The sequence below is a fragment of the Rhamphochromis longiceps genome, linkage group LG3, assembly GCF_057381845.1.
Source record: "Rhamphochromis longiceps isolate RC_006_pf linkage group LG3, R_longiceps_female_GT1.1, whole genome shotgun sequence".
Taxonomy (NCBI): Eukaryota; Metazoa; Chordata; class Actinopteri; order Cichliformes; family Cichlidae; genus Rhamphochromis; species Rhamphochromis longiceps.
This window is the reverse complement of record NC_140559.1, coordinates 3,149,131-3,221,219: the sequence shown is the minus strand read 5'-3', so window position 1 is coordinate 3,221,219 and position 72,089 is coordinate 3,149,131. Positions and strand designations below refer to the sequence as shown.

Sequence of the window (72,089 nt, the reverse complement as noted above, 5' to 3'; positions counted from 1 at the left end):
TTAGAAATAAACTTTTCTTGTGTTACTTCTAAAAACTACAGATTCTTAACTCTGCAACAGTTAGACAGAGTTGGTTACAGTTAGGCCCTCAACAGTCAGCAAAACAAGTCATAAAACAATAAAAGAGGCTCCCTTATCAAGAGCATCCCAGCACTGTAGTTCCATTACAATCAGTTTCCTTTATTTTATCTTATCATGTCAGAGGCCAACTGAAACCAAGTCCACCTATATAAAAACACCCCATCAGACACACAGTAGTTTCCTCAGCACTTCACAACTGCCGCAAGGTATAGCGTTTTAACTTTTTATTTTTTCGGATCCCAGACACAGCGGTGTGAGGTAGTTAGCACACAGTTTGGACGTGTAGAAAACATTGCTTGTTTGGAACACATCAGCAGAGAGGTAGAGTTCATAGCTGTTCATAAGAGTTTAATTTAATCAAACCTCATTTTACGGATCTAAGTGGCTCCTCATCACTAGCCAATTCACCATTTTATTTAAATATCTGAATTTTCGGAATGAGGATCCAAGCGGGACACAGAGGCTGCTTTAACGCACCAGAATGCAAATATAAATAAAAGCCTGACTATCCTGAGAGCCTAGCTGCAGCGAGACCTTTCTTTCACACGGATTCCTGGATGTGCGTTGGATCCGACTTTGCTACCCGCACAGAGCGTTTCTGACAGTCGGGCGCTGCTTATACAATAGAGAAAAGCAACAATACACCGTGTTTCTCTGCTCCAAGGTAAGGATGTCTGTTATACCCAGCGCATAAATGTCTCTGTGTTAACGCTGATTATTCAAACCCTGTTGAAAATGTGACACATTTGTTATCCAAAAACATTTCCTCTAAATTTGCAAAGTTACTGATTTAAAAATTATATTTTTGAATTTTTAATTGCATGACAAACATACAATAGACTCTTGAGCATATTTATATAGCTAAATACACAATGGTATAACCGTGCTAAATAAAAGAGGCCCAAGTACCAAAGCACTCTAATGCAAGCCTCTAAACTGCATGTTGATAAGTACATGAAGCGTACCTCTACAGCTGAAAACAGATTGTATCCATACTTTGAGGATCTGCTGAATTGTTTTTAATGGCACTTTTTTTTTTTTTTTTGATGAACTGCAGATGATGATGAATTCCTCTTTATTGTAGAAACAGTCCCTAAGCTGTTGTTGCTCATACTTACTGAGTTCCCTAGCTACTTCCTTACTATGTCAGTAAACTTTTTGAAAAGGAAGCTGCTGTAGATTTAAAGAAACACCTTAACTGAAGCAAAGGCAAAAAAAAATTGGAATGAATTTTATGTGACTGTAAAGCCAACAATAAGTGAAAATCCAAAAACGCCTCCAATCCTAATGATCTTCCCCCTCTCTCTCTCTGTGTGTGTGTGTGTGTGTGTGTCCTCACAGAAGGAAGGTCACGACAGGAGCTTTTTTCAATCAGTTTTTACAAGAAGTAGCTCATACAATGGTATAAATGTATTATTTGCGATACTTTATAAATATGAACCTCTAAAGATTTTGAGTTCGTGCACATTGTGAATCAAGAATCTAAATATTTGTATCACAATGATTTCTATAAAAGCATTTTGTTTATGGGGATAATGTGACAAATCTTTTGTGACCCTATTAATGATCAATGGTGATTAAAGAGGAACCCTGGCTCTGGACATTTTCATGACAAGTGACAGCGCAGACAACTACTAACGAGAGAACATGTTTTATCATCATAAACACGGTGATAAGACGCATCGTTAAAGCGTCACTTCAGTAATGTTGACTCATGTTTTTAATAATGACTTTAAAACACTAAACTCTAATTTCTGTGGTTATTTTAAGTTTACAGAATATAACATGTGGTAAGACGACGAGTTTTACTTCTCATGTTATGTGTATCTATTTATCATGTGTGCTACTTTGCTCTGTGGACTGTAAAATGTTTCATTGTGTTCATGAAATAAACCAGACTTTCACTGTCTGCATCTTTTACTGTTTTTCTGCTTTTGTTCACTCCAAGTTTGACAAAACCTACAGATATCCAGAGTTAACTCGCTAACAATGCGGAGCAGTCTCAGTGTATTTAGCTGCTTTTTCCCTGAACACAACCAACCGAGAGAAACGCCTGTAGGCCTCACTTTGGTCATTTTGAACGCTGAAGGAGATTTGTTCAATAGACACCTTATACTAGTGTTTCCTGCACTTAATCCATCACTACTATGTTCTATATAAATCCAGATTCCTTTTATAGTTTGCAGTGAAATTTGTTAAACCGTTGCTTAATGGGACAGAAGTACAAGTCGCTCTTTACTAACACATTTGTAGATGAGTTTAATGCTGAACAACACAGCTAGCAGTCTCACACACTCTTTAGGTTTTTCAAGTTATGTGTGTGTAAGGGTTTAGTCTATCAAACCTTACCCTTTTCTCCTCAGTATCACAACAGTATGACTCCCAAAGTACGGCTCAGTAAACAACCTATGACTCTAAAGCCAGAACAGAAAGATACAGTTGGAAGATGAATGATTGCGTTTTTATGATGTGTAGTAAAACGACCCCCTCTTCTTCTTCTCTGTGTTGTTCTTGTGTGTGTGTGTGTGTGTGTGTGTGTGTGTGTGTGTGTGTGCGCCTTAGAAGTCAAATAATACATTAGCCATACTTAAAAAAACATCTGAATTTCATTTAGAACTGAGATTCTAAGTTGTAAGGAGGAATCTTATGCACAGCCAGAAACATGTTTCCCCACTTTCACAATGCTGAGGTGCCAAATCCACAACCCCCAACAAATGGTTTATTACACGCAGGTGTGAAGGGCAAGCTTTACTTACACAGCCTCACACACAGTAGATTTTTAAAGTTTTTTTGGGTACAGGGGTTTAGCCACAGATGCAACATCCACTTTTGATAAAGATCACTCCACCTGTTTATTTCTTAAGAAATTAAGCATCTTTATTAAACTCTTATTTATACATGTCTACACATTAATAGACACCGTGTGCTCTGAGACATTATAGTCTTCTACTTCTGCTTCCATCGGTTTGCATTTTAAACTCCCAACCTTTCAGGTTGTTATGAACGGCTTATATTTCTAACATTTTGTGATGTAAAAGTGAACCATGTTTTTTTTTTTTTTTAATTTTCTGTTTGATGGAAGGACTTAAGACACGAGTTATTTAAACAATTCTAAATGACCGTGTGATGGCCATAGTACTTTATGTGGGCCAAATGTGTTAAGGATAATGTTTATCAATGTAAAATTGCAAAGAACCTTTGAATAGATTATAACATTTTGTAAACAGTTACCTCAGAAGCTGTACTGGTAGATCTATGTATGTAAGGTAAAACTTTCCACAGTACTTCCACTTAAGTAGCTAAACACATAAAGTCACCCTTACCAATAATCCACTGCTCCTTGAAAAAAAGTAGCACAAACAGACGACTGACTGAGCAATGATAAGTAGAGCTACCCGAGGCCGAGACTCAAGCAGAAGAAAATTAAAAGTTGTTGTTTTTGTGGCTCGAAAAATTAAAGAAAGTATGTTTAATAATTCAACAAGACCCGCACCTTCAACACATGTACATTCAAATTTTGGAACAGGCTCAACATTGCTGCTGTTCAATAGTTTTTATCCGTTTGAAAAAGTCATTTTACGGCTTTAATGTTTCCAGCTGATAAGGAGAATGAGTGCGTTTCAAATGTGCGTCCGAAGGCTTTAAACATCTGCTTTGTCTGTAACGACAGTATCAAACTACAGAGCATTGTTTTTACTAAAATTCAACATTTTCCGATGAAAATTTGGCTACTTTTTTTTTTTCTTTACTGTAACACGCACCTCAATGCCATTTTTAGGATATTCTTGGTGATCACATTTTTTCATATTTATGCTTTTGGCACTGAGGGTATCTAATACGCATGTTGTCGCTGTGTTTGTACTACCAGCTGTGAGGGCTCTGCTTTTGCTTTGAGCAGTCTGTTTTTATTTTGTCTCGTGAGTGTGTGTGTTTTTCAAACGAGATCCTCGTCAGTTTGATTTTGTTACCACAAACTTTGTGTGAAGTTCACAACAGAGGTAAAGAGATTTAAACACCCCAGTTTAAGGAGGCAGGCAGGGGTTGGACCACCTGCACAGGGCTGGTGAAGCAGAGAGTGTCCGGGGGGAGATGTGCAACAGAAGCAGAGGGAACATTTTACAAGATGATAAATGGCAGATTTAGATGATTAAGGATTTGTTGACAAGATTAAAAGACACGTCCGTCAGAGTTCAACAACATTACAGTTTGATTAAATAAAAAAGTTTTTAGACTACACAAGGTTCATTTTCTCCTCTGATAGTAATCATATTAAACATGTCAAGAAAGAAAGAGTATAAAGAAAATAGTAAATGTGTGTCTAATTAAACTCTTCCTGTGAGCCTTACATCATCCTTTAATATGTTTGGTGTTACAAACTTGAAGAAGCACAGAAAAGATCATCAGACATTAATCTAATCAGTTTTCAGCCTTCATTCGTATTGAAAAGTTGAAATCTTCCCTGCTAGACCCAAGTGCAGCGTTTAACACCGTCGGCCAGAACATTTTATTACAGCTATTATTAAATGGAGAGTCCTCTTCACACACTGAGGTTAATTATGAAGCTCCACAGGCTTCTGTGCAAAGACCAGTTCTGTTTACATTATACGTGCTTTAGAAGACATAGCATACCACAGGTCAGCTCAGCAACATTTCGACTTTGGCTTGTTTTTTCTGGTTAACGTTAATTACGTAATTTAGAATTAAAGTTTAGTGTTTTTAGCATTTAGGATGGCCGTGGCGAGTAACTCAAGTGCTGTAAACATTTCATGAAACCTCATCAAAAGTTATCTGAGTTGGAAGGGTGGCTGTTAATAAGCCATTCTTAAGGAAGGAGAACAGAGAAAAATAAGGCTGAGGTGTGCCAAATTACACAAGAAATTGACTGGAAAAAGAAATCAGCTGTAATATGTCTTATGGAGTAATGAATCCAAATTTGAAATATGCACGGAAGAGGTCCGAAGAGAGATACAACAGTGAATGTCTATAGCCGTCTTTAACACAGCGTGGATACTCTACCGTGCTTTGAGGCTGGATTTCAGCCAGTGTTGTTGGAGCTCTTATCCAAATTAATCAAATTATGAATGTAGAAAAGTTCCACCAGATTTTGATCGACCATGTAATACCACGTAGTGTCTGATTGGCTTCAACTTCATTTTTCAGTACGACAATGATCGCAAACATACTGCCAATGTAGTCAAAGTATGCCTGGATGAAACAACGCATCAGTCATGGATTGATCTCTCCAGGGTTCGAACCTCAAGATAATCGAAGCAGTGTGGGATCATCTTGACAGAAAACAAAACAAAAGGCAGCCAGCATCCAAAGAAGAGTCTCGGATGTCTTTCAAGAAGCCTGCAGAACTAAGAAATTACAAGAAAGCTTACCTATTAGAGTTTAAGCTGTGTTGAAGAATGAAAGGCAGCTTTAACTGGACAAAAGGGGAAAAAAATCCCACATTGACAGCTAACTCAAGAGACAAAAAGCATTAGAACTCAAGTCATTACCTTACTTAAGGATAAATAAGTTAATTAATTACATTAATGCATAAGCAGAAAATAACCTACAGTAACTGCTTTGCGATATGGAAGTGCAAAAGACAACTGAAAGGGAGGATAGTTTCTATATATGTGGTTTCTATTAAGGGACAGAGGAACGATAAGAAATCAAGGACAAGGAGTGTGGTGTAGATAAGTGAGGAAATCCGATCATTACTACAAATTTAGTTGAAATTTAAATATTTTAACTATGGTGCCTCCTGTGAGGGCTGTCTGTTTTCCACATTCTGCAACGGTAAAATACGACTTAGAGGCGGATATTTGTTTTACCAAATGGACAATTGCTGTTGACAAAACTTGACTCTGAGAAAAAAAAACTCTTTCCCACAGAGGGGAATAAACTTATTCGAATATGAGCTTTTTTCCACTAAGACTTGTTTTATGGGGAGATGTACGAAATTATTTACCGGGTTACAAGCAATGATAATATCGGATGTTGACTCCTCAGCGTCATCATTTTCTATCTATTGAGAAATCCCATTGTAAAAGTAATGAAGAAAAAAACTATTCTGCCGTCTCACTCCTCCTTGACCCGCGGTGTGTGTGTGTGTGTGTGTGTGTGTGTGTGTGTGTGTGTGTGTGTGTGTGTGTGTGTGTGTGTGTGTGTGTGTGTGTGTGTGTGATCGGCGGCGTTGTTTGAACGGAATGCTGACATAATATTCACGGATTCTTCCTCGCGATTGGTAGAACTGTCACAGTAGGGGGCTGAGCAGATATCGACTCCCCTCCCGTTTCTTCTCTCATTTTATCCTAGTCTAGCGAAGCATCTGTTTTTCGCATCTTTCTCTTGACAATACCAATAGTTAGAGAGGGTTGTTTTTTTTTTTTTTTGATTGCCTTCTTGCGAACGCCGTCTGTTTTCCACATTCTGCAACGGTAAAATATGACTTTGAGACGGGTATTTGTTTTACCAAACGGACAATTGCTGTTGACAAAACTCGCCTCATGGTTGACTCTTTCCCACAGAGGGGGGTGCTTTAATAAACTTATTCGAATATGAGCTTTTTTCCCCGCTAAGACTTGTTTTATGGGGAGATGTACGAAACCGGGTTACAAGCAATGATAATATCGGATGTTGACTCCTCAGCGTCATCATTTTCTATCTATTGAGAAAACTTATTGTTAAAGTATTGAAGAAAAAAACTCCTCCTTGGCCCGCGGGGTGGGGGTGGGTGTGTGTGTGTGTGTGTGTGTGTGTGTGTGTGTGTGTGTGTGTGTGTGTGAAACAAGATCGCCTGTCGCTGGTTTGTTTTTTCAGTCTCTCAAAAGGAAAAGTAGTATTCACTAAGCGATATTTATTCGTTTTTTACACATAGGCAGCCTGTAGGTTACAAGCGGATAGAAAGTTCTTCTTTTCATCACAAGCTATGGTGTATCTTAAAGGTTTTTTACAGCGTCTGTATTATAGGAAAATAAAATACTATTGAAATCTCTACAGGAAGTCACTCTTTATTTCCATTACAAACGCCGGTGCAGCTTAAGAAAGTAAAATTACACCCGCTATTGTAAAAAAAAACAGAGAAAATTGTCATAATATTGAAACAGAATTCAGACTATGAGTTTGCGGAAAACTAGCTGCCGCTCTGTCTCTCTATACATCACAGAATCATCTGCTGCATCACCGCTGTGCTTAGGGAACATGATGCAACAGGTCTGAAAATGACTAGACACTTCCGGAGTATTTCCGGTAGGGTCATAAGGTCCGGATCGATGCCTTCCATAGTAAATATGCTGTATTTGAATATATCATATTCAAAACCTTCTTCTGCGGGAGAGCAGATTTCTTCACCGTCCAAGTAAACAGGACCGCTGGAGGGCTGCAGAAGGAAAGAATCCATCTTGTGTGTGAGAGACTTAGAAATTGTGACGGGACTCCTCTCTCTGGTTTTTATTCTCCTCCCTCGCTGCAGTCCCTCCCACTAAAAACTTTTTTTTCACATCAACAGATGGCGCTCTTCCGGGGGTTCACCCCTCCTTTCTCAGGATGCGATTCGACACGGTTAGCAACAGATGGCGCGCTTCCGGGGGTTCACCCCTCCTTTCTCGGGGTGCAATTCGTTACGGTTAGCAACAGATGGCGCGCTTCCGGGGTCCGCCCCCCTTTCTCAGGATACGATTCGTCACGCGGGGGGTTTCCCACCCCCCTTTCTCCGGATACGATTCGTCACGCTGGGGGTTTCCCACGGAGGGGAGGGGCGGGGGGTCAAAAGGTCGTGATTAGGGCCATCAATCACTTCGGATCAAATTTTGTCATAAGCTGTATGGGATTAACTCTCTCACTAGCTAATCTACTCAGTCACTTTAACAGAACTATTAACATTCACATCTCACAGAACTGATTTGATTGGAGCATTACAACACGTTTGCACAGAGCATAGGAGCGCACTGACTCTGCTTCACGAGCGCTCCACCTAACGAGCGGGCTCGCGGTGCGGTCGCGCGGGACACTCCTCTGGTTTTCTCCCGTGTTTACATATAAATAACTTTGGCGGACCGCCTTAACTCTCCCATTCACATTAACGTGGGTAACCATGGTGACAATAAACAACATTTTCGGTGCGAGCACCGTGTACCGACCTGTAAAAGCAGGTGAAGAGCAGAGTAAGGAAGACACGATGCGTCTCTGCTTTCCTCCAGAACGTTGTCGTGTCCAAATTCATGGGCTGCATTCTCCTGAGGCCGCATTTGTAGACCGATTACGTCACAGCGACGCGCCGAAGGCTGTCCAAATTCGTAGACCCCTCTGAATGCAGCCGACAAATGCGTCCTCCTTTTTCCGAATTTGAAGGATGGGTCGGGTGTGTCCTTCGTGGCCCACCATATCCCAGAATTCATAGCGCGGCCCAGCCAAGCTCCAGTTTCCGGCTAATGGCGGCCGCTACTAAGTTTTAAAATTACTCTTATTAATCTTTCTGGGTCACAAAATAAACTTTTAACATATTTTCAGGCGAGAAAGTAGCTGTGTAAACATCAAATATCTGCTCGGTTATATCGCATATATATTATATATATATCGCATCTTTGCTAAAGTGCTTCGACGTTTTCGGAGACGTCTGCTACCCACCAACTCGATAGCTAGCCGGGAGCTCGAGGGTTACTGATGCGGCCGAGAACGGCACAACTCCCGGCACATCATTTTCAGATCACCGCGGACTTTCGCTGCTCGGGTTAAACGTTGTCAGCCGGTGATCAGCTGTGATCAGCTGATCACGGGGCCGGGGTTAAAAGAGAGACGCCAGACATCATTCTCTTCGTGTCAGGAGCTCCGAAACTCTGCCGACGTCAGTCTCCGCCTGATTCAGCAACCGTGAGTGATTATCCCTTCAATCCTTTTTCTCTTCCCGGCTCCGCTCGCTCTCTGTCGGTAACGACCGTTCCGAAGCCACGCTTCGTGCACTGATCGTTACTAGAATAACTGCGTGCCTGCTCCAAACCCACCGCTAGCCTTCGCCGCGCTTGGGTCTAGCCAACACGCCACACGGGCACGCCGAATTACTGTGTGTAACCCGCCCGGCCGTGACAAACGTAATATATAAGTCACTTAGACAACCTAAAAATGTTATTGTTGGGCTTTTTTTCAGTGTTTTGTTTGTTCGTGAGTAAATCGGTTTGGCTGAGATTAAAGTTATTAGATTAGATAAAATAAAACTTTATTAATCCCCCGGGTGGGTTCCTCCTTGGTTTTCACACAGCTGACTAAACGTCAAACAGAAAACTGATTAAACAGAAGTGTGAGATGGCCGAGAGTTTACTCCAGTGTCCTGTTATATTTTAGACAGCAAGGAGCAGACGGCTGAGTTTATTAAACTCCACCGAGACAGCGGTGACGCTAATCAGAAGGCTAGACCGTCCAATTTCACGGCCGTTTACTTCCGGCCTACCCGATCTTCTGAGGACCCGGCCCACGTAGACCGCGAAGGCTGGGTCCTCGGGAGAATGTAGCCCATGAATTTGGACACGACCCGTGTCTGAGGAAGCAGCGGAAGGTGGGCTCCACTTACTGCACCCCGAAACCCCGGAGCAAGCACCAAAGTTCCGCCCTCACTGCTTTCTAACATAAAATGAATCCCTGTTACATGGATTTTCTATCCTCTTAAAGAAACTGAAAATAAATACATATAGCAATGAAAAATGTCCCGTTACATGAGTGTTTTACACAAAATAATATTCATGTGGTCATTCCCTCACAGGGGTGCCACAACTACACTGCTGTTTTGACAGAGACACAGTGTGTTTATCTAACTTGGCTGAAGCCAAAGTTCTCCAGACAAATTCAGTCTGTTTCTGCCAAGTGTGAACTCACTGGATGAGCGCCAGATACACAGAATCAAAAAGGGATAAATTACTTTTCTTATGTCATGTTCCCGTCACAAACTGGCTCAAGGAGAGGGGAAGCAGGAGTCCACAGATGAAATGTTCCTATAAATAAAGTGGAATTTATTCAAACTTTACCAAAACTTCAACACATCAAATACAAGCAGTTCAGCAGGGAGTGGATGTGTGTTGCATGTGCCAGGTGGATGCAGAGAGAGGCCAGGGCCACGTTCAAACCTGAACACGCTGCACAGTGTTTTGTTCCATTTGTTAGGGATGAATGAAATGCTTCCTTGAAAGGATGTGTGCAGTCACCAGTGGGCGTGGAAGCATGTGCGCCCTCATTTGGTGGGTGTGCAAGAAAAGTCATCCTGTCACACAGCAATGCCTACATAAATCACACCACTCTGCTTAAAATAATAATGTTTAGTGAAGCAGGTGAAGCAAAGGGCTGCTTTTAATAGGCTGGGAGACCCAGGTGTGCTGCTTTAGCTGCTGAGCCTCTTATGACAGAACAGCGGAGAGTGGTAAGAAGGGAGGAGGGGGTCTGGCTGTGTTTGTGAACGATAGATGGTGTAACTCTGGGCATTTCTCTATCAAAGAGACGCTATGCTGTAAGGACATTGAGCTGCTAGCGGTTAGCATGAGACCGTACTATCTACCACGAGAGTTTACACACGTGATTATGATAGCTGTGTATGTCCCGCCCTCTGCTAACGCTGCAGCAGCCTGTGAGGTCCTGCACACTGTAACCAGCAGACTCCAAACACAGCACCCTCAGGCCCTTTTCCTGATCTCTGGGGACTTTAAAGATGATGTAACCATTTAATTATGGTTACATAATTAATTATGTAATTAATTATGCAAAATGCAAAACGCTCAGCTGTGTCTCCAATCAAAGCTCTGTAACTTCAGAGGTGATGTTCATATGTTGACTAATGGTTTTCTTTCATTTTTGATGTACTGCAGAATATTTGTATAAAATCCAGGCCAGGAAAATCTCCTTCATGTGTTTCTGTGTTTTGTCTTCAGCTACGTTGACACAAAGGCCTCTGCTGTGACGCTCACACCTTTGATAAAGTCTGGAGAGTGTCAGCTTCCTGTTTATAGATACAAAAATATGTAATGTTGTGAACTCTGGCCGCAGCGGCGCAAGAAAAAGGAGAATTACGGGAAGCACTCACAACAGGTAAAATCAAAATAACAAAGTAAAGTAGGATAAAATAAAAACCAACAAAAGAACAACACAATATACTTCCCCGTACTGTTACTGCTAACCTCTGTTAACCTAGTAACTCTTACCTTCTAACTGACAGCTGGTCAATAAACGAGCTCCATAAACGCTCCATATTCACCTTTACATGGAATATAAAGGGAAAAGAAGAAACACAGTGCTGTGTCAGCGTTAGACATATAGATATATCCTTGCTTTTAATACATTTGAAGGTGGGTGGGAGAGGTGCTTCTCCGCGTAGTCTACGGTCTCTTTGGGATCGCTAAAGGTTTTCCTCACATCACCATGGGTCACTAACAGCTTTGCAGGGTATAGCAGTCTGTACCTGACGCCGGTCATCCCACGTAGTCTTCCTCTCATATTTGCAAATGCGGCTCTGCGTTTCCAACAGAGGGAGGGAAATCTGGGAGGATGTTTATTTTAAAAACCCTTATACATCAGGTTCTTGTTCTCTGCAGCTTTCAGCAGAATTTCCTCACCAATGTGGTAGTAGTGCAATGTCAAGATGATGGGCCGAGGAAGATGACTTTGTTTGGGACGCTGGCGATTCACTCTATGTGCTCGATCGATGAGTGGCTTCTCCTCGAGAGATAGCGCCTCCGCCAACAGGTGTGAACCAACTCAGTCATCTTGGGTCCCTCTGTGCCTTCTGGTATTCCTGCAGTTCTTAAATGATTCCTCCTGGAGTGCCTCAAGAGCTCCACATCTCTCATCTAACTTCTTTACCTCCGCAGACAAACGCTCCACAGTGGCCTGGAGAGTGGCGATGGTGTCAGAGTGGTTCGAGGCACAGTCCTGCAGTTCAGTCAAAGTGTTATCATGCCTGGCCACGTCGCTTTTTATGTCCGAAATTGAGGGCTGGATGCTCTGGTTCAAGGATGATATCTCGCCTCCTATGGTGGTAGAAATCTCTAATATGCAAGTGTCCAGTGCTAGTTAGTTAGTTCTAGTTCTAGTGGTTAGTGGGGCTTTATTTGATGATTCTAGTGTGTGTTACATTGTTCTCATATTGTTGAGTCGCAGAGCTGCACAGTGTTACAGTTTCTGTAGAGTCTGGTATAAGGAACTCAGATCCCTCTGTGAATAATGTTCACTGAAACTGATCTGTAGTTAATGAACTAGTCAGGATTTACACTAGAGAACGTTTCTGCCATTACATGGCCTGTATTTGTAGAGCGCTTTACTCGTCCCTAAGGACCCCAAAGTGCTTTTTTGCCCAAGGACACAACGACCGAGACTGTCCAAGCCGGGGCTCGAACCGGCAACCTTCCGATTACAAGACGAGCTGCCAACTCTTGAGCCACGATCGGCCCACATATTGTTGTCTTTTGTTGCAGACACCAAGTGTTGAGATCCTGTCTCAACCTCCTACATTCTTCCAGCAGGTTACACATTATTTTTTGTATTTGGAATCAAATATATGTGTCAGTTGGGCCTAGTGCAGGGGTCAGCAACCTTTAACACCCAAAGAGCCTTTTGGACCCGGTTTCCACGCAAAGGGTCAGGGTTCGGGAAAACACTGGGAGCCGCAAATACTTTGTGACATCTAAAATGAAGATAACACTGTGTATATTGTTTTTACCTTTATGCTTTGTGTGAACAACTACAGTGTGTTGCTTATGAAATCCATGAAGTGCTACAGAGAAAATTACATTTGATTTATGTAATGAACACATTTTGAGCTCTTAAAGAAATATAACAAAGGAAAGCTGAACTACAATGATCCATGTAGCAAACACAAACTGTTATATCGCCTTTGGGCTTTTGGAGCCTTGACCTGACTTTTAAAAAATAATTGGAAAAAAGCTCTATGCTGCTACAAAATGAAAAATAGATATTTGCAAAATTCTGCCTAAGTATGTATTTTATGCTGACATAATGTGGATCCGAAGATCCATAACTGGCCTACCTGGGGCTGAAAGTCTCCATAAATGCAGGCGTTTCGGCGGCTACACCGGCTTCCACGAGTGTGACGCTTATTTTGAGAAAATAATAGAATATAAATGTATTTTTATATTTCAATATCACAATAATCTTCCAATGTAGAACTACAAGTTAAAAAAGAAGTAACATAAATCAAATCCACTTCAGCTAAATACTTCTCATTTATTTCCATCTTACATGCTGTGACTGCAGCCATTCCCACATCTCTGTGAATGGGACTCATGGACATGGATCAGTGGTTGTTGATCAATGGTCCTGAGAATCTGCATAATTAAGATGAAGGAACGGAGCTCCCAGCCCATCGTTCCTGCAGCTGCTTTCAGTCTTTATGCAAATGTCCTGTTTGTAAGACTGAAACCTGCAGCTGAGACTGAAGACGTCACCTGATGATGACGACACGTTTCTCCCACAAAACGCTGCGTCCAGATGAACAGAAGCAACAGACTCACTTTCCTGGATGATTGAGATGCATCAAGACTTCATTGTGTGTTACTTCCAGAGGTGGGACCAAGTCATTGTCTTGCAAGTCTCAAGTAAGTCTCAAGTCTTTATCCTCAAGTCTCAAGTCAAGTCTCAAGTAATGTCAGGCAAGTCAGAGTCGAGTCTCAAGTCACTGGTGTAAAAGTCCGAGTCAAGTCACAAGTCTGAAACTTTGAATTTCAAGTCCTTTCGAGTCTTTAAAAAAAAAACGAAAAAATAATGTTGCAGTTATGCTAAATGTAAATATTAGACCATGTAATTTTAAAATCTGTGTTTTTCTCAACACATGACAAGATAGTGAACTTAGAAAATATACACAAATTGTGAAATTGCACCTCTTTAAAATGCAGCTCAATTAAACCTAGCTCCAAGAATAATTTTCACCGACAGTTCTGAGATAAGCTGCATGTTATTCTTGGATGCGGTTGTAGGACCAGCTTTAAAATCGCATGACAAAAATATCATACACATTAAAAAAAACTGTATCACCAACGTAGCCTGGACAACATTTGCTAGTTAGATGAAGTCAGCTATCTCATCTTAGCATATTTATTTCAATTCAATTCAATTCAATCTTTTTTTTTTTTTTTATAAATTTTATTTTCAGTCACAGCAGCATGTTAACAACAAAACATTGAACATACAGTAGTTTGCTGTTCAGTATTTACAATACCCCAAAAGATAACAGAAATAGAGAAGGAAAAAACAAACAAACAAACAAACCAAAGAAACCCCTACAAAACAACAAAAAACAAACAAACAACAACAAACAAATAGAAAAATAAAATGTATAAGGGACATTCAGCGTACAGTTAGCTATGATAGCGATATAGAGATATGGTATCTGGTCATGATAAGGTGGTCATTTTAAATGTTTCCATGTACATCAAGAATGGCTGCCATGCCCTAAGAAATTTGGTGGTTGAACCTGCCAGTGTATATCTCATCTTTTCTAAATGTAAAAACCTCATGAGCTCCGCAAGCCACTGTTCATGTGTGGGAGGAGCTTCCTGCTTCCATCTTAAAAGTATAAGGCGCCTTGCGATAAGTGAAGCAAAGGCAATAGAATTCGAATAGCATTTTGGCAAAGTGATGTCTTGAGGTATCACCCCAAAGATAGCCGTTAGAGCAGAAGGCTCATATTTAACGTTATACATCTCTGACAGAGTGTTAAATATAGACACCCAATAGGTATGAAGATTGGGGCATGTCCAAAAGGTATGAAGGAGCGAACCTGTTTCTGCTTTACATCTGTTACACAGAGGGTCAGCTCCTGGATAGAACTTGGCTAACTTTTCCTTGGAGATATGTAATCGGTGTAGGACCTTAAATTGAAGGAGCCCATGCCTGGCACATATCGAAGAAGAGTGTACCCTCTGGAGAAAAGATTGCCAAGGTCATCCCAAGGTCTTTCTCCCACTGTGCTTTAAGGATGGAGAGAGAAGGAGATTGAAGATCTAATAGTATAGCATAGATTTCTTTAATCGCCCCTCTCTTATGAACGTTTATATTAATAATTTTATCCAAAGAAGTTTCCTCAGGTAGTTCCGGAAATGAAGGAAATCAACTCTTTACAAAGTGACGAATTTGTAAATAGCGGAAAAAATGTTGCCGAGGAACATTAAACTGCTTCAGGAGCTGCGTGAATGAGGCAAAAATCCCATCTACAAAAAGGTCTTTGATATTTCTAAGGCCATTACTTTCCCATATTTTAAAGGCAGAGTCCATCATGGAGGGTGGGAACATATGGTTTGAGCAGATAGGTGCTTTAATTGACATTAAGTGTAACCCCAACCTTTTCCTACATTGCACCCAGATTCTGAGCGAGTCATACAACAAAGGGTTACGTTTATAGGTGTATAGTTCTAATGGGAGAGCTGAACTCAACAAAGCTGATAGGCAAATTTTGCCACAATTGGATGACTCAATTTGGAGCCAAGCTGGAGTCTCTGTAGTAACATTACTCATCCAGTACAGCATATTACGAATATTTGCTGCCCAATAATAAGACTGAAAGTTTGGCAAGGCTAATCCACCCATTGGCCTAGTCCTCTGCATGAAATCTTTACGAATTCGTGGACTTTTGCCATTCCAAATAAATGCAGAGATATGCTTATTCAGTGTTATAAAATACTTATTGGGTAAGTAGCATGGGATACATTGAAATAAGTAAAGGAACTTGGGAAGTATGTTCATTTTGATAGAATTGACGCGGCCAATTAATGACAGTGGTAAATTGTTCCACCTCTGAAGATCTGTCTCAGTATTTTTAAGCAGCGGGACAAAGTTTCTTTCATAAAGATCTTTGTATGAGTGGGTAACCTTAACCCCCAGATAGGTCACATACCCTGATTTAACGCTAAATTGAAAACCTGAAAATGAAATCTTTCTGGCTATAGAGTTGACACAGAGAAGTTCACTTTTATGCAGATTTAACTTGTAACCTGAAATATTACCAAAACATTCAAAAATGGCAAGAGCACGGGGAAGAGAGCATAAAGGCTCTGACATATATAGCAGGAGGTCGTCAGCATATAAGGATATTTTGTGCTCCTGGTCACCTCTGAAGATGCCCTTAATGCAACTGTCAGCTCGCAGTTTAATCGCCAGTGGTTCAATTGATAATGCAAAAAGAAGAGGGGATAAGGGACAACCTTGTCTCGTACCACGGAGAAGTGGGAAATAAGAAGAGAATAACGAATTTGTTCTAACACGTGCCATAGGTGAGGAGTAAAGTAACTGAATCCATGAAATGAAATTAGGGCCAAATCCAAATTTATGCAGAGTATAAAACAGATAATCCCACTCCACCCGGTCAAATGCCTTCTCAGCATCGAGTAATAAGGCAATTTCAGGGGTTGTAGTTGACTTGGTGTGTAATATGTTCAAAAACCTGCGCAGGTTGAAAAAACCATGCCTACCCTTCACGAAACCTGTCTGATCTGGAGAAATTAACAATGGTAGATGTTGCTCTAGCCTGAGAGCAAGTGTTTTTGACAGTATTTTTAAATCTACATTTAAGAGTGATATAGGACGATATGATGAACACTCTAATGGATCTTTATAATTCAATTCAATCTTAATTGGCAGACTTCATGTCCATAAAAACAAGACAAAAAAAAAAAAACAAAAACACACACACACAACACTCCCCCCCCCCCCCCCCCAACACAAGGTATACACCATTAAATATATATATGTATATAAATAAGTATCTAAAACATTTGTATAAATATAAAACCATAATATACATAAAACACAATTACTTAAAATAAATCAATAAATACACAAACACTTTAACCAGTGCTTTCTGAGACTGGATGAGTAACGGGAACCACTCAGTGTTGGATCTGTGAGTGCTAAAATTATACTGTTACTCGAACCATCCAGTCGTTCTCTAAAATTGAACATTAGCTTCCTTAAAAGTGCTTTAAAAGTCCAGACACCCACAGCTACAAACATCTGACTGGCACTACCACTTCTAGGTATCCTGCAAAGGATTCTCATCGCATCATTATATGCAACATGCAGCTTCTGCATGCTACATTGTTTGTAGGATGACCACAAGGGGGCAGTATATAGCGGTGTGCAATACGCTTTAAACAAAGCCACTTTAACTGGAAGTGAACAAAAGCTGAATTTGCGTGCAATAGTATTTGCCTGCACATAGAGCTTACACCGTTGTCTGTATACGTCATCATCATCATTCATTTGCTCAGTAATAAAGTGACCGAGGTATTTCACCTTTTTATGAACTTCAAGAGTTTTTTGTGCCAGTTTAAACAAAGGGAAATTTAGCTGTTTATCCTGCTTGGTTCTACATATCAAAACAGCACTTTTAGCAGCATTGTACTCAATGTCATATTGCACACCATATTCAGTACAGACATTAAGAAGATCCTGTAACCCAGCACTGCTTGGACTAAAAACAACCAGGTCATCTGCATACATAAGATGATTTATCAGTGCTTCACCTAATATACACCCAGTGTTACAGGCTCTCAGTTGTATGGACAAATCATCAACATACAAATTAAATAAAATTGGAGACAAAATCCCACCCTGTCTAACACCATTGCTGACACCAAAGGGGGCAGAAATACTGCTTCCCCATTTAACCTGCATGTTCTGATGAGCGTACCAGTAAGAGAGAATCCTCACGATGTACTGAGGAACTCCCCATCTCTTCATTTTATCAAAAAGTTTTCTGTGGTTCACTCGATCAAAAGCCTTAGAGGCATCAATGAAACACATGAGGACAGATGAATTTTTAGCCCTGTACAAACTGACTATTTCCTTGAGTGCATATATGCACATGTCAGTGCCGTGCTTTGAAGCCAAACTGATTATCCAGAGAAGAGATGAACACACTAACTCTGTCAAACAAGATTCTTTCTAACACCTTAGATAAAATACTGGCTAGTGCAATTGGCCTGTAATTATCCAAGCAGCTCACTTTTGCAGCTTTGTCCTTCATAACTGGTACCAGTAAAATACACAGCATTGAGTCTGGTAATATGCCATGAATCATAAACCCAGTGAAACAGAGTGCTAAAAGAGGAGCTAGCCTTAAACTAGCATGTTTTAAATGTTCTGCAGTGATGTGATCCAAACCAGAGGATTTATTATCAGACAACCTATGAATGGCTTCATATACTTCATGTGTCCTTACACTTATTGTGTCATTACTCATGTCAAGATTGTCCTCATATGGATCACTTTTTATACAGTTAAACAACGCACTGTAATGCTGTCTCCATAATGCTGCAATGTTATCTGCCCCAGAAACACCTTCAACAGTTGATGGTAGAGATGGTTTACAGTTATTAAGAGCTTTCACCTCTTTCCAAAAATCTGCCGTATTATTACACAACATTTTCCTGGCCAAAGAATCTGCTCTTAGCATTTGCTCATTTTTAGTTATAAAGCGAACAGCGTACTTATATCTGGCATTCGCACATTTTTTCTGTTCAAATTCTGGGCCTTGTTTAGGTCTTCCAGCCATGGCCCAACATTTATAAGCTATGCGAGCTTCATCATGGTACATGGATACATGTTCTTTCCAGCCAGGTCTGATGTTAGGTTTCTTATGCTTATATTGTTTATCAAGCAGTGTGCCACTTTTATACAGAGCAGTCACTATATCATCATACATGGAGCAGAGTAAATGTTTATGCACAGCATTCTTACAGTTGACATCTTTGCACAAAATAGCTTCTTTATTTATATGCATATTAATAATCATACGGTTCTTGGAGTGAGTGCATACACTCATGAAGTTTAGTAACTTCCGGTCACTGCAACAAGTCCAGGTACAGTTTACCGACGGATGGGTACAGGACCTTGAAATGCACCGTGTAGAACGAAAGACCATCGTACGTATCATAAGTTTACCAATCTCACAAATCGTCTTCATAAATACACATTCCTTAACCGTTTATTAATATAACCTTTGAGCTCAACGGTAATTAATTAGTAGTGGAAATAATTTCTGGTAGCATCACAGAAATGTAGCAGTGACAACAATACTGTATGCTGTAATCGTACTGGGCAATTAGTGATACAAAAAAACCTGTTTTATCATGTGAATAAAAGTATATGTTTTTGTCAATGTACCATAATAACATAAGCGAAACGCAATATTGTGTCAGGACAATTCACTATTTATGCACAATAAATAAAGGAGCATAGCGCCACAATTTCTGTTCAGCGCCAGACTTGCTTGTAACCTATATCACTAATTATGTTAAGAAAAATGACGCATTAACTACAACAGCAGACTGACCTTCGTGTAAATGCTTGGAGCAGACTAACCTGTGAGCTGGAGTGTTCTGGGACGTTATATTTGATCTTTGAATGGCTGCAATCCAGGCCACCCGTCGCGTCTTTGTTACTTCGGAAACATGGCTCGAACAATTTCTCTTCAACGACGTAATCCGATAACAACCGATCTCTTTACCCGTCGGCTTCCCGTGGCTGTCATGCGACCGGCTATTGCAGTTAATAATACAACAGCTTCTTGACATTTTTGTGTTTCTTTTTATCGCTGTGTGACTGAGTTCAATTGAAAGCCTGCCTGCGCTAGTACCTCTTGCCACGAGTTCCCAGAATCCTTTGCGGTTCTACCCGTGAATGACGTCACATTTTCAATCTCTATATAATATGCATGTTAAATTTTATATTTGGGGTAAAATATCAAGTCTTTTCAAGTAAACCGGTTCAAGTCCAATTCAAGTCCCAAGTCATTGGTGTAAAAGTCCAAGTCAAGTCACAAGTCTTAGAACATTTTTTCAAGTCAAGTCTAAAGTCATAAAATTAATGACTCGAGTCTGACTCGAGTCCAAGTCATGTGACTCGAGTCCACACCTCTGGAGTCTGTAACTCTGTCTGCAACATACAGTAAATAATGACCAATGTTGGGCAGTTAATTATATAGTTACTTCTTCAAAAAAGTAACTGAGTTTTGCAAACAGTTTTTTGCAGCTGTTTACTGCAAAAAACTACAGCCAAGGTGTTTTTTTTAAAATAAACATTTCAAACTATTTACAGAACAATCAGCTGTTCTGCATCAAATCTGATGCCACACAAATTATTTGTGCCGCTCCAAAAAATAATTTCTGTCCTCTATGAGATGAAGGAGAACAACAGCCTGATACCTGCAGGCCTGACAACAGCAGATGTATCACTGCTGTAACACCTGTAACACTCAGCAGTCGCCTCATTGTTCTGACACACACAACAACACTATTGACTACACTACACACTAACTACACACTAACTACACACTAACTACACAAGATTTGCTCTAAACGTCTCAAATCTCTCACATCTCAAAACACCGCCGTCACTCCGTTTCTTAACAATTAAATGCCATGTTTTGATTGGTCGACATGGTACATTTTTCGACCAATAGGAAAGGCTGGGGGTTGGTATTGTTTTTGCTCACAGGCTTTCGAGCGTTTTCCTTATAAAACGCCGTTTTTACCGTTTCTTCCTGCAGTAAATATAAACAACGACAGTATTCAGGAAGAAAACCAAACATTGCAGATATTTTTATCATAACTCTGGTTTTACGTGGTCGATCAACACAATTTAAAAACTGGTATAAAGTCCACACTTTGTCCGTCAGTTGTTCCGTCTGTCCTGCTCACATCTCCAATGGTTGTACACGTTGTCATTAACGTGGCTTCACTCCACATCAGCCGCTTTGCTAAAACACCGGCACATATTTACTTTAATTTCAATTCAGGTTAGAATTCTTTTTGTGTGCTCAATACAGATTTTCTCTGCGCAGAGACCGCGCCAACAGTGCGCAGCTTAGAGGGAACATTGCTTACAAGGTGACTACCAATAAAAATGAGTGTGCTTCACTGTCAGAGCTACGGTGATTCATCCAGTAGGACTTGATAATAAAAATATTTGTTTGATGCTTTGCATTGAGGCGCATTGTTGAATTTGCAGGGACACAATAACCACAGATCAGTTGTTCAAACCACTACAGTAGGGAGCCATGTCATGAATAATAAACAAATACTAATACTAATACTACTACTAATAATAATGTTAATTTAAGTAATTGTTTTTGACTGAACATCACATATAATGTAACAAGCAGTAAATTCAGGTTAAGTGCATTATCAGCATTTGGAGGAGCTCCTTATCCTTCACTGCTCACCTCTTACAAAGTGTTCACACAGTTTGCTAGCTTCTTTCAGCCTGCTAGCTATGCTAACAAGTCTACACTTGACTCGGTCACATGACAGACAGCAGAGATAGCTGCTCTGCTAGCTAAGCTAACTCATGTTAGCTTAGCTAGGTCAAGGTCAAAGAAATGAGGCGATGCTGCTGGGAGTTACGTCACAGACTAGCAGAATTTAGTTATTCAGCATAATATTTAATCCTTATTATCTGCTCCTCTCACCTCTGTTTACATCTGAAAACAAGAAAATTTAGCCAACAGTTTATTAGCTTTGGTGAAATTATAAACAGGCATCAGCGCAGTCACCTATACTGTGCTTTAATGCTGGAGCAGCAGGAACACCAGTTAATCTAAAATCTCCTTTTCTCTCTAAAAAGTGACAGCAGACTGAGTCAAAGACAGAAACCTTATTTAAACACCAAATATTCACTTCCTGATCCAGGATTCAAAGAGGACGTTGAACTTACTCAGCTTCTTCCAATGAACGTCTTCACTCTGCAGCTCTCTGCTGTCTGGACCAGGTCTGTGTAGAAACAGAGAAAATCCTCTGCTTCTTCTCCGTCAGCAGTCGTCTGTGTCTGCAGACTGCGTCACATTAAACACTTCACACCAGCAAAGAGGCTGCAGCTCACAGGTCAACGGTCAGCTGCTGCACTGTGTATAACAATTCACTTTTGAACAGTAGATAGCCTGTAGGCGTCTCTGCAGTGATAAACAGTTTACACATTAAACACTGAACCATAAAAGAAGCTTAAGCTGCAGCTCACAGGTCAAAGCTCAGCTGCTGCACCCAGTTATGAGTTTAAATAAATCATTAATAATGATCTTTTCCCTCTCAGCACTTTCACTTGGCCTTGGAGTGTTTTGACGGAGCTACACTGTATGTTTCAAATGTTGTAAATAAATTGGGAGTTAGGGCTGGGCAATATGGCCTAAAATCCATATCGCGGTATAATTTGAAGCATGTGCGGTAACGATATATATCGCGATATATTCTTTTCTTCTGTATAACGTATTTTCCACACTATAAGGCAGACTTACAATCCTTTAATTTTCTCAAAAATCAAGAGTGTGCCTTATGTATGAATTCTGGTTGTGCTTCGTGACCTCGAACCGATTTTGGCTGCAGAAATCTGTTAAAAATGTTTTAGCACAACTTTGGTAAGCCGCACTGCTTGATGGATCGTCAGAGCATTACGGCTGCCGTAGTGAGGAGCTTCACGGAGTAATCTGGTTCCAAAACTCCGACAACTTCAGGTCCCAAAGTCAAACGAACACTGAGAGTTAAAAACGGTCTAAATTCTTTCATCTTTAATAAAATCATCAGCGTTGCTGCTTTAGCAGGTGTAACAATTAAGTTTTACATCCATGAAAACAGAATTTATTAAATTTAACGGAGTTAGAAGTTAACAGGAAGTTAGCGCGCTAGTTTACACCTAAACATTTCATACCATGTTCTGAAAGAGATTTTTGAAACTAATTCAAACAGCTCTGCTATCACTTCCAACATAAATGAAGACAGAAAACTAAACAGCAGTGGCGTTTGCAGGGTTACTGAAGTTGGACTACCTGGTATATAATGTTGTGCTACATGATTGCTAGCGACACAGCTATGTTAGCATAACATTAGCACAGTGAAGCTGGAGGATGAACCCCAACTCTTTTTCCACTCGATAAAAGTTAACGTGAGTGATTCTGGTGGTCAGGGACAAATGCAGTCGCATAGCAGGATGCTGTACACGGGCCAAACTTCAGTCACGAGAACAACTGAGATCATTCATCCACAACACGAGGCTAGTTATTAATATACTGCCACAACATGGGAATAGAGCAGCTGCAGAGAATTCAACATTATTGAATCAATGTTACGGAAGTGGAGGAAGCGCAGTTTTTGGCTTTCCCCGCGTTTCAAAAGTGCTTCATCTCTTTGCTGTGACTGTCACCCAGCATAATTGCAGAGGATAATGGTTTTAACCGCTGCGATGCTTTCGACCAAAACAGGTGCAGTTTGATGACATCATCACATGCGCTGTCGCGATAGAGCGGTATAGTCAAAATCTCTATCGTTGACCAAATTTAATCGATTCTGTCGTTTATTGTTTATATCGCTCAGCCCTACTGGGTGTGATTTTGTTGTATTGGTTTGTTTTTTGGTTTTATGTTTCCATGTAGATGAATGAAGACAGATTCACTCTTACCTTTTCAAAATGTCTATAAGGTAGACGAGGTCTATGCTTTTCTGCCTCTTCACAGATAATCCCAGTGATTTTCCCTTGGTCTGAAATTTCACCTGATCTTGTGATATTGAGAGTCATCTGCCTTTGGGGCAGCTAACCAAACAGTGTTCTCTAAACTCTAACTTTAATATACTTTGATATATTTCAGATTTCTGAGCTCTGCTCTGACTCCGTGCCAGTAGCTCCTTAATATGACTTTAGTTTGATCAATAATTAACCTGCAGAAAGTTTCTGTTCCCACTCCACCACGCCGAACAACCCTGAGAACAAATAATATGATGTGGGTGTGTCTGCAGGCTTCAGCACTGTGAGCATTAAACACAATAAAAGACTCACAAGTTCCTGCTCAAAGGTCAGCTGCCTTTAGATCAATCATTAACCTGCAGCAGGATCCAGTCTTCTGCCTGTTGTGGTTGTGACAGCTGCTCGTAGGAGAGTTTGTTTGTAGGAGGTGGAGATGTTCTCAGATCAAGTGCGTAATCGTCTCTTTGTGTAGACGCTAAAAGCTGTGAGCCAAAACTCTCTGCTCTGAAACTCTTCACTCAGTCCTCACGCTGAGAGTTTAGAGGCTGAACTTCTTGTTCCTCCATAACACTTTTCATGAAACAGCAGAAATGAGCTTGTGTTTCTCAGCAGTGCGCACACAGAGAACCGATCCTCTCTGCTCAGTCTGAACAAATCAAAGTGAAACGTCAGTGAAAACACAGCTGCTGATCAAACTGTGTCAGATTAATGCCTCAATGTTTCACTGTGACGTTAAAAAATACATAAAAACGATTTAAAGAAGTAGGAGGCAGATTTTCACAATAAGAGCACTTTGTTTTTAATTCAGTTAATGTCAAACTGTCATCAACACCTCTGTGTTGTCTCCGTCTCTGAGCAGATTCAGGCATTACTCAAATAATAAAGTTTTTCTTTCACTATTATACTTTTCATTAGTCTCCAGGTTGATGATTATAAACAGAATTATTAAAGTTTTTATCATTTCAGGCTGAAAATCAACATGAATTTGGTTCTAATCAAAGAAGCTCCTTTAATGTGTGTCATTAAAATCCTCACACAGACTTAAAAAGGCGACATTAACATTAAAATAAATGAAAGAAGCTTCAGCTGAGAGCTTCATGCAGTCATCATCAGCAGCTCATAGCAGTCACAGCTCTTTATTACGCAGCTTTGCAGGAATTAAAGTGGCTGAAGTGTCAGAGTTTGTGTGAGAAGCTGCTTCATGGACAGCTGCACACACGTCTTTATTATTTCTTCATAAATCAAACACACAGGTTTGTCTGCAGATGATTTAAAGTGTGTCGTTGTGCAGTTAAAGCTGTTTGTGTGACGCCCTGACCTCCTGTGAATGAAACAGCCAATCAGATCCATCAGAGAGAGAGCAGGAAGTGTTGTGTGTTTGTGACAGAACAAGGAAACAGTGATGATGATGAACATAAAGGTCCTCTGATGCTTCCTGTTACAGTAACGCTTGTTCATCTGTTGCTCTCCTACACTTTCCTATAAATAAAGGAGAAAAAGTCCGTTTAGTTTCATTTCCTACAGCTCAGAGTTACACTTCACATTCCTGCTGTCACATCAAAAAGCTTCACTTTGGTCCAACATCTACATGTTAACATGAAACACAGACAGACTCAGAACATCTGGAACATCTGCACTTTGACCCAAACTGTTATAGCAGGATATTTTCTACATATTTCTTATGTTGGACCTGTTTGAACTGTAAACGACCTGTAATCATCTGTAAATGGTGTGAGACACACTGAGGCCACCTACAGGGCAGCTGGGGAACAGCAGGGATCTGAAATCATATGAGACGTTAGTGAGTGAGAAGAACAAACGGACTTAAGATGGCTCGAAGTGATCAAAGTTGATCTAAAACAGAAGATAAATCCACTGATTCTTTGTAAAGTTCATCTGCTGCTCACATGAATCCATGAAAGATTTATTTCACTGAATGTTTCTTCAAAGCTCATTTCAACCTGTTGAAGTCATGAATGAAAGTGCAGACTGAGAGTGGATCACATGATGTTTGAGGTGTGTCATGTGACATGTTCAGTATTGTCACACATGTCTAGATTGTCCCTGATATCATAACTGCTCAAACACTGATGATTATATTTGAAGAATTATTCCTGATGGCAGCAAAGTTTGAATGGAGCTCTCTGTCTGTGCTGATTTGTCGCCCTCTGGAGGTCAAAGCACAAACCTACAGGGCAGCTGGGGAACAGCAGGGATCTGAAATCATACGAGATGTTAGTGAGAAGTTAGAACAAACGGACTTAAGATGGCTCGAAGTGATCAAAGTTGGTCTAAAACAGAAGATAAATCCAAAGCAGCATCAGATGAATGTTACCATTTCCAGTTACGGTGCCCTTCATCTAATATGGAAATGTGTTGGTTTTTTTTGCCGTGTTGTTGTTCTTCCTATTGTGTTTAGGCCAGAGATGCTCTTCAAACAGCGGACAGACATGACCACATTACAAGAACATGGTGTGAGTCTGATTTGATATTCCAGTCAACGCTGAGAGACCTTAACCAGGAAGTCAGAGGTCAGCTGATGCTGCGAGCAGGAAGTGAACCAAGGGAAAGGTCCACTCTACTCAATCTCAAAGAAAATATGCTGGTATTTGTTGATGTTGATGGTACAATAAAAATACATAATATAATAAATAATAAAATATCATGTGATGATGAGATGTGTTGTTGGTGTTTGTATTTTCTGTAAATGTCTTTTTTAATGTAAATGCTTTGTTCCAGACGGACAGGGAATCAGTTGCTGTACGATGACATCATCTTGATGTTGACGAGGAGGGCGAGAAAAACTAGTTTTGTCCTGCAGATGGCGATCTTGCACCGTGTTCAGAGAGCCGACACTTTGATGGTGCTGCTCTACTCAGCTTACTTTAGCCTGGGTTGGACTCTATATGAGCAGCTTCCACTCTGGTTTCACTCTTAAACACACTTGTTTGATTTCACTTGTAAAAGTTGAAGAATAAATATTTTATTACAAAATGATTTGTTGATGCATTTTTTTAGGGTCAAATATCTTGTTTGATTTGAGGAATGAACTGTTAGGGTGGAAAAAGTGAATCAGGTTAAAATAGTGGTGCTTTATATCAGTGAAGATGTATAATGTAATTTAAAATGTTGATGATGGGTTGTAGTGGGCTTGTACTTACAAAACTGCCTCATTTTATTGGAACGATCCACAGTTGCATCCATTCACGGATGACATCTGACATCATTTGACATCTGGTCTGAACACGTTTGTACACAAGATGCCTCAGTTCTGGATGTTTCCACAGACTCCTCTGTGCACCTAAAGGAAAGGTCAAAGGTCAGCAGCACATGTAGTTGGGACAATTCTTCAGTCGCACAAACTACACAATCATTTTCCTCCAATGACGACTTTTCACTTGCAGAAATGGTCCTGTGTGATTTCCAGGCTGTGATATAAAAACTAGTTCCTAATGGCAGCGACTCACTCAGTAAACATGTGTTTCCTTCACCAACCTCACACACAGATCCAATAAGATCAGGAAGTGGGCAGTATAGTACAATATGTGTTATTCTGTGCTGCACTGCCCAAACTAAAGATCTGCTGAAGTGTTGGAAATGATCCAGATGTTTATTTTGGACGATACAGCAGAAGATCAGACATGAAAGTGGAGATAACACAGAAGACCTGCAGCAAAGGTCAGAGGTCAGACTGGGCCCTGGATTCAACAATGAGCCAATGATCATCAAGCAGTGACTAAAGCAGAGCCCTGACGTTCTGACATTCATCACACAGTCAGAACAAATGTCTGCTGATGACTTCATCTCATGAAACGACTGATAGATGTCAGTTCATTGATCAGCTGAGCTGCTGATCTTCATCGTCACAGAAACATTCAGCTTGTTTCAATCAGTAAATAACTCCCACTACTCCCAGTTTGAACTGTTCCCACTCAAAATGCTGTGAGAACAATGATCATTGTAGAACTTCACAAACATCACGTGTTGTTTTCCACATGTAAGATCAGCAAACACACAGAAACTTCCTGTTGCCACACACGGCCTCTAAAATCTCTTCCACGCTTTCTGTCTGAAGTCCACTCTCTGTGTCGGATCCACAGGAAACAACAAGATCTCATTAACATGGTTTTCAATGTGTCTCCTTCCAAAAAGTCCAACCAATGAACAAATGTGTGTATTTGTGGAGGCCGAACAAAAGCATGACACATTTCTCTGTTTCTATAAACTGGAGTCAAACACAAACATGAAGAGTTTCACTGACAGACTCCAAAATGCCCCCACAGTGGATCAAAGGGAAATCCTACAGTGTGGCCAGAGACTCTTAATGGCTCCAACATCAACACATCCACAATGTTGGATCCAGTTCTGCCTCACAGAGTTACTAAGACACACCCTCTGCCAGCATCACAACAGCTCCACCTGCTTCACCTGCCTCCTCAGCATCTGTACACCTGAAGAGAAAAGAAAGGCTCCAACAGCTCAAATCTACAAAGGATTCATGAAGTTTCATCCAACAATAACATGTTTGCCTTCCACAGTGTGCTGTTAGACACCACTGTACCTCTGCCATTTCAAAAAGAGCAGCTTGGGAACATTTTGGCTCCAAACACTTTGTGTTTAAGTTCTTTGTTTTCTTTGTGAAGCCGACAACATCTGGAGCTTTGTGACTCATAGAAACATCATTTTGTTCTTTAGATGACAGCAGATTGGGACTGAATAATCAATCACTATCAAACCAATAAAGACAAACATGCTGATTTTACAGGAACTTTGTTGGAGAAGCTGCAAAGACATGAAACTGGTGGAGATCCCAAACCAGTTGATAGTGCTGGTTATTCCAAATAAAGCTGTTTCCCTTTGAGATGAAATGACTTTGTGTCCTGATATATAATAAAGATGTTGTTGTTTTTGAGCCCCTGTATTAAAAGTAGCTTAAAGTCAGCTTGAGTTTGATGTCTTTATGTCAAAGCTGCTCATGATGTTGAGCTGCTGATGGAATAAAAACAATATAAAAGCATGTAGTCCAGACTTAAATGTAGCCTGTTGTTAGCTGAGGTCCACACACAGTGTTTGACAGTGTAAAGTGTGTGAAAGGGCTGCTGGTGGAGCTCACTAGGATGAGCAGGTGACCACGAGGTGGAGAGCAGCTGGCCTGGCTTTGACCCGGGCCACGCCCCCTTTCTCTCTGCTTTGCTGTCACTTATCTTCACTGCTCTGTCCAATAAAGCTGAAAAAGGCCCCGAATCAAAGAAATCTGCTGCAGCCTCTGAAATGTCTTCTGTTTCCTTCCCGACGGCTTTTTCACCGTCAGCCCATCAGACAGTCCAGCAGCATTTATGATGATGTCATGATGTTGAAGAGGCTGCTACGGTGGCCTCCCATGACCCCCAGCCTCATCACAGCTGAGATGCAGACATTTGAAAACATTCAGCAGACAACTGAATAACAGTCCAACACAACAGTCTGTGTGCAGACACACACTGACCTTTCATATAGTCAAACACAGCTGGTTGAGTCATTTCTCTGTGAGTCTAAAGTGAATCTAGTATTTGAAAGTCCACTTCCTGTATTTGTTGTTGAAGACTTCTTCAGCTTCTTCTCAAGGACATCAGCTGCTTGTTTGGCAGCAGAGGCAGTTAAGAAGCTTCCTGAAAAACACTGAACAGTGAGTTCACTGTGGCATATGACAGATTCAGCTTTCTGTGTGCAAATGTGTCTGTGTCGACCTTTCAAATGCTGTTGAATCCAAAACATCAGCGGCTCCTCGGCTGCTCGCTTCATGCACTTCTGTCTGTGTGACAGTCCAATGACATCACAGCTGTTTCCAGCCCCAGTGTCTCAGGACTGGACACCTTTAAACATGTCGAGGATCAAACAGCGTCCAGCTAAACACACATGAAACTATCAGAGCTGACAATCATTCCAATAACATCTAATGGTTCATGTATGTAGACACAGGACTACAAGGAAATGGCTCTCAGCATCTGGCTGTGGGAACACATGAGTCCCTGTTTGTGTTCAGATTGTGTGCATGTTTTAGACGTGTGTCACATGTAGAAACACAACAATCCCACAATGACACACAGATGTGTTTGACACAGCTGTGCAGCTGTAAGTTGTTTCTAATGATTCATTGAAGCTCTTCTAACATTCTGGAGACGATCAGTACATGAATCTGTTCAACACGACAACAATTTGACTTCAGTGTGAACGTTTGCATTAAATAACCTTCTTCATCCAGCTGACAGCATCTTCATCCTATGATGTGAACAGTTCCTCCTGTTGATGACAAACCTCTGACAGGATCTGCTTGAGGAGCTTTTTCATGTGCAGCTCTCTGAGCTCAGGGCTGAGCTGCTGTTTCATCTTTAAGAGCTGCTGCCTCCTCGCCGGACTTGTTCTCCTCTTCTTCTCCTAATGACACCATTTCTGCTTCATATTAAATTCAATAAAGATGCTGACATGTATCTGTAGCAACAACATCATTGAATCTAGAACAACTGGAGCCAAACCAGTGGCTCTGCTGGGATCACTGGTGAGCCAACACTTCCTTGTTGATGCAGATTTCAGGGCTTCCTTTTGCTCCTCCGTTATAACTGTTCTCTCTTCTCAACACATGATGACACAAAGGAATCAGCAGTGACAAAGATGATGCTGAAGAGAAGCACACACTTCACACATATAACAGACCAGTGCAGTTACACACACCTCTGCTCGACATCAGGCCTCAAACAAAGACACAAAACACTAACTTGACTCTAAACAGAAGAAACGAGCAGCTGTTTCTGTTCTGTGCTTATTTATATTTGACACACATGCTTCTCTTTGTGCAAACACACATGGCACTATAAGGGTAACCTCGCACACAATGATTGGACAGCACAGTGATGATGCTGGGAGATCCTATACGCAGCAACACAGAAACACTGAGAACTTTAAACAATGATGGAAAGTGTTATAAATGACTTGTTGGCCTCTGATCTGTCACAAACAGCTGAAACGTGTCTCTCATGAGTCACATGAAGGTTTTTGACAGAAAGGACAAAAAGTAGCTGCAGTCAGTTTGTGTCATTTTTATATTTATTCATCTGGGAGAAAAATCTGAGGGACATTAAAATGTGTTTTCAACAGAGACAAGAACATGAATATAACAGAACAGGTAAATGAACATGTTTCAAGTAAACAGCTGGACTGATCAGGTCCAAACACAGAGTGATAAACTTGTCAAACAGCTGTCATATCTTTATATAGAAGCTCTTTATAAATGCTGCTCACTGCAGTCTGTTTACTAATAATGTCAAAGTGTTAGAAACACAGAAACATCAGAATGGTCTTTGTTCACAGAAACCTGTCTGGGATCCTTTGTTGTTCTTTTGATGCAGAGTTACATTATAAATATAAAGAGTTATTTCAGAGTCTCATCAGTTTTCCTGCATGTCTTTATTTAACACATCAGCAGGGCTGAAGCTCTCATGTTAAACACACACTGATCTATGGACACGTTCATGTGTTTCTAACAGAACCAGGCTGTTATCAGCCTGCACTAACATTATGTCACACACACTGAATGTAACAGTGACAGTTTACATCATCACACAATCAGCTGTGATTGTTTCACTGTCATCAAACGAGTCAACAGGAAGTAGAATCAATAGAAACCAATCATTTCCTGACAGCATGTCTGATGGAAATAAGTGCAGATTATGTATGAAGTCTAACTGCACACAGTAACTGTGTTACAATAAGGACTTAACAGCGCCCTCTGCTGGAGTGTTTCAGTACTGCGTTAACTAGAATACACCACCTCCTCCTCACACCACCTGCTACAGCTCTACTCTTCTATGACTACAGTCATCCACAGCACTGATGTGAGGTCACATGGTTCATATGTAAGGAGCACAGCTGACCTCAGGTCAGTTTAATGACTGTGAGCAGCAGCTGTGTTATTGTCACTGTGACAGGGAGACACTCTCAGACACAGCGCTCATGTCAGCTTGTTCTCATGCAGGAGGATCAGGAGCTCCATGTTTGTCTTTCTGTTTGAATCATGATGTGTTTGTGCCATCAGAGTCTGTCATGAGTACTCAGGGTTTCACAGCAGCTCTTCTGGATGCTGACGAGGACTCCAACCTCATGTTTCACCTCTCTGAGCTTCTGATGTCTGTGAACACTCGTGTTTCTTCTCTGGGCTCATCTGGACAAAAACACCTTTCTGTGTTTGGCTGCAGCCTCATTCTGACTGACAGGAAGTGTGTTATCCATGAGCTGCACTTCTGTGAGGAAGTTTCCTGCTGTGTTTCCTGTCTGTGGACAAACACGAGTGTTCCAGCTGAGGACTTGGTTCCTTCCACCTGTCCATACAGGACATCACGCTGTCTGCAGCTCTGTAAATGCAGCTCCAGGTCCTTCCACGTGCTGCTCTGTATTTGTGCAGTTTGTAGTGTGTCCTGGGAAACGTAGCACACATGGTGTTCTTCTGCTGTTTCCTCCTTTCACTGAGTGTGAAACACTGACGCTGTGCTGTTGTTCACAGAGGGGAGCTGATTCTAGCTGCAGCTGGACTCTGTCATCTAACTGAATGTGTTGGTGCTGATCACGGGGCTCTGAGGGGGGAGCAGCAGGAGGACTCTGGATGCTGACGTCAGTGTATCTGTGGAAGCTCCCACAGCGTGTCTGTCATTCAATATTGTGCTGTATATTGTATCTATGCAAAGATGAACAGACTGTGTGTTCACTGGTCTCTGTGCTGCAGCTCTGATGTCATCATCACTCCCTCCTCCACCCTCAGCAGTCCCAGCATGCTGCTGTGGTGCACCCCACCCTCACTCTACACCTGAGCCACAGACCACACCCTCCACCTCAATATACACCACAGTTTTCTCTCCTGTGGAAATGAGATCAGGAGGAAATCCTCATTATTATTATTTAATAAACGCTCACATTAATGTGGGCTTATTTGTTTCATATTAGAAACATTAGTTGAGTGTTTTTAGTATAAAATGGTCAAAGTCCCTCTTTTTGCTCCTCCCCTCACCTGTGGATGGGCGGTGCTGTTACCGTGGTGACAGCTTGGATGTGTTTCAGTCCTGCCTGGTTATCACTGCAGGAATCTTTCACATTTATTACAGGTAATAACTCTGATTTTTCTGTGTATTATGAACCAAATGTATCCTGATACACACAGAGATGGATGAGCAGAGGCTTTTTTTGCAGTTTATGTAGTTACTATGGACTTAATGCATACATATTATTAAAATTAGGGCTATAACAGTTGTATTGATGCATAGCAACTTGAAATGCTCCCACAAATGGCTCCACAGCATGTAAAAATATAACAAAAGCTCTGGCGGACTTGGTTCTGTGGTCAGTCTTAAAGGGTGAAGTTAAACTCTGTAATCTTCACTGTGTCACAGAGTTCAGTGAGTCCCGTTATTCACAGTATCAATCAGATCATCAGAGAACAGCTGATCAGCAATCAGTGGTGCCAACAGCGCCTCCTGTGGTGAGAGGATGCAATAATGCAATGTAGCATTTTTCCACTGAACACTTGCAGTCATGGAAACTGTCTGCTGGATCTGTGTGACGTTGCTTTCTTGGTTAGAGTTCCTCACAAATGTCCAGATGATTCTTCTAATGAGGCGTCGACCATGTTTGCAGCTCTTTGGAAGAAAACGTCGCCCTTTGCCATCCTTACTTTTCTTTGACTTCTTCAAATGCAGCTGAACTCCAGCTGGTATTTTCTTGGACTTTGCAGCTGTTTCTGGTCATCAGTTCATTCCTGCAAACCTCTGAAGCTGAACAACAATGATGCTGCATTGCTGGCTGATCCCAAAAGGTTGATTCTGTTCATCTGGACGTTTTCAGAAACGTTTGCTCACTGATCAGGTGACTTCTTCAGTCTCAGCTGACTGCAGCTTTACAAGCTTACAAACAGCACATTTGCACAATGACTGAAAGCAGCAGCACCTGATATATATGATACTAATATAATACATATACATATATAATCCATACTAATGATGAAGGAACTGAGCTCACAGTCCATTGTTCATTCAGTGAACTACTCAGTTTATTTTGGGCCTCAGAAATGCTCACTCTGTTTGTACATCACTGTCAGCAATAGACTCATTCTGCTGTGTGGACAGGAACACATGTGACATCACTTCCTGTTTGTTTGTGACTGAAGAAGTTTACAAGGAATCATTTAGAAGAGTTTCAAACATCAACTGATTGAATCCATGAATGTGAAAACGTGTTTGTGAGTGAAAGAGACAGACATGTACAGACTGAACTATCTGTTCAACAGTCAGAGTGTTTCTGTAACAGGAGACACTCTTTACACTCCACTCAGCACAGGGACACTGAGGAACCACGAGACCTGAACCAAAACCCAGGATAAAGAGTTTGAGTGAATGTGGTGTTGAAGGTGTGGAGGTGGATCAGAGTGTCAGAGGAGACTCTGTAGAAGGACAGAGTGCCAGCAGGACAGTCCACATACACTGCTGCTCTGTTAGAGACAGAGGAGGAGGAGGAGGAGGAGGAGGAGATGAATGTTTGTCTGTTATTGTGCCTGACAGACTGAGGAGCACCACTATAGCACTCCAGACTCCAGGACTGATCATTGTTTCCAAACACACAGTCAGCACTGCCTCCTTTCCTTCTGATGCTTCTGTAACTCACTGATATAAAAACTCTTCCTCTCCACTCGACCTCCCAGTAACAGCGACCAGTCAGACCATTTCTACACAGCAGCTGATAAACATCAAATCTGTCTGGATGATCAGGATATGACTGAACCTCCTCCACATGTGTCACCTTCCTGTTGTTGTCAGACAGTTGGAGCTTTGTGTTCACTGTGTTTGTGTCGATTGTGAGTTGACAGGAATCTGATGGAGAGAACAAACACAATCCAGCTGCAGTTATTGATCCATCATCTGTTCATTGATTGACACTTTGATGATGACTCCTGACATGATGAAGATGGTTGAATGTGTGCTGCTTTGTTTTCATGAATCCCATTAAAAACACACTTACACTTCCTCAGACCTGGTCTCAACCATCGGACTCCAGCAGGCTCCACCCTGAAAGGAGGAGGGGGGTCAGAGCAGCACAGTCAGCATGCACACATGGACATTACATGGCTCTCACACACACACTGTTACACACTGAGCTCAAAGCTCGGCTCCACTGTTTTATTCAAAGAAATCTACATTTATTTATCAGCACATTTAAAAACAGCTTGAGCCAAAGTGCTGCACAGAGTAGAGAGAAAATAGGAAACATACACAGTAATGACTATAAAGACTGGTCAGGATTGAAAGCTACAGAGTACAAATGTGTTTCCAACCGGCTTTTAAAAATGTCCAGTGTTGGTGACGACCTGATGTGAAGGGCGACTGTTCCAGAGTTTGGCTGCAGCCATCGATAAAGCTCACCTCTGTTTTTACGTCTAGTTCTGGTCAGAAGCTGCTTATCTGCAGACCTGAGGGCTCCACTTGGATTCTTTTGTTAAAGAGAGATAAGATGGAGCCAATCCATTCACAGATTTAAAGACAACCAGATCTGGAAGTGGATTCTACCACGTACTGGTAACCAGTGGAAAAAGCTGGTGATGGGTCGTCTAGCACAGACCCACCGCTGGAACCAGACAATTGATGAGGGAGAGAACTGTGACAGCGCCGTTCCTTCACTTGACCTCAGTCGCTCTCGTCTGCTCCCTCGTAACACTGCTCTTTATTGAGCTTACATGAATATGCACAAGTTCATTATGACGTCTTACACAGGTATGAACAAAGAGTACCAGTCTGTGCATAGTGTGTGTGTGTGTGTGTGTGTGTGTGTGTGTGTGTGTGTGTGTGTGTGTGTGTGTCTGTGTCTGTGTGTGTCTGTGTGTGTGTCTGTGTGTGTGTGTCTCTGTGTGTGTGTGTGTCTGTGTCTGTGTGTGTCTGTGTGTGTGTCTGTGTGTGTGTGTCTGTGTGTCTGTGTGTGTGTGTCTGTGTGTGTGTCTGTGTGTGTCTGTGTGTGTGTGTGCGTGTGTGTCTGTGTCTGTGTGTGTCTGTGTGTGTGTCTGTGTGTGTGTGTCTGTGTGTGTGTCTGTGTGTGTCTGTGTGTGTGTGTGCGTGTGTGTGTGTGTGTCTGTGTCTGTGTGTGTCTGTGTGTGTGTCTGTGTGTGTGTGTCTCTGTGTGTGTGTGTGTGTGTGTGTGTCTGTGTGTGTCTGTGTGTGTGTCTGTGTGTGTGTCTGTGTGTGTCTGTGTGTGTGTGTGTGTGTTCCAGATGTGACCCTGTGACCCCAAAGCTGGTGCTAAGAGTCCAGCGGTCCCCCTAACAAAGGGCTCTTATACTTAACCAGACACAGAGCAGGTGTCCTCCTACACCAGGGGTCTCAAACTCGCGGCCGGTGGGCCAATTGCGGCCCGCAGGACGATAGTTTTTGGCCCCACCTTAATATGAAAATGTAATGTTAGTTTGATAATGTATGACACTTTACAGTGTTGTGGGCGGAGCTGAATTAACCCACCAATCAGGGTGGGATATGGATCTCAGGGGACACCAGCCGGGCTTGATGCAAGCAGGGAAACATTTCTCAATGAGTCAAAGTTCCAGCAGCGTTGCCCTGGAGTGTTTCTTTCTTTCTGTGCCTGGCTGGCTTCCTCCTTTCTATTGGGCAAACGCCGACATTCGCCCCAGCGCGCTGCGTTCACAACACTTCAAAAAAAGTTGTTTTTTTAAGTTGCTGCCCAGCGGGACATTATACGTATATAGATTTATACACACGTCAGTGGGATTTAAAGTTATTTTTCCACAGAGAGAGATCTCATATTAACTCTCACAGTGATGCGTAGGCGGCGGGATAAAAGAAAAGTCATGAACTCAATGCAGCCCAATTTAGTCTGCAGTCACATAGCGACACCTGTTCATCGGCAACAACAGTCCCCGGTAACCCGGACTAATTATAGGGTCGCACCGTAATTTGTGGCTCGATGTTTTTATTTGCATCACTGCGTTTGCATTGCAGCAAACATGAACATTACATATATTTCAATATAATGTAAAAGCAGTCAAAACAACTAACATCAGAAACAGCTGATGTTATTTGTTATATGTCACGGTGTCATTTCCGCTTCTTTCTCCTGTAACAACAGCCCGGCGCCGTGAGCAGTCGCCTTTTTTGCGCTCGCTATCCCTGCACTTTCTACCATCTGCAAACGCCACGGTGTTCGTGTCGTCATGAAAGACATGAACATCGAGCGTAAAAACAAAGGAGACTGCTACCGGCTTTTTATCTGCCGATCGCCGTGCTACGGTTGCAAGAAAAAGAAGCAGAAATGACGTTCTCTACGCGTTGAGACGTTCCCCGTCCGTCGGCTAAACGCTTGATTGAAACTTCAATGCGACAGTGACACCAAGTAGAATTATAAATGTCACATAGCCCCAAACATGTCTTTTTCAAAGCCTGCGGTGAAGAGAAAGGTTGGTGATGAGCACCGACAATTTCAGGAAAAGTGGGAAATGCAATATTTCTTTGTTGAGCACAGGGGCACCCCGACCTGTCTTATTTGCACAGAGAAAGTTGCGCTGCACAAGGAATACAATTTGAAACGTCATTACACAACTAGACATGCTGAGCTGGATGCAAAATACCAGGGAGACGAGAGAGCGAACCGGGTTGCCAGTCTTAAAACAGATCTACTGAGGCAGCAAGATTTCTCCAAGAAAGCAACCAAAGAGAATAATGCAGCAGTCGGAGCCACGTGGTTAGTGAGATGATTGCTAAAGCAGGGAAGCCATTCACAGAAGGTGCATTTGTCTAAAAGTGCATATTGCAGGCTGCAAATATAGTCTGTCCGGGAAAGAAAGGTCAGTTTAGCAACATCAGCCTTTCTGCCAACACCGCAGCAGATCGCATTTCTGACCTGTCAAGTGACATTTATGACCAACTGTGTGAGAAAGCCAAATGTTTCAGTGTATACTCAGTCGCTCTTGATGAGACCACAGACATCACCGACACTGCCCAGCTCCCAATGTATGTCCGTGGTGTTGATGACAGTTTTGAAGTGATGGAGGAGCTGCTCACAGTAATTCCAATGCATGGCCAGACCACCGCTCAGCAGATATTTACAAGCTGTGTGATGCCATTGAGAATGTTGGTTTGCCATGGAAGAGGTTTGTTGGAATAACAACAGATGGAGCGCCATCAATGACAAGGAGGAAACATGGACTGGTGGCACAAAACAAACTGGAAGAGGAAGGCGTGGAGGAGGCCATTGCTCTGCACTGCATCATCCATCAGCAGGTCCTTTGCAGCAAATGCCTGAAGTTTGACAATGTGATGTCTATTGTTGTGAAATGCATCAACCAAATCAGATCCAGGGGCTTAAAGCACCGAAGGTTCTGTGCTTTTTTAGAGGAAATGGAGTCAGAATATGGGGATGTGCTCGACTTCACTGAGGTACGTTGGCTCAGCAGGGGAAATGTATTAAAGAGACTTTTTGAGTTGAGAGCAGAAGTGAAGCCTTCATGGAGAAGGATGGAGTTAGTGTTCCTGTGTTAACTGATCCCAAATGGCTCATGGACTCAGCTTTTCTTGTTGATATGACACATGAGCTTAATGTACTGAACAAGACGTTACAAGGCCAGGGGCAACTTGTCAGTGCTGCCTATGACAACGTGAGAGCATTCTCCACAAAACTGGCGCTCTGGAAAGCTCAGCTCTCTCAGACAAACCTTTGCCATTTCCCAGCATGCAAGGCACTCGTGGATGCAGGCACACCATTCAGTGCTGACGAGTATGTTGATGTCATTTTGAGGCTACAGGAGGAATTTGATCACAGATTTGCTGACTTCAAGACACACAGAGCCACCTTTCACATTTTTGCGGGCCCCTTCTCCTTTGATGTGCAAGATGCCCCTTCTGTGCTTCAAATGGAGCTCATTGAGCTGCAGTGCAACTCTGAACTCAAAGCAAAGTTCAGGGAGGTGAGTGGAAAAGCAGACAAGCTTGGACAATCTTTGAGAGACTTGAGCCCTAGTTTCCCTCGGCTTTCCCGAATGTTCAAGCGGACCATGTGCCTTTTTGGTAGCACATACTTGTGCCAAAAGCTCTTCTCCACTTTGAACTTCAATAAGTCCAAGTACAGGTCCAGACTTACGGATGATCATCTTCAAGACATACTGAGGGTCGCAACTGCTTCCTCCCTCAGGCCAAATCTGGCTCGGCTATGCGAGAGGAAACACTGCCAGGTCTCTAGCAGCAAGGAGTAGGCAAGAGAAGCCATGTTCAGAAGAACAGTTCATTTTCTCCAGTGTTCCATTCATGTTCAGAAGAAGGTTATAGAACTGTTAATACAGACATTTCAATCTAAACACAGCAGATATAGAAGACTGAAAGAAACACACAAGTTCACTGACTAAAAATATCTTATTATTATTTTATTTATGTATTACAGATTGATTTATTTTCTTATTAATTCTTAATTTGTTTATTCATTTTTCATATTTTGTGTTAAAAAATAAAAATAAAGAGATTTGAGAAGATTGGAATTTTTTAACCATGCCTTTCTTGTAGAAAACCTAATGCGGCCCAGCCTCACCCAGACTCTGCCTGCAGCGGCCCCCAGCTAAATTGAGTTTGAGACCTCTGTCCTACACCATAAATCAGTAAGAGAGGGTACGACCTCTCTCACGGCCCCAAGTGGTGTGTGCATGCCAGAGCATTCTGGAAGGCACACAGAGTCTTTACACACTACTAAGGATCAATCCTCTATCATTATGCAATCGATTATACAACTCTAAGCATATATGAGTAAATATTTCTAAGCATAAATGACAATCAACAATATAAACCTTACAGCTGGTTTTAATAACAGAATTCATTTGTTTCTCAAATGAGAAAGAGCTATCGAGAAACACTCCTAAATCTTTAGTTCTGAACTTTTCCAGTGGGCCAAGGTCAACATTATTAGATAATGCTAATTCTTTTCCCTTACATTATAACAATGTGAGGAGTTAATGCTAAGTATACTGCCATTAGCGGCTAATTCTAATTAGGGGTGAATAATTATTAGTAGCTAATGCTAATATCGTTTTCTCTTCCCTTTTAACAATGTGAACAACTAGTGCTAGGTAGGCTGATGCTAGCAGCTAATGCTAATTTGACGTGAATTAGCATTATATTAGTGAGGAGTTAATGCTAAGTAGGCTGCCATTAGTGGCTAATGCTAATTTTAGATGAAAAAGCATTAGCAGCTAATGCTCATATTGTTTTCCTTTGCTTTGTAAGAATGACAGCAGCTAATGATATGAAGTCTACCATTATTAACAATTGTTAATTTGATGTAAATTAGCATTATCTGATAATGGTAACCCTTTTCCCCTGCATTATAACTATGTCAGGAGTTAATGCTAACTAGGCTTCCATTAGGGGCTAACTCTAATTAGGTGAATAATTATTAGCAGCTAATGCTAATATTGTTTTCCCTTCCCTTTTAACAATGTGAGCAGCTAATTCTAATTTGATGTGAATTAGCATTATATTAGTGAGCAGTTAATGCTAAGTAGGCTGCCATTATTAACTAATGCTACTTTGACGTGAATTAGCATTATGTGCTAATACTAATACTGTTTTCCCTTACTTTTTAACAATGTGAGCGGCTAATTCTAAGTACGCTCTTGTAAATAGCTAATTCTAATTTAGTGTGAATTAGCATTATTCAATAATGCTAACACTGTTTTCTCTTACTTATTAAAAATGATAGTAGCTAATACTAATACTCTTTTCCGTTGGGTAACAACGATGTGAGGAGTTAATGCTAAGTAGGCTGCTTTTAGAGGCTTATTCTAATTAGGGCTGAATAATTATTAGTAGCTAATGCTAATACCGTTTTCTCTTTCCTTATAACAATATGAGCAGCTAATGCTAATTTGATGTGAATTAGCATTATATTAGTGAGGAGTTAATGCTAAGTAGGCTACCATTAGCAGCTAAAGCTTATTTGAGGTGAATAAGCATTAGTAGCTAACGCTAATACCCTTTTCTCTTGTGTTATAATGATGTGAGACGTTAATGCTAAATAGGCTTCCATGAGTGACTCCTTTCCCTTGCATTATAAAGATGTGAACAGTTTATGCTAAGTAAGCTGCCATTAGCAGCTAATGCTAATACTGTTTTCCCTTTCTTTATACAACTTGAGCAGCTATTGCTAAGTAGGCCACTTTTCTCTGCTAAAGATTTCTGTGACCATGATAGAAACTCTGATAAGCTAATGCTGCTAAGCTAATGCTGTTTATGGGCCCTGTTAGAATCAATATTTCATTCTCATTCTGTTGTTTGAGAACAATAACAGAAAAATGTGCACTTCAGAACAAATTTATTGTGAATTCAGCTGTGAATGTACAGTTTGTCATTATTTAAGCTTCCATTTCCAAATGTTAGCTGACACTTTATTAGGTACACTGGTATCTATATCAGGTACACCTGTGACCTAAATGTTCCTGCAAACAGACTCCTTGGGGACCCCTACATAAATATCCATGAACTATCCAGCTAGACTAGTGTGTCTGACCCTGAAAATATTCCTGCATGTGTGATTGTTCATGTCTCATCTGCAGGAAACAAACAGGAAGTGAGTGAAAGACACGGGAAATGTTTCCAGCTCTTCCTCCTCTATCAGATTTTCTCTCCATACCTGAGAGTGTCCAGTCTCCAGCCTGGATCCTTCAGTCCAGCCGACAGCAGCTTCATTCCTGAGGGACCTGGATGATTGTAGCTCAGGTCCAGCTCTCTCAGATGGGAGGGGTTGGAGCTCAGAGCTGAGGCCAGAGAAGTACAGCCTTCCTCTGTGATCAGACATCCTGACAGACTGCAGACACACAAAACAACAATCTATCTGTCAACAGTTGTTTTCTCTTTGTCACAATAACATCTATCCATTTACATCCATTCAATGTAACTTTATTTATAAGTGACAATACCCAACAGACAACAACAGTCATCTGAAGCTGTTTAACAGTGTAAGGTGACCGCCTCCACTGTGAGCAGCACTTGGTGATGGTGGGAAGAAGAACTCCCTTTGACACAAAGATCCTCCCAGTGAAAACAGGCTCCAGGAGGAGCATCTACCATGACTGGTTGCAGGGTGAGGGGAAAGAGAAGAGATGAGCTCAGAGAGACAAGAACAAAACAGAGAGACAAAAGTTAAGGACATGCAGTAGTGACATATAAAAGCATCAGGAGTGAAAAGAGGGGAGAAGAAAGCAGAGCATCATGGGAAGTCCACCAACAGCCTGAGCCTATAGCAGCATAACTAAGGGATGGTTCAGGGTCACCTGATCCAGCTCGAACTATAAGCTTTATCAAAAAGGAAAGTTTGAAGCTGATCTTCAAAGTAGAGAGGGTGTCTGTCTCCTGAACTCAAACTGGGAGCTGCTTCCACACCCAGTCCAACATAGCCAGGCTTTCTTTGCTGCTTTGACAAAACCTCAAATCCCAGTCAGAGATGATGAGCATCATCACAGTGATGATCATTTCTCTGTAACCCAGGCTTTCTGCTTCAGGATCTGTGCACGCTCACAGAACAAGGAGACCTTTAAACATCATTTCACTAACTGGATGGACTGAGCTCAGCCTACAGATGAACTGGTGCCAGAGATCATAAAGAACATCAAACAGTCAAATTCAACACTTTAATGGAAATATGAGATTAATGCTGCAGACAATCATGAAGCTGCTGAATTCATGAACATCAAGAATGCAGCGAGTGGTAAAATAAAGATTTGACCTCAGTGTGCTCAGTGTTCCTGTCTATTCCTAACATATTCCTAACATGATAGCTGCACTTTAGAGCTCTAAAACTGGAACTGACACATATTTAAACTCTACATGTTACTCAGTACATTCAGTTCTGACACTCGCCCACAGTCCAACAAAGGAAACATGGAGATCACATCAGTTTGTCACCAAAGTCTAATTATTAGGGCAACTTAACCTGTTATTATCTCGTTAACTCATTAACTGATTAACGTCAGCAATTATTTTAATCACAGTTTTTAAAATCATGATTATTGTGAAAGTGCTCACTGGCTCTGAATATAACAGCCATGGGTCACAGGAGGGATGTTGATCAGTGCTGGCTTGAAATGGGCGTCATTATGCGTCTCAGCCAATGGGAGCATTGAGGGTGGGCCTAATACTACTGCAGCGCTCACATGACCCAGGACAGAGAGAAAGGGGCGGGGACAGAAACATGGAGACAGGTACAGATCTTTGACATGTTCATTTTAAACTGTTCCAGGAGGCAGTGTTGATACAACTAAAGTTATCTGTTGTTGAAGAAGTCGGTCTGAGGAACGTTCTTAGGATCAACAAATGACGGCATGTATGAGCCTCAAGACGCAGCATCACAAGAAGAACACATGAGCTGTAGAAAAAGGAGAGACTACGAAAGCCACGGTGTTACAACGTGAACCAGCTGTTGGTCTCTCTGGAGACTACTGGGCGTGGCTGGGTAACCATGGTTACCTGGGAGTTACAGAAACGTGCAGAACATGCGATTCATGTTGCACAGCAGTGGGACATTTGAAATAAAGTCAGCACACTCAGTACAGATAGTGCATCAAATATGATGCTGCTGCCAGACGTCTGCCTTTGAACACGTCCCTGCATCGTGCACAACACCAAGGTTGCCATGGCAATCACAGCTGACAGGGACAAAGTGCACAGCTGGAAGCCTGCAGGTATATTTAACATGATGTATTTCTCAGTGTCCTGTCTGTGTGTGAGAGACAAACAGCCTCTGTATGTGTGTGTAAATACAGCATGAATATGTAGAGGACATGTTTGTGGATATAAGTAAATGAAAGCTCTGCGTCATTTGAATCTTCTTGTTTCTGTTGCAGGTCTGTGACTGAACTTCTGGGAGGAGAAACATTGGTTTCATGCTCTGTGATTCTGTGTTTTGTCATCTCTCTCAGGTGATGGAGAGCTCAGATGATGACCCCGCCTACGTGGTCAAATTCAAGTCTACATTCAGAACAGACCTGGAGACACGCAAGCAAAATGCCAACATTGTATATGTGAAAACTGCTGCTGGAGCCAGATTCAAGGAGCTCAAGTGTTTACCCAGAACTTACTGAACTCACTGCAGGAACAGAGGGTTGTTGGAGGGAAACCTGTGGAAGCAACAACATCCGAGCCACCAGAGAAGAAGTTGGCCCTGTTGGTGCTTCATCAGAGTGTGAACAGGAGGAAGACTCAGCTGAGGACAGTGTGATGGATACAGAGCAGAGCCCACCATCAGTACAGAGGCCTGTCCATTAGAGTGCTGCTCCAACATGCAGCACATGTACTTGGCCACAGCTGCAACATCTGTACCTGTGAAAGCTTCTTCTCTGTTGCTGCTCATATTGTGCAGAAGAAGAGAGTTTCTTTATCATCAGAAAATGTCAATGAGCTTGTGAGTCTTAGCAGCTGGCTCGGTGCAGAGGAGGAAGAACATGTCAGTCAGAGGAAGATAAATGCAGTTCATGTTGTCAACTCAACCTGGACTGTTGAAAGAGTTTTTCTTTGTCTGGTTTCTGACTGAGATTCTCCAAAGGAAATCCAGCACAAACACACACTTCACACACTCAAAGTCCTGCACAGTAAATGAGCTGATGAGCGTTTGTGCTGCTGCCTGATAACAGAACAATAGTTCTGCTGCTTCCTGTTCTGCAAACACACATTTATAAATGTTCACTTGCTGTTGATCAAAGGTATGTTGGTGGCTCTGGACGCTGAGGGAACTTTGTAAAAAACTAGATCAAATGTTAACGTCCTGGCAGAGGCAAAGAACTTTGATTTGATATTTGATTAGATTCATGTTTCAGCTCAGACTGACAGAAATATTTGAACTGCTGCTGTGTTAAAGGGAACACTGCTGTTAGAAAGCACCTGATCTGTTTCTGCACACTGAATGTTGCACTTCTCATACTGCAGTACTATTAAAATAAGTACACAATGCACTACTTTTGAACTCATGACTGAATGTTGCTGTAACAAAGCCATTAATGTGATTCAAAGTGTTCATGGTTTCCCAGCACAACAAATGATTGCACAAGTGTGACTGATCCACTTTCTAATGTGTGTGTAGCCCACACTGTGTGTCACTGTGTCACAGGTGAGTCTGTGTGTCCAGGTTCTATGAGGACAACAGGATATAGTGACTGAGTCCAGCAGCTTAAAGTCTGACTCCATCCTCCATTTAAATAACTCACAGCAACAACTGAATAGCTTTGCCTTTGTGTAGCTGACACTTCATTTTAATGTCCTTCTATTCTGGTTCATCTGGTCTCAGTTTCTATAAGCACACAGGTTTCATCAGGACTCTATGACCTCAGTAATCTTTGCTGGGCCTTAATGCTCTGAACAAAGCTGCACATCACAAGACTAAATAGAAATGAATCAGTCTTTCATTCTCACTGCTGTTTGACTTCAGCTCTCAATGTCCCACCATAACCCATGGAAAGAATTACTGTCCATCCAGGCTGCTGAACATGAAGCTGATGAAGGTGGAGTATTGTGAGGGCTGATGGAGATGATGATGAGGAATCCAGGAGCAGTGGGTGGATGGCAGCATCAGCATGAAGGATCAGTGTGAGAACACATCATCATCCACAAAGGAAACCAGTCTGAGTGTCTGACGCTCTTGTTAGAAAGACGCAGTCCCAGCAGTTAGCTTGTCTGCTAGTTAGCTGAGAGCTAGCTCAGTTGTACATTGAATACCAAACTGTGTAAACCAGGGGTGTCAAACATATGGCCCGTGGGCCAAATCCAGCCCATGAGATAATTTCATATGTCAAATATTGATGAATTTTCAGGCTTGCTGATAATCAATGTGAGCACGGCTGAGGTTTTATTCTGATGAGCAAACCATGTGGCCAAACACTTTAAGAGACAGACTGGGATCATACCATTATGTGAAAGAGGACATGTCCCATAGACAGCAAGGGTAGTGGTAGAGACCAGTACACAGAGAAATGGGAGCTGTACTGAAATGCAAGCGTGTCAGGAAAGAGTGAAAAGGCAAAATGAGCAGCATCTGGCTGCATTTCAGTGATATTGGAGACCACAAAGCTGAGTGCAACATTTATACAGGAGATATACAGGAGACGCTGAGAGCAGAACTGATAAAATTAGGAGCTGGCTAAAGTGAGACCCATTTTTATTTCCACCCATTTTCCACTGTGGAGGACAAAAGGTTTCAAACTGGTCCAGGTCTTAAACCTCACGTGTTCTTCCTAATAGCAGTAAATGGATAGAAATAAGGCTTTTATGAAAACACTGAATAAAACTGTTAAAAACCTCGTTATGGCCATTCATGCTGTACAAAGTAATTAGACATGTGTGGTATCTACAGAAACGTCAGAATCTCAGCTAAAAGTTCACAAAACCATCTCAACAACCACCAAACAGCTGAAACAGCAGGTGAACAGATCACACAAAAAAGATGTAAACACAAATCCCCCTGATCATCTGTTTTTTAAACATGAAGTGTAGTTTTGGACGTTCATTTACTGCTGGTTCAGTGAATTTTGGTTGGACAGTGATGAAACCTGCAGCCTCAGAATCTGTGAGAAGTCTGCTTTCAGCACGCAACAGCATTGTTGTGTTGTGTGGATTCACTTCTGCAAACTCATCACTGTTTCACCATCATGTTTCTACTTAGACAACAACAAAGGAAGCAGTTCCCAGGAACTACTTCCTGTCTTGTTAACATAAGAGTACGTTGCCCTTCAAAGCACCTCCACTTCTCCTCTTATTAGAGGACTGCCTTATTATTAATCTGCTAATTCTGTCAGTTGATGAAAGAAAAATGCTTGATCTCACCTGAGAGTTTCCAGTGTACAGTGTGGACTCTTCAGTCCTTCAGACAGAAGCTTCACGCCTGAATCCTTCAGGTTGATGTTACTCAGGTCCAGCTGTCTCAGATTAGAGGTCTGAGAGCTGAGACCTGAGGCCAGAGCTTCACAGCTTCTCTCTGACAGGTCACAGTGACTCAGTCTGAAAAATAACAGATAAACAATTACAAAAATAAAACACGTATGTTGAAGTGTAATGAGATACTATTATATTTAGCAATATTTCATCTTGTTTTGTCAGGAAACTGAGCACTGATGCAGAGCAACATGTGGAGAGAATCAGAGGAGAAGAAGTGAAGAGAGAACAGCAGTAAAACAACACTGAATTGTTCAGTGTGCTTTTGATATCAACAGAATGTGTCAAACTTCTTTATTTTGTATTTGTTTTAGTAGAATTGATGATCATCACTTAGATAACAACCACAGGCCAGGTCTAAATTGCACTTTGGTGACAGTTACACCCAGAAATATTTCAGAAACGTGGACAATTTGTGCTCCATTGTATTCAGTATTGAACAAACCGAGTACCGATGACCACTTAATATTTTTGATATTTTATTTGAGTTGTTCCACCTGATCTGTGTTAACTAGAATAAAAATTTAAAAGCTAAAGCTATGATCACATATGTACTTACAGAGCTTTGTTGGAGGCTTTGACCACTGGCAGCAGCCTCAGAAGAGCCTTTTTAAAGACTCATGTTCTCACTTAGATCATTTATTTCTACTTACATTTCATTCTGGGAAAAATGGGGATTACTTTGAAAATGGGAACTATTTTCCCCAAAAATCAGCCCTGGATTAGTAAATCACTCCAACATGTTCTCAGGCAGAAGAAGCTGTCTTGTTATGAGGGAGAGAAGAAAAGCAGCTAAAATCAGGTGTAAAAGTAAAGCAGAGGATGAGCTGAATAAAGGACACTCAAGGCTGGCTTGGAAAGGAATGAAGTCCATGGTGGGGATGCAGAACAAGGAGCAAAGATGAATGTGATGCTGAATCAGCAGAAGACTTGGACTCATTGGATTCCAGCTTTTTTTTTATTGACATTTTAGAATCACTATACAATACCATCAACTTCAGCTATCTTTCAGTACATATATTTTTTTATTTTTTTCTATATTTAAACAACTAAAATATCCATACAATAAGAATGAAAGAAGAAGAAGAAAAGAAAAAGAAGCAAAACAGGAAACAACAAACAACATAAATAAAAAATACATAAGGAAAAAGAAAAAGGAAAGAAAAATAAATAAATAAATATAGGGAGTGTGTTTTTGTTTCCATTAATGTAACTAATTTTTCCTCTAGTCTTCTAGTAGTTAACAAAGTCAAAATCTAATGCAAAAGCAAAAACTAATTAGTCTGCCTTCCTCCATTACCATACATAAAGCTGTTAATCCTTTATATGTCCAATCTTTGAATCTGGTGTCCAATTTATTTGGAGCAAAATGTGTGTCATATGCACACCACTTAAGAACTGCTATATCCTCTTCTAGTCTATTCTTTTATTACTGTTTCCCAAATTTTAAAAGTCAACTTGATCCATGGATTTTCAATAGTTTTTATTAAATTTTGAAAGCTTCTGTCTGCTATAATAGCTTATATGGGGATGGAGGTCAGACTCTCCTCAATAACTTTCCATTGAGCGTCATATGAAGGATTACATCAGCATATCATAGGCCTTAATTGTGCTGCCCAATAATATTCCCTAAGAGAAGGTAAGCCCCACCCCCTTTTCCTTTGTTAAGTTGTAGGGTTTTAAATCTAATTTTTCCTTGCCATATGTATCTTGACAAAATTTTATCCCATTCATTAAACTGTTTCTGGTTAATTTCTATTGGTAATGTTTGAAATAAATATAATAATTTAGGAAGAATATTAATTTTAATTGAGTCTATTCTCGAATATAAACTTAAATATGGAATTAGATTCCATCTCGCTATATGTTCCTTAATTTTTTTCTGTATTGGTAAATAATTTTGTTCTAATAGTTCTGTAAGATCCTTCGGTATTATGACTCCTAGATATTTAAAGTACTCTGTTTGCCATGCTAATTGATACTTATATTTAATTTCTTCTGATGGAATATAGTTGTACTTAAGCAATTGTGTTTTACTCATATTAACCCTATATCCAGATAGTCGACCAAAGTATTCAAATGATTGCATTAATTTAGGTAAAGAGTTTGATGGTTGACCCAAAAATATTAAAATATCATCTGCATAGCAGGCTAATTTATGCTCCTTTTCATGGATATTAATACCTTCTACTTCTTTATTTTGTCTTATATATTGAGCCAATGGTTCCAGATATAACACAAATAATAATGGTGAGCACGCACAGCCCTGCCTTGTTCCTCTTTGCAGCTTAATACTATTTGATAGGTAGCCATTAATTTTAATCCTTGCCGTAGGGTTATCATAAAGTGCCTGTATTGTCTTAATTATATATTCGTGAAAGCCAAATGTATGCAAGACTCGGTAAAGAAAGTTCCAATTAACTGAATCGAATGATTTTTCTGCATCGATACTGATTACCATTGCTTCTATTTTATTCTTTTGAATATGATTAATAATTTGTAATGTCCGTCGCACATTATCTTGTATTTGGCGCTCTCGAATAAAACCTGTTTGATCATTATGAATTAGATTAGGTAAGAACTTTTCTAATCGTCGAGCCATGATAGATGTAAACAGCTTGTAATCTGTATTAAGAACACATATTGGTCTATATGACGCACATTCTAATTTATCCTTGTTTTCTTTTGGGATGGCAGAGATAATTGCTTCTTTCCAGCTAGAAGGTACTTGAGCCTTCTTTAGGATCCAATTCATTGTTAGAAGCATCACTGGTATTAATTCTTCTTTTAGCTCCTTGTACCATTCTGCCATATATCCATCTGATCCTGGAGATTTATTTATTTTAACTTTACTTATTGCTATTCTTAGTTCCTTTTCTGTTATATCTTCAATCAAAGTTTTATTCTGTTCTTCATTCAGTACTGGTAAATCAAGAGAATCTAAAAAACTGTTAATTTCAACTATACTACTCTCTGTGTTATTAGCATACAGAGTCTTATAAAATGTTTCAAATGCACTCTGAACTTCTATTGGTTTATTTTTTATTAGTTTTGTCACTGGATGTTTAATTTTGTGAACTGTATTATCTGCTATTTTCTTTTTTAGTTTCCAGGCTAATACATTCATTGCTTTTGATCCTCCCTCATAATACCTTTGTTTAAGAAACATTGATTTTTTTTAATTTCATATGTGGTCAAATCATTTATTTCATTTCTTGCTTTCCTAATTTCCTCCAATATATCCTGAGATGTTTTTCTTTCATGCCTTTTCTCTAATTCTTATTTTGTAGCTCTTCTAATTTCTTATTTCTCATCTTTTTCTTATAAGAGGATATTGCTATAATTTTCCCTCTCAGGACAGCTTTTAAGGCATCCCACAGTATAGGAGGAGACACCTCACCATTGTCATTAGTTTCCATATAGAAGTGAATCTCTTTCTTAATTTGTCCTTTAAAGTGAGGATCATTCAGTAAGCTTGAATTTAATTTCCAATTATTGAGTTTTGGTTGCACGTTTAAATCAACAGACAGGTATACTGGTGCATGATCGCTTAACTCTATTGCTCCAATTGCACAAGTGTTTATTTTATCTTTATTTTTCCCAAAAGTTATGAAATAATCTATTCTTGTGTATAACGAGTGCGGTGAGGAAAAATAAGTATAATCCCTTTGGTAGGGATGCAAGTCTCTCCATATATCAATTAGTCCCACCTCCTTCATCAATGTATTTATATTCTTAATTAATGTTTTAGTATTCTGTGCTTTTCTATTGGAAATATCTAGCTTTGGTTGTAGATGTATATTTAAATCTCCTCCGCAAATTAGGAAACCTACTGTCTCTGTTACCATCACATCTATAATTTTCTTAAAGAAATAAATATCGCTTCCAGGGGGTGCATATATATTTAACAACGTGACTGGGTTCCCCTCAATGTTTCCCCTTACCAAAATATAACGTCCCTCTTTATCACTTATCTCGGATATTTTTTCAAAGAGTAATTTGCTTGATAACAGGATAGCCACTCCTCTCCTTCGTCCAGTTTTATAGGAAGAGGAGAAAACTGTTGTATAACCCATTCTTTTCAGTTTTTCATGCTCCCTACAGTCTAGATGGGTTTCCTGTGGATACACTATTTGTACTTGTTCTTTCTTCATTTTAGTTAAAATTTTATTACGTTTAATTGGATTCGACAGGCCATTTACATTTTATGATATGATTTTTACCTTATCTTTAAGCATACCCTTACTATTTGAATATTATTAATGTAACAACGACATGTACCATCAGACCACTCCCTAAACATACATAAGCAAACATTAATATTAACATTAAAGCTGTATAAAACAACAGCTACAGAAATAAGCTTTATTTGGTCAAAGAAAAAAAAAAAAAAGACTTCCAACTGTGGGGTCCCCGATATGACCCTAAGTAAGCCCCAATAAAAGAGGGGGCTTCGAGGGGGGCCTCTCTCACCTCTATGTGAGACAGGGCCTTCCTTAGCCAGCAGGCCAATGTCCATTCTACTAATAGCATAGGTAGCACGTCCGCCTATTTTCAATTTCTGCATTGCCACTTCAGCATATTATTTCGAGATAAGAAGTCTTTACCAGTGTATATGGCTATAGCTTGATTCCAGCTTTGATATCATTGATTTCAATGAAGAGCTTTGTGATTGTAGCAAAGGGCTGGTAGCTCTGAGAGTCCCACTGATAAGGTGTTTGTGAAGGTTCGCAGTCATCTAAAGAGCTTAGAAAAAAAGGCATCTGGACATCTTTAAGTTTTTTGAAGACGTTTTGCCTTTCACCTCTCATCCAAGAAGCTTCTTTATTTCTAGGGTCAAATGGTGGAGAGTCCCAGATTAGCCTGTGTACAAACAGACTTCAGCCATATGAGAGTGAGTGTGAGTGAATGAGAGCACACACAGGACACTCTGATCTCTGAATGTGTGTGACGCAGTGAAAAAGAGGATTGTACTGGATATACTGTGACTGACAAACAGAGTTTAAAGAGAAAGGTGTTTGGATTAAAATGGATTATGCTAAAGTGAACGTGCTAATGAAATCTGAACTGACTGAAATGTGAAGTGAAGATAATTCAGATGTAAAAGAGAGAGAAACTGATAATAAGGTGGGGCTGGAGATCAGTGAAGGGCATGTAAACACCTGATTGGTTGAGTAGATATCAGATCGACAGTTTCACAGTCTTCCCTGTGGATTATAACTTTAAGAAGATGTGACATTCATCAAGGAATCCTGCTCTCTGGATTATTTCCATGAACACTGAGCTGGAACACATCTACAGTGCTGGAAGTGCCCGTCTCACCACCAACCTCTCTGTGCACATTCACTTTTCAACCCTTTGTGAGACACTAAAGGTGTAAATCTGAGTATTAATCTGTGTTAGTGCGAACACCTCTAATAGGTTGGTTTAGTCTTTCCAAGTCATATCTTCCCTTAGATCTGCGGTCCAGGCTCCTAAAATCATCCTAGTTTTACAAGCACTACAATCTAGAGGAGAGCTGCACTACCAGGTGTGACTGATGAGATCTGACCTGCAAGGATACTCATGTTTATGTATATCAGGACAAGCAGGGAAGACCTGGACATCAACTCTGTCAGGCTGCCTGAGTCCTCTCACCCACATCAGCTCAGAACTCTGCATTATCTACTGAGTCAGACTCAGAGGATCAGGGATCAGAAGTTCTACAAAGAGTAGAACCAGACTTCCTGTATAGAGGTGTGTGGGCCTACTGATCCACAGTGTCAGCACAACTTTCACATCATATTCATCTCAGCACAACTAAAACATGTGACTGACCTCAGAGTTTCAAATCGACATCGTGGATTCTCCAGAAGAACACACAGCTGCTTCAATCCTGAATCCTGCAAGTTGTTGTAGGTTCCACTCAGGTCCAGCACTCTGGGATACGAGGGGTTGGACTTCAGCGCTGCTGCCAGATAATCACAGCTGATCTCTGACAAACCACAGTCCTTCAATCTGAATAAAAAATGAAAGATGTAAGTTTATTAGACAAAGTGTGAGCTTGAAATCATTCAGTGTTTCATCATCTGTTCAGAGCTGAAGAAGGTTCAGAATGTAGAAGTTTAGAAAATGGAAACTCCAAACAGCCGAAGCCAACAGGAAGCAGCTTCAAACAAACACAACAAGAGAAAAAACTCTGAATCTTTCACATTAAAGTCGTACATTTATCATAAAGTTGTCAAGTTTTGCCGTGTGAAATAACAAAACTGAACAGGAATCCTCAGAGTTGAACCCTCTGCACAGAGGTTCAGGTTCCTCTTCAGGTCCCAAAGTGCAGAACAACAAGGTTTCAAACAGCTTCGTTCCAGCAGCATCAGCCACAGAAATGCAGAGATAATTCTTTGGATCTCTTGGTTGTGTTGTATGATGCTGTGTTTGCATATCTGGTGTCTGTGTTGCTTTGTGAGGACGGATCATTTACTGCAGCTCCAGATAAACAGAGCTGGACCTGAACCTGGTAGCTTCACTTAGAAGACACTTGTGACGGGAACGTCAGGTCAAAAAAGTGCCCCTCCGACAGCCAAACCCATCTGTTCTCTGATTGGATAGTTACATTTGTGATTGACATGACATTGACCAATCAGATGAAAGGAAGAAAAATAGGGTCAAAATTCGTACTTGTAACTTGCAGGGGTTTTTTTTGGCTAAGTCCACACACAAATCTTTTTTACACACACACACAAATCTTTTTTACACACACACACAAATCTTTTTTACACACACACACAAATCTTTTTTACACACACACACACACAAATCTTTTTTACACACACACACAAATCTTTTTTACACACACACACACACAAATCTTTTTTACACACACACACAAATCTTTTTTTCACGCACACACAAATCTTTTTTTACACATACACACACACAAATCTTTTTTACACACACACACAAATCTTTTTTACACACACACACAAATCTTTTTTACACACACACACACACAAATCTTTTTTACACACACACACAAATCTTTTTTACACACACACACACACAAATCTTTTTTACACACACACACAAATCTTTTTTACACACACACACACACAAATCTTTTTTACACACACACACAAATCTTTTTTTCACGCACACACAAATCTTTTTTTACACACACACAAATTCTTTTTACACATACAAATCCTGATTTACAAGTACAAAATATTTATGACCACATTTTGAGCCCATACAAATGTTCTGCAGACGAGTCCATGCGCTCACAACAAAGCTCAGTGTGGACGACGCTGTGCACGCTCCAATGCTGATTGGTTAGAAAGTGGGCGGGAACAGGGAAGAGAGCGACAGCAGTGTTCAGCACAAACACGAAGGATCAAAGAAGAAGAACATGACAAGCTCAGATGGAGGCTGCAGTGGACACTTTTCATTGTTTTAACATTCGCTTTCACTTCAGCTTCACCAACAACAGCACAAGCAGAGCAGCCCACTGACTGCGTGGCCGTGACGGCGCCCCCTGGTGACTGTAAACCACTACAACATGTAGACGGCCGTCTGCTGCTCATTTCTTTGCCACCATCACAGGAGCTCTTTATCATGTTCTACACTCTCATTGGTTCTTTGTGTGCTTGTTTTTTAGAACAGTAGTCATTGTGATTGTTCAAAGAAGACAGTCAGCTGTGACTAAATGTAGCTCCTACAGCAGTGATGGGAATAACTACTGAAGCTAATCCAGTATCAAAGCTCAGGAATCAGCAGCTCCCACCTCGTTTTCTTTGAACAACTATTTTTAGCTGCTGTGTTTTTGTGTTTCTGCGGACCTCAGACATCCTGCTGCTCTGGAGAACTGAAGCTCTAAAGGCTTCAGCCTTTATCGCCAAGAAACAAAGCTGATCATGGAGACCCAGCAGGTCAGCTGATCTGTGGACAGCACCAGCATCTTTAAGTAAGTCTGAGAGGTGAGCAGTCTTTGGAAGCCTTTACTGTCTGATAGTCTCAGAGCAGGATTTGGATCATTATTTGGCTTTTCTTCTATTATTATGTTTAGTTTCTGCTTCACAGATATTCTCTGAGATGTTCTCTGAAATGTTTCCCACTGTTGGACAAACTTTCACAGTTTCTTCATAAAGGAGATCTCCTGTGCAGTCCATCTGTGATAATATGTTAAACACTGAATTATGATTCATATCTGAATGTACTGACTGTTAATTATTGATGAGAACATAATCAGTAAATATAAATATGTTTGAGTTTGGCTTTGATGAATCAGAATAAAAGTAATAAAATAATGATTTTAGAGACAGGCCTAACTCAGGCCAGCTGACAGACTGTGTACAAACAGACTTCAGCCATATGAGAGTGAGTGTGAGTGAATGAGAGCACACACAGGACACTCTGATCTCTGAATGTGTGTGACGCAGTGAAAAAGAGGATTGTACTGGATATACTGTGACTGACAAACAGAGTTTAAAGAGAAAGGTGTTTGGATTAAAATGGATTATGCTAAAGTGAACGTGCTAATGAAATCTGAACTGACTGAAATGTGAAGTGAAGATTATTCAGATGTAAAAGAGAGAGAAACTGATAATAAGGTGGGGCTGGAGATCAGTGAAGGGCATGTAAACACCTGATTGGTTGACTAGATATCAGATCGACAGTTTCACAGTTTTCCCTGTGGATTATAACTTTAAGAAGATGTGACATTCATCAAGGAATCCTGCTCTCCGGATTATTTCCATGAACACTGATCTGGATCACATCTACAGTGCTGGAAGTGCCCGTCTCACCACCAACCTCTCTGTGCACATTCACTTTTCAACCCTTTGTGAGACACTAAAGGTGTAAATCTGAGTATTTATCTATGTTAGTGCGAACACCTCTAATAGGTTGGTTTAGTCTTTCCAAGTCATATCTTCCCTTAGATCTGCGGTCCAGGCTCCTAAAATCATCCTAGTTTAACAAGCACTACAATCTAGAGGAGAGCTGCACTACCAGGTGTGACTGATGAGATCTGACCTGCAAGGATACTCATGTTTATGTGTATCAGGACAAGCAGGGAAGACCTGGACATGAACTCTGTCAGGCTGCCTGAGTCCTCTCACCCACATCAGCTCAGAACTCTGCATTATCTACTGAGTCAGACTCAGAGGATCAGGGATCAGAAGTTCTACAAAGAGTAGAACCAGACTTCCTGTATAGAGGTGTGTGGGCCTACTGATCCACAGTGTCAGCACAACTTTCACATCATATTCATCTCAGCACTAGTAAAACATGTGACTGACCTCAGAGTTTCAAATCGACATCGTGGATTCTTCAGAAGAACACACAACTGCTTCAATCCTGAATCCTGCAAGTTGTTGTAGGTTCCACTCAGGTCCAGCACTCTGGGATACGAGGGGTTGGACTTCAGCGCTGCTGCCAGATAATCACAGCTGATCTCTGACACACCACAGCCCTTCAATCTGAATAAAAAATGAAAGATGTAAGTTTATTAGACAAAGTGTGAGCTTGAAATCATTCAGTGTTTCATCATCTGTTCAGAGCTGAAGAAGGTTCAGAATGTAGAAGTTTAGAAAATGGAAACTCCAAACAGCTGAAGCCAACAGGAAGCAGCTTCAAACAAACACAACAAGAGAAAAAACTCTGAATCTTTCACATTAAAGTCGTACATTTATCATAAAGTTGTCAAGTTTTGCCGTGTGAAATAACAAAACTGAACAGGAATCCTCAGAGTTGAACCCTCTGCACAGAGGTTCAGGTTTCTCTTCAGGTCCCAAAGTGCAGAACAACAAGGTTTCAAACAGCTTCGTTCCAGCAGCATCAGCCACAGAAATGCAGAGATAATTCTTTGGATCTCTTGGTTGTGTTGTATGATGCTGTGTTTGCATATCTGGTGTCTGTGTTGCTTTGTGAGGACGGATCATTTACTGCAGCTCCAGATAAACAGAGCTGGACCTGAACCTGGTAGCTTCACTTAGAAGACACTTGTGACGGGAACGTCAGGTCAAAAAAGTGCCCCTCCGACAGCCAAACCCATCTGTTCTCTGATTGGATAGTTACATTTGTGATTGACATGACATTGACCAATCAGATGAAAGGAAGAAAAATAGGGTCAAAATTCGTACTTGTAACTTGCAGGGTTTTTTTTTGGCTAAGTCCACACACAAATCTTTTTCACGCACACACAAATTCTTTTTACACACACACACAAATCTTTTTTACACATACAAATTTTTTTCACGCACACACAAATTCTTTTTACACATACAAATCCTGATTTACAAGTACAAAATATTTATGACCACATTTTGAGCCCATACAAATGTTCTGCAGACGAGTCCATGCGCTCACAACAAAGCTCAGTGTGGACGACGCTGTGCACGCTCCAATGCTGATTGGTTAGAAAGTGGGCGGGAACAGGGAAGAGAGCGACAGCAGTGTTCAGCACAAACACGAAGGATCAAAGAAGAAGAACATGACAAGCTCAGATGGAGGCTGCAGTGGACACTTTTCATTGTTTTAACATTCGCTTTCACTTCAGCTTCACCAACAACAGCACAAGCAGAGCAGCCCACTGACTGCGTGGCCGTGACGGCGCCCCCTGGTGACTGTAAACCACTACAACATGTAGACGGCCGTCTGCTGCTCATTTCTTTGCCACCATCACAGGAGCTCTTTATCATGTTCTACACTCTCATTGGTTCTTTGTGTGCTTGTTTTTTAGAACAGTAGTCATTGTGATTGTTCAAAGAAGACAGTCAGCTGTGACTAAATGTAGCTCCTACAGCAGTGATGGGAATAACTACTGAAGCTAATCCAGTATCAAAGCTCAGGAATCAGCAGCTCCCACCTCGTTTTCTTTGAACAACTATTTTTAGCTGCTGTGTTTTTGTGTTTCTGCGGACCTCAGACATCCTGCTGCTCTGGAGAACTGAAGCTCTAAAGGCTTCAGCCTTTATCGCCAAGAAACAAAGCTGATCATGGAGACCCAGCAGGTCAGCTGATCTGTGGACAGCACCAGCATCTTTAAGTAAGTCTGAGAGGTGAGCAGTCTTTGGAAGCCTTTACTGTCTGATAGTCTCAGAGCAGGATTTGGATCATTATTTGGCTTTTCTTCTATTATTATGTTTAGTTTCTGCTTCACAGATATTCTCTGAGATGTTCTCTGAAATGTTTCCCACTGTTGGACAAACTTTCACAGTTTCTTCATAAAGGAGATCTCCTGTGCAGTCCATCTGTGATAATATGTTAAACACTGAATTATGATTCATATCTGAATGTACTGACTGTTAATTATTGATGAGAACATAATCAGTAAATATAAATATGTTTGAGTTTGGCTTTGATGAATCAGAATAAAAGTAATAAAATAATGATTTTAGAGACAGGCCTAACTCAGGCCAGCTGACAGCCTGTGTACAAACAGACTTCAGCCATATGAGAGTGAGTGTGAGTGAATGAGAGCACACACAGGACACTCTGATCTCTGAATGTGTGTGACGCAGTGAAAAAGAGGATTGTACTGGATATACTGTGACTGACAAACAGAGTTTAAAGAGAAAGGTGTTTGGATTAAAATGGATTATGCTAAAGTGAACGTGCTAATGAAATCTGAACTGACTGAAATGTGAAGTGAAGATTATTCAGATGTAAAAGAGAGAGAAACTGATAATAAGGTGGGGCTGGAGATCAGTGAAGGGCATGTAAACACCTGATTGGTTGACTAGATATCAGATCGACAGTTTCACAGTTTTCCCTGTGGATTATAACTTTAAGAAGATGTGACATTCATCAAGGAATCCTGCTCTCTGGATTATTTCCATGAACACTGAGCTGGAACACATCTACAGTGCTGGAAGTGCCCGTCTCACCACCAACCTCTCTGTGCACATTCACTTTTCAACCCTTTGTGAGACACTAAAGGTGTAAATCTGAGTATTTATCTATGTTAGTGCAAACACCTCTAATAGGTTGGTTTAGTCTTTCCAAGTCATATCTTCCCTTAGATCTGCGGTCCAGGCTCCTAAAATCATCCTAGTTTAACAAGCACTACAATCTAGAGGAGAGCTGCACTACCAGGTGTGACTGATGAGATCTGACCTGCAAGGATACTCATGTTTATGTATATCAGGACAAGCAGGGAAGACCTGGACATGAACTCTGTCAGGCTGCCTGAGTCCTCTCACCCACATCAGCTCAGAACTCTGCATTATCTACTGAGTCAGACTCAGAGGATCAGGGATCAGAAGTTCTACAAAGAGTAGAACCAGACTTCCTGTATAGAGGTGTGTGGGCCTACTGATCCACAGTGTCAGCACAACTTTCACATCATATTCATCTCAGCACTAGTAAAACATGTGACTGACCTCAGAGTTTCAAATCGACATCGTGGATTCTTCAGAAGAACACACAACTGCTTCAATCCTGAATCCTGCAAGTTGTTGTAGGTTCCACTCAGGTCCAGCACTCTGGGATACGAGGGGTTGGACTTCAGCGCTGCTGCCAGATAATCACAGCTGATCTCTGACACACCACAGCCCTTCAATCTGAATAAAAAATGAAAGATGTAAGTTTATTAGACAAAGTGTGAGCTTGAAATCATTCAGTGTTTCATCATCTGTTCAGAGCTGAAGAAGGTTCAGAATGTAGAAGTTTAGAAAATGGAAACTCCAAACAGCTGAAGCCAACAGGAAGCAGCTTCAAACAAACACAACAAGAGAAAAAACTCTGAATCTTTCACATTAAAGTCGTACATTTATCATAAAGTTGTCAAGTTTTGCCGTGTGAAATAACAAAACTGAACAGGAATCCTCAGAGTTGAACCCTCTGCACAGAGGTTCAGGTTTCTCTTCAGGTCCCAAAGTGCAGAACAACAAGGTTTCAAACAGCTTCGTTCCAGCAGCATCAGCCACAGAAATGCAGAGAAAATTCTTTGGATCTCTTGGTTGTGTTGTATGATGCTGTGTTTGCATATCTGGTGTCTGTGTTGCTTTGTGAGGACGGATCATTTACTGCAGCTCCAGATAAACAGAGCTGGACCTGAACCTGGTAGCTTCACTTAGAAGACACTTGTGACGGGAACGTCAGGTCAAAAAAGTGCCCCTCCGACAGCCAAACCCATCTGTTCTCTGATTGGATAGTTACATTTGTGATTGACATGACATTGACCAATCAGATGAAAGGAAGAAAAATAGGGTCAAAATTCGTACTTGTAACTTGCAGGGTTTTTTTTTGGCTAAGTCCACACACAAATCTTTTTCACGCACACACAAATTCTTTTTACACACACACACAAATCTTTTTTACACATACAAATTTTTTTCACGCACACACAAATTCTTTTTACACATACAAATCCTGATTTACAAGTACAAAATATTTATGACCACATTTTGAGCCCATACAAATGTTCTGCAGACGAGTCCATGCGCTCACAACAAAGCTCAGTGTGGACGACGCTGTGCACGCTCCAATGCTGATTGGTTAGAAAGTGGGCGGGAACAGGGAAGAGAGCGACAGCAGTGTTCAGCACAAACACGAAGGATCAAAGAAGAAGAACATGACAAGCTCAGATGGAGGCTGCAGTGGACACTTTTCATTGTTTTAACATTCGCTTTCACTTCAGCTTCACCAACAACAGCACAAGCAGAGCAGCCCACTGACTGCGTGGCCGTGACGGCGCCCCCTGGTGACTGTAAACCACTACAACATGTAGACGGCCGTCTGCTGCTCATTTCTTTGCCACCATCACAGGAGCTCTTTATCCTGTTCTACACTCTCATTGGTTCTTTGTGTGCTTGTTTTTTAGAACAGTAGTCATTGTGATTGTTCAAAGAAGACAGTCAGCTGTGACTAAATGTAGCTCCTACAGCAGTGATTGGAATAACTACTGAAGCTAATCCAGTATCAAAGCTCAGGAATCAGCAGCTCCCACCTCGTTTTCTTTGAACAATTATTTTTAGCTGCTGTGTTTTTGTGTTTCTGCGGACCTCAGACATCCTGCTGCTCTGGAGAACTGAAGCTCTAAAGGCTTCAGCCTTTATCTCCAAGAAACAAAGCTGATCATGGAGACCCAGCAGGTCAGCTGATCTGTGGACAGCACCAGCATCTTTAAGTAAGTCTGAGAGGTGAGCAGTCTTTGGAAGCCTTTACTGTCTGATAGTCTCAGAGCAGGATTTGGATCATTATTTGGCTTTTCTTCTATTATTATGTTTAGTTTCTGCTTCACAGATATTCTCTGAGATGTTCTCTGAAATGTTTCCCACTGTTGGACAAACTTTCACAGTTTCTTCATAAAGGAGATCTCCTGTGCAGTCCATCTGTGATAATATGTTAAACACTGAATTATGATTCATATCTGAATGTACTGACTGTTAATTATTGATGAGAACATAATCAGTAAATATAAATATGTTTGAGTTTGGCTTTGATGAATCAGAATAAAAGTAATAAAATAATGATTTTAGAGACAGGCCGAACTCAGGCCAGCTGACAGCCTGTGTACAAACAGACTTCAGCCATATGAGAGTGAGTGTGAGTGAATGAGAGCACACACAGGACACTCTGATCTCTGAATGTGTGTGACGCAGTGAAAAAGAGGATTGTACTGGATATACTGTGACTGACAAACAGAGTTTAAAGAGAAAGGTGTTTGGATTAAAATGGATTATGCTAAAGTGAACGTGCTAATGAAATCTGAACTGACTGAAATGTGAAGTGAAGATAATTCAGATGTAAAAGAGAGAGAAACTGATAATAAGGTGGGGCTGGAGATCAGTGAAGGACATGTAAACACCTGATTGGTTGAGTAGATATCAGATCGACAGTTTCACAGTTTTCCCTGTGGATTATAACTTTAAGAAGATGTGACATTCATCAAGGAATCCTGCTCTCCGGATTATTTCCATGAACACTGAGCTGGAACACATCTACAGTGCTGGAAGTGCCCGTCTCACCACCAACCTCTCTGTGCACATTCACTTTTCAACCCTTTGTGAGACACTAAAGGTGTAAATCTGAGTATTTATCTATGTTAGTGCGAACACCTCTAATAGGTTGGTTTAGTCTTTCCAAGTCATATCTTCCCTTAGATCTGCGGTCCAGGCTCCTAAAATCATCCTAGTTTTACAAGCACTACAATCTAGAGGAGAGCTGCACTAACAGGTGTGACTGATGAGATCTGACCTGCAAGGATACTCATGTTTATGTGTATCAGGACAAGCAGGGAAGACCTGGACATCAACTCTGTCAGGCTGCCTGAGTCCTCTCACCCACATCAGCTCATCAACTCTAAACAGGAATGAGCAGCTCATTTCAAAATAAAAGGTTGGAATTGTAAAGAAAACAAACAGAGCTCATAAACTGAAACTGATTTCATTTTTCAGCTGGAACATTTTAGTTGTTCCTTTTTCAATACATACATACATACATAATTATATTTACAGTAAGTCTTATCATTCCCCTTTTCCCTGCCAGTCACCGCCAATGTTCCCTCTAATGTTTCATGTGTCTGAGCGAACACACAAACTCCCTGAGCGTCCCTTGGACCACTGTGAGCAACAGCAGACGTGTGCACTGTGGTCACGCCAGCATCTTATCCATCCAAGTTACATGGTTTATTAAAGTAATCAAATTACAGCATTTACATTGATGTTAGACTACTTTTAATTAACTGCTTTAGCCCACTTACAATGAAAATTAAAAACAACCTTGTTCATGACCTGTAGCATGTTAACACTATATGAAGTAAAAATAACTTGAACTCCAATTTTGAAAACACAACTTTATTTGTTCTATTTTTATAAAGCTCTGACTTGTATTATGAGTCTGTGGTCTGGGAGAGAGTCTGTAACTCTGTCTGCAAAATACAGTAAATAATGACCAATGTTGGACAATTAATTATATAGTTACTTCTTCAAAAAAGTAACTGAGTTTTGCAAACAACAAAGTTTGTTGCAATAAATACTGAATACTATCGTTGTTATAAACAACAATACTATTCAGGAAGAAAACCAAACATTGCAGATATTTTTATCATAACTCTGGTTTTACGTGGCCGATCAACACAATTTAAAAACTGGTATAAAGTCCACACTTTTTCCCTCAGTTGCTCCGTCTGTCCTGCTCACATCTCCAATGGTTGTACACGTTGTCATTAACGTGGCTTCACCTCATCATCAGCCACTTTGCTCGCTATAACACCGGTGTCGGCACATAAGGACGCTGTCATAGCCTGTCAGCAACGTTGATTAGCTGCGTATATACGAATGTGAATCGCGTGATTGGCTGGACTACGGGATAAGGTGGCATCGTTCTAATCCCATATGGGAGCAGCCAGTCACTGACTAACACTGCAAAACAGAATTGTTAAAGATTTAATTTTAATTTCAATTGAGATTTGATTTTTTTTTTGTGTGCAACACAGATTTTCTGTCTGCAGAGACGTGCCAGCAGTGCGCAGTTGCACGAGCGCAGCTTAGAGGGAACATTGGGCACCACCACAGTTCACTTCAACAAAACTTTACTTCAGATTTGTTTTCATGTTTCGATCCAGTGATGAGAGCCGTTTCCCCCATGTCCAGTCCTTGTACTAAGCTAGGCTAAACATGTCCAGGGCCTGTCTCTGTGCAGCTTTTAATCTGATGTTAATAAGGTATAAATGGAGGAAGAAGAAAATGACTTCATCAATCAACATGCAGCTACCAACCCAAATGGTGAGGTGGTGGTTAGTTATTACTGTCGTTTATGATCCCCTACATTGTCCTACATTTAAATATATTCTCCAGCTACAATAGTGTTTGTGTTCCTAAAAGGATTTCATGAACGTGTTATTGTTCATGTCACATCTGTATGAAACAAAGAGGAAGTGAGGTTTATCCTTCATGATCACAAACTGTTCCAGCATGTAAACCTGAGATCTCTGTGGAGCAGCTGACCTGTACGATGTGCTCAACACAAACATTATTTACCATCAGTTACTGTGTGACTGAACCACGTGGGTGTATGAAACATCGCTTTCAGTTTTAATAGCACATGGCAACATTCAGACGTGAATCTATACAGTAACACTTTGATTTGTTACAGTGAGGAGACTGTTGAAGGAACAATGAGGGGAAACTGTAACAGCAGCAACAGAAACCAGGAGACAAAGCTGAGGTCTGGGTTCCTCTATGCTACACACAGCCTCCTGCTCCTGGACTTTAGTAAACACATAAATGTCTCCAAGTACACTTACTTCAGAAACTCTATCAAACTCATTACAAGTTTACTTCAGCTTTAAATTACTCACAACATCAGCACACATGAGCAAACACAGTAACTCACAGCTACTGTTCAAGTTTAGTCATCTTTAATACAAATATACCTCATTATTATGAATCTCACAGCTACCTGCTCATTGAACTGAACAATAATTCTGTTTGACCATTAAAACAAAATATGTGACTGTAAAAAATGTTCAGACAGTAATTAAGAATCTCCTAAGCAATCCAAAGATAAAGAAAAGTTCACCTGCCAATTCTATAAAGCTTGGTTGTTTGTACAATAATATCATTTAATGATATGTTTGGATCCTGACCTGAGAGTTTCCAGTGTACAATGTGGACTCTGCAGTGCAGCAGACAGAAGCTTCACTCCTGAATCCCGCAGGTCATTGTTACTCAGGTCCAGCTCTTTCAGACTAGAGGACTGGGAGTTGAGAACTGAGGACAGAGCATCACAGCTTCTCTCTGAGAGGTTACAGCCACTCAGTCTGGAAGAAAACAAACAAACAATTAAATCAGTCAAATGAAACATTTTTAATGCCAGCATGCAATACAATTATTGGTTAACTAAATAGCTTCATTAAAACACAACTCTTCTTCTATAGCAGCACTTACTCCTTGTAAGCTCCACCTGCTCCACCTTCTGAGTCAGAAGACATGAAAACAAACTGTAAATCTAATAGAAACATGATTGGAAATCTTCTCAGATCCATTTGTACATTTAGAGCCTGATCCTGAAATATAGCAGCACGGACATTCACAGCAGCAAAGGGTTCTTGCTGATCTGAGCTGGCTTGGCCCTGGCTTATTGAAGATTAAAGAAAGCGGAATCAGCTGTTCAAACCCCCACAAGGCTGCCCGCTGTGGCTGAAACAATGGGACGGGTCGTGACTTCTCAAAATGGGCTCATTGAACGCAGCACGGATAAGATCTTGAAGAAGCTCATGGCGGTCGTGAGTTCTCAGACTTTGTTCTTTGAGCGCAAAACCGATAACCTCTCGGAGAAGCTCGTGGCTCTCCAACGGGAGATTGAGAGACGAGTGACGGACTGTTAGATCAGCTGTGAAACTGACATGCAGTTGTTCGCACCAAAGAAAGCCACCATCATCTCATGCGGCTAACATACCGGCGCCAGCTGTGGTCTCAAGGCTGGAGCTGAACATAACAAATCTCACCCTGATAACAGACGGTGTTTAGACTGTTCCTTCCCATCCTTTTTTTTTTTTTCTCTAAATGACATCAGAAACAGCAGTATGCGACATTACGTGATGGCAGAGCTTCAGTTCATCCTTTGTCATTTTTTTTTTTTTTTTTTTTAATAAATAGGACAGGGGGAATGAATGAGAGAAAGAGGGGGAGAGAAAGAAAGAAAACCAAAGGGGAGAAGAGACGGTGAGAAGGGGGGGGAAGAGAGAGAAAAAAAAAAAGAACTCCTGGGTCACCTGTATGGAGAAAAAAAAAAAACAAACAAAAAAAACAAACAGAGGAGACAGCAAACAACAAAGAGCAACATAATTCCTTCCCATCCTAAGCATGCTTATCCCCTCCCGGTGCAGACGGTGGGTCGAGGGGACCAGCGCAAATGCTGCAGGCCCGGATGCGCTGTCTACACCGGCTGTCTCTCACCTTTTACCCATCCCTGTTGCTTGTCATGTGTTTCTATGGCGCATTAAGAGTTTTCATGTGCTCTGCACTAAGGTCATTTTTTTTGTCTGTTCTCAAACTGATCTCCCTGTTGGAGCTCAGTCTGGGAGGAGTTCTTTTTTCTCCTCATCTTTCCTGATGTTGTGCATTTTCTGCTGTTTGGTTCCGGGTCGCTGCTCTAGCGGCTGACCGGCCAGCTACCTAGCCTGACCTGTCTCCCCAATGTGATGTTTGTGTATTGTATGTATGGTTGGAAAGCTCAGTATCCTAATTGCCCTTTGAAATTAAATACAGTGTTCTGAATCTGAATCTGAAAAGATTACAGAAGACGACTCTGTTCAGTAAATATTACGCTCATACTGTCAAGAAATACCAAAGGTAGGTAAAACTCTGGTTGTTGCAGCCATCCAGTATGACATGCTTTGTACTGTTCTGCTGCAGTTTGTGACACCTGGTTGATGAGTTGTGAAGGATGATGAAACAAACACTTCACTCAATGTTTGTCTTCTAAACTGGATGTAATTTGGGCAGCCGATAGTTTTTATTAATCTATCCCAGCTGCAAATAGGAACACAACAAATAACTAACTTTACCCACTTGGATCCTTATCATTCAAGATTGTGAAAAGATTCTCTACTCAGAGAATACTGGAGATTTTAGATGAGAGAGATGGAAGATGATGAAGGGGAAGAGTTTTCAGAACTCGAGGCCTTTTGTCTTCACTGTACAGGACAAAGAAGACAGGAAGGGAGGGAGAAGTGAGGAGAATAACACACAGGAAATGGTCTTGGGCAGACTCAAACCAGGCCCTGGAGTCACAACTCTAACCTTCAGTACATGGGTGACCTGCTCAGCCAGGTAAGCTACAGCAGTCAGCAGTGTGTGAGTTAATTTGAAGACAATGATGACTATAAGTCAGGTAAAAAAAAAAATACTATCATCAACCAACAAGGGGAAAACAGTGAGCTTGAATGACCAAGCTTTGACCAAGGGTGGCTCACTCCTCGGTCTTCTTGCCCAAGGAGTGAACCACCCTGCATGGCTATCAATGTGGTGCAACCAAGGCCATCATACAGTACAGGCCATCCAAGCTGATTCTTAACTTTTCCTCCCAGATACCACCTTAGAAATCATCTAGATTAGGATATGTTGGCTGTTCTAGATCCAATCACAACAAACAGAGAGCTGTTGTGTGTCCAAGGTGAACAGGAAGAATATATACATGCATAAAGTCAATAAAGTCAGAAGGTTTGCTTTAGACTGTGCTGCAGTTTATCATCAAAGACAAACAGGCACCATGCTGCCAACAAATGGCATCAAGTCTGACTTGAAGTTTTTTGTTCTTTTTTTTAAATCAAGATTAAATTTTATAGCAACCACAGCAGAGATAACCAGGGAAGGTGTGCTTGAGGGGATATAGCTACAACAGCTGGTTTCAGACTGAAGATGAACTGAGGTGCTGCACCCAAGTCTGCAGGTTCAGGGAGGGACAAACATCTGCTGCAACCAGATTGGAGTGAGAGGAGAGAGCAGGCCAACAACAACAAAGAAACAACAAACACACTGTGGAAGACCGAAGCAGAGTTTAGTTTAAAGTGGAACTAAGGATGTTTCTCTGGCTGCCAGGATTCACTGAGTAATTCAAATGCTTTCTTTAATGCAGGACCCACCATGCATGTAAAAGCAAGTGTTTCACCAACATTTGTGACTAAAAATAGACCTGCAGTAGAAATGTATCTAGGAGCATGCATGTGAATATAAAGTATCACAACATCAGGCACATGCAGCCTAAGTGTTTAAACAGACTGATAACATAACAGCAGCGGTGATGATCAGAGTTTATGGTGAATCCAGCGTCTCGAGTACACCGAGTTCTGGAGGCATCAAAGAGGTCACAGTTGTATTGGAGAAATCCCAAAACTTTACAAATTCATACAAAGAGAGAAAACCTGGTGAAATAAATTACTGACACAGTTGGATGTTAAAAGTAAAGACATGAGTACAAATGTACTCACAGAGCTTTGTTGGAGGCTTTGACCACTGGCAGCAGCCTCAGAAGAGCCTCCTCTGAAGCAGAGTATTTCTTCAGGTCAAACACATCCAGATCTTCTTCTGATGACAGTAAGATGAAGACCAGAGCTGACCACAGAGCAGGAGACAGTTTATCTGTGGAGAGACTTCCTGATCTCAGGGACTGTTGGATCTCCTCCACTAGAGAACGATCATTCAGTTCATTCAGACAGTGGATCAGATTGATGCTTTTCTCTGCAGACAGATTCTTACTGAGCTTCTCCTTGATGTACTGAACTGTTTTCTTATTGTACTGTGAGCTGCTTCCTGTCTGTGTCAGCAGACCTCGTAGGAGACTCTGATTAGTCTGCAGTGAAAGACCCAGGAGGAAGCGGAGGAACAAGTCCAGGTGTCCATTTGGACTCTGTAAGGCCTTGTTCACAGCACTCTGGTGGAGAGATTGAAATTTTAGTTTGTTAAATAGTTTAGACCATGTAGAGGTTGTTTGTTGTTGTTCCAGCAGATTGAGTCCAGAGTTGATGAAGGTCAGATGGACATGAAGAGCAGCCAGAAACTCCTGAACACTCAGATGGATGAAGCAGAACACCTTGTCCTGGTACAGTCCTCTCTCCTCTTTAAAGATCTGTGTGAACACTCCTGAGTACACTGAGGCTGCTCTGATATCGATGCCACACTCTGTCAGGTCTGATTCATAGAAGATCAGGTTTCCTTTCTGCAGCTGATCAAAAGCCAGTTTTCCCAGAGACTCCATCATCTTCCTGCTCTCTGGACTCCAGTGTGGATCTGTCTCAGCTCCTCCATCATACTTGACCTTCTTCACTTTGGCCTGAACCACCAGGAAGTGGATGTACATCTCAGTCAGGGTGTTGGGCAGCTGTCCTCCCTCTCTGGTTTCCAGCACATCCTCCAGAACTGTAGCAGTGATCCAGCAGAAGACTGGGATGTGGCACATGATGTGGAGGCTTCGTGATGTCTTGATGTGGGAGATGATCCTGCTGGCCTGCTCCTCATCTCTGAATCTCTTCCTGAAGTACTCCTCCTTCTGTGGGTCAGTGAACCCTCTGACCTCTGTCACCATGCCAACACAGTCAGGAGGGATCTGATTGGCTGCTGCAGGTCGTGTGGTTATCCAGAGGCGAGCAGAGGGAAGCAGTTTCCCCCTGATGAGGTTTATCAGCAGCACATCCACTGAGGTGGACTTTCTAGGGTCAGTTAGGATTGTAGTTTTGTGGAAGTCCAGAGGAAGTCGACACTCATCCAGACCATCAAAGATGAACACAACCTGGAAGTCTTCAAAGCTGCAGATTCCTGCTTCTTTGGTTTCAGTAAAGAAGTGATGAACAAGTCCCACCAAGCTGAACTTTTCCTCTTTCAGCACATTCAGCTCTCTGAAAGTGAATGGAAATATGAACTGGATGTCCTGGTTGGCTTTGTCTTCAGCCCAGTCCAGGCTGTGTTTCTGTGTTAAGACTGTTTTCCCAATGCCAGCCACTCCCTTTGTCAGCACTGTTCTGATTGGTTCGTCTCTTCCAGGTGAGGCTTTAAAGATGTCTTCTTGTCTGATTGTTGTTTCTGGTCTGTCTGGTTTCCTGGATGCTGTTTCAATCTGTCTGACCTCATGTTCATCATTGACCTCTGCAGTCCCTCCCTCTGTGATGTAGAGCTCTGTGTAGATCTGATTCAGGAGGGTTGGGTTTCCTGCTTTAGCGATGCCCTCAAACACACACTGGAACTTCTTCTTCAGGGTGGATTTAAGGTTACGATGACAAACTGCAGCTTGAAGCTCTGAATGAGAAGAAAAATAAACACTCAATTCCAAAAAGAACTAATCTTTAAAACATGTTGCTCCATCTTCCATCTCTGGAAAATGTTCATTTATCCAGCAGCTTAAATCTTTAGATAAATCCTCTTACTGCTCTGCAGACGGTCAGCCAGCTCCTCCTGCTTCATTCTCCTCAGGAAGTCCACTGTGATCTTCACAAATGCCTCTCTGCTGCTGCTCCTCTGACTCTCTAAGCATTCTGGGTAATCTGGACTCAGAACCTTCTGGATCTTCTTCAGCTCGTTCTTCACAAAAGTGATGATGTTGTCCTCCAGCAGCTGGAACAGAATATTTATGAATGAGCCAATCAGACTGAAATCATGGAGCCAAACATCAGATCCATGTTGGACACACTGACGATCCACTGGTCTACAAAGAGCAGCATGGAGATGACTGTGAACAGAACAGATGTAACAGTAGTTGTTGTACATGTACAGACCATAAATATGGAGTCCAGCTGTGTTTGATGCTGCTGGGCAGACTGACCACTGGGAACCTCTGAGCTCTGCTGGTCCACTCTGTGGAGGAACCATGAAGGATTAGATCAACACAGGATAAAGATCCAGGAGTTTCTGCTCAAATAACTTCATCTGAATCAAGTCTGTCAAGTTTTAAACTCTCAGATTGTGAACATATCAGTAATTTTCAGTCTGTTTTCATGGACGTCCTTTCAGTGGTGATGTCAGGGATGATTTTGAAGAAGCTCATCAAACTGAACCATCAGCAGAACACTGCTCCAAAACCAGAACATGATCCGAGTCTCCCTCCACCACCAGAACACCAGCTTTACTAACGTGGTAGATCAGTGTAGTACAGATCAATAACTGATGAGTCATTTGATCAAAATCACTGAGTGCTTCACGTCTGACCCTCTGATGCTTCTGTAGACATTTTGCATATTTAATGAATGTCTGACAGTTTTACATTCATTCTATGAACACAGTGGAAATGTTGTGTTATAGTCTCCATGTTGTTTCCAGCATCATAAATTCTTCAGTTCAGAAAATTAGATTCTTTCTTCACAGCTGAAAAACAACAACATTTATTCTCTATTGAAATCTGCATCGTCCACTCCAAAGGTCACAATCTGAAGGTAACATCTGGTTTTGTTCCCTGTGGTTAACTCTGAGCATCAGTATGGTGGGATTTATCCACTACATCCACACCACTGTGGTTCAGTGTTGTCCTGATGGAGTAACAGCAGCCAGTATGATCCAGGCTTTAGCTGCTGGGTCTCTGTGTGACCTCTCAGACTGTTTAACAGATCAGACACAAAGAGAATCAGAGCAGCTCTGTTCTTTAAAGACAAACATGAACCCACTCAGGTCACACTTTCCCCACAGATATGAGCATCACTGTCCTCAAACAGCAAATGACCAAGTCGAACATTTGGATCTTTTCTCTTTCATTGTTTTCTTTTTAATGAATCTTTGTAACAATCTGAGGATGTTTCAGGTCATATTTATCCAGGAAACACAAACATGTAAAGGAGTCATCACAGCTCTCTGACCTCGTTGCTCCAGGTTCACCACTGAAGTCTGGATTTGGACCTTTGGACCCGTCACTCCTCACAGACGGACAGCTGGACCCTGCAGACTCTGCTCTGTCCTCCTCTTCCTCCATCATCATCTTCAGTCAGTCTGAGAGGTAAACCACAAACACTCAGTGAGTTCACATTAACAGGAGGAACTGAGTTACAGTCGCTGACCTCTGACCCGTCATGTGACCATGAAACCAGGTCAATATGTCTGTAGGTTCAGTCATCCAGGTCATGTGATCTAAGGAGCTTGGAGAGAAAAGAGACGTCTTTAAGTTTCTGGAAGACGTTTCATCTGAGAAGCTTCTTCAGCTCTAAAACCAAACGGTGGAGAGTCCCAGATATTTAAACCTGAGAGGGAAAGAAAGCATGTCGCTGACCCACCACTGATGTTATTTCAAGGAGGAAACTGAGAGCCTTTGCACCAGGAGCACAAACATCAGCTCCAGCAATGATCCACTGATGTGTTTTTATTCCATGTATGAATGTTGTTATTGACAGAGATGACGTTTGTGTGTCAGTGATGCAGTGACTGTTGTTGTTACCTGTACAGGCTGGTTAGACTCTATGAAACAGATCATACAGATCTCTGCATGTTAGAAGAGACTATTAAAGGTCATGAATGAGACAAAGGCAGGGAGGCGTCCTTTACAGCTAAACAGCAGAGTGAGAGAACAGCCAGCACCTCTACATTTATCACATTATACAGCACATGTATGATACTGACAGGGATGAGAAGAATTTAGTGATTCTGATCCCATCATTGATATTACTTATTGATTCTCAGTAGCTCTGCTCTGACAGTCACCACCATCACTGAGCAGCATATCAAAGACATTTGTGCACATTAACTGCATGTTGTGGCTCAAATGTTTGTGCATGTTGGAGGCATTTCCTCTTTGTTGTGATCAGTGTTGGTCATTACTCAAAACAGTCATTATTACACATATTACACAGAACACTTTAATTAAAAGTAATGGAGTACGTTACTTCATTACTCCTCATAACATTACTTTGATGTTACTGTGTAAAATGAACAAATGAGCATGTAACAACATAAAGCTGAGGTACAGCCCCACACACCAACACAGATCCTGATGAGGTCACGTGATGTTTCTCTGAGTGTTTATGAACACAAATCAAAGATGAAACAGCACAAAGACACTTCAAAGTGATTCTACTGTAGAAACATGAACAGGTAGAAACCTGCAGCCTGACTGCTCATCACTTTGTTACCTGTTCAAGTTCAGCAGCAGCAG

General features: G+C 41.2%; 2 protein-coding genes across 2 annotated transcripts in view; both read right to left on the bottom strand.

The window, feature by feature from the left end:
• Positions 1-21,956, bottom strand: part of LOC146672534 (protein NLRC3-like) — a 58,531-nt gene extending 36,575 nt beyond the window's left edge. Inside the window, exon 1 of the mRNA XM_085401346.1 lies at positions 21,775-21,956. The gene's annotated coding sequence lies outside the window, so the exon portion shown is untranslated. The remainder of the gene's footprint in view (positions 1-21,774) is intronic.
• Positions 21,957-33,131: 11,175 nt separating this feature from the next.
• LOC146672533 (protein NLRC3-like) lies at positions 33,132-70,922 on the bottom strand. Its single transcript, XM_085401348.1, has 9 exons — positions 70,804-70,922; positions 69,733-69,811; positions 69,385-69,571; positions 67,456-69,256; positions 64,111-64,284; positions 46,431-46,604; positions 41,254-41,427; positions 34,603-34,649; positions 33,132-34,454 (listed from the first exon to the last, which is right to left on the bottom strand). Exons 1-9 carry the CDS (start codon positions 70,920-70,922, stop codon positions 33,916-33,918), a joined length of 3,294 nt encoding a protein of 1,097 aa, XP_085257474.1. The 3' UTR covers positions 33,132-33,915.
• Between the last annotated feature and the right edge of the window lie 1,167 nt (positions 70,923-72,089).

What these genes read in the sequence shown, in the direction of transcription:
- LOC146672533 (XM_085401348.1), bottom strand. Translation starts at nt 70,922, where the DNA reads ATGATGATGGAGGAAGAGGAGGACAGAGCAGAGTCTGCAGGGTCCAGC. An exon ending in GGTGAACCTGGAGCAACGAG is followed by an intron (nt 69,812 to 70,803) that starts GTCAGAGAGCTG and finishes GTTCCTCCACAG; the next exon opens with AGTGGACCAGCAGAGCTCAG. An exon ending in AAAGCCTCCAACAAAGCTCT is followed by an intron (nt 64,285 to 67,455) that starts GTGAGTACATTT and finishes GTTTTCTTCCAG; the next exon opens with ACTGAGTGGCTGTAACCTCT.